This window comes from Alosa pseudoharengus, unplaced genomic scaffold (assembly GCF_046254945.1).
Source record: "Alosa pseudoharengus isolate Yale_2024_CS ecotype anadromous, Long Island Sound unplaced genomic scaffold, YU_APseudo_1.1 YU_APseudo_1.1_scf_3, whole genome shotgun sequence".
Classification (NCBI taxonomy): Eukaryota; Metazoa; Chordata; class Actinopteri; order Clupeiformes; family Clupeidae; genus Alosa; species Alosa pseudoharengus.
Genome location: NW_027468718.1, coordinates 5,654,008 through 5,725,542, shown reverse-complemented (window position 1 = coordinate 5,725,542; position 71,535 = coordinate 5,654,008). Strand labels below are relative to the sequence as shown.

Here is a 71,535-nt window from a genome sequence, read left to right as displayed (position 1 = left end):
TTAAGAGCACAGCCTATGACGCAGAGCTAGAAGACATCCAGCATGAGAGGCGTGTGTTAGAGCACATGTTGGAGCAGTCACTGCAGTCCCAGCAGCGCATGTCAGCAGGCCTGGCAGAACTGAAAGCAGTCCGTGCAGACATGCTACAGCTGGTGAATACTGCACGCAGTCTACAACAACCGCATGAGGCACATGGCTATCACCCTACCACAGTGGATGATGATGGAGGATGGCCACCACCACCACTGTGGTTAAGCAACACCGGAGATGTGCCACCTGCGAGTGAGCAGCCCACGGTCGACCGCCTCGACCGATTGATGAGTGAACTGCAGCTATTAAGAAATGAGACATTAGCAGCCAAGCCGAATGTGGCGCCAGTAGCCCAGCCGTTGTCAGCACCACCAACTAGCCAACCTTTCGGGCCCACCTACCCCAGTAATAGCCACGGCCCTACAGTTACCCAGCGACAGCGCCCTGCATGGTCAAGTTTGCCCCGACCTCCACCGCAGCTCACCTCCACACCATATGGTGTGCCTCTGAACCCCACTGCACTCCGTCCTCCGCCAGTGCAATGTCCACCACCTCCTCAGGGTCTGCCATATGCAACCAGGCAGGCGCCAACCTACTCCAGGCCATCATACCACACCTCCATCGTAGAATCAGCATATCGTGGCCCCCGTGCTACCATACCCAACTTCTCTCATCGAGACCCTGGTGAGTTTACTCACCTCAAGATTGCCCTAGAGAACCTGCTACCTGCTGATAGCACCGAAATGTTTAAGTATCAAGTCTTAGTTGATCACCTGAAGCTAGAGGAGGCCAAACTGATAGCTGATGCCTACATCCACTCCCAGACACCGTTTACTGACACAATGATGGCCCTGAATGAGAAGTTTGGACAGCCTCATCAGTTGACTATTAAGCGGATCGCTGAGGTGATGGACACACCTGACATTAGACGGGGCGATGCAGTGGCCTTCGACCAGTTCTCCCTTCAGATACAGTCACTGGTGGGAATGTTGAAGACACTTGGCCCTGATGGTGAGGTGGAGCTCCTATGCGGTACCCACGTTGCAAGGCTGCTCAGCAAGCTGCCACCAGAACAGCGAGCTGATTTCCGCAGATGCATGTTCAGCCAGTCTAAGAGGAGTTACACCCTCTACGACCTAGCTCAGTGGCTGAAGCATGAAGCCTGGTGTCAAGACTTCGATGGCCAACTGTCTTCCAGAGGGGTGAAAGCCAAGCCCAGTGCTAAGCCTAGCACCAACCCAAAGAAGCCCTCCGTCACTGTGCTGCATGGAACAGACAGTACACCTAGGGAGGTCAAACCTATAAGTGACAGTCAAACCAAGGTCAAGCAAGCACCCTACTGTGCATTCTGCGATAACCGAGAACACCACCTGAGTCAGTGCACGGCCATCAGTAAGCTAAGCAAAGAACAGCTAACTGAGTGGATTAAGACCAACAAGAGATGTTGGCGCTGTGCACGCTCACACCAGGCGGTGCAGTGCACCTTAAAGAAGACCTGCAACCTGTGTCAAGGTCGCCACCTACAGGCCCTACACGAAGTCAATACAGCAACCCCGAGAGGCCCCACCCAAGCAACAGCGCCACCTCAAGACGGTGGCACAACCTCCACCAAGGTGTTGTACCTCGATCGGCCAGCTGCGGGCAGCAAGGTGCTGCTGAAAGTGGTTCCAGTGTTCCTGTACCATGGCGGCCGCACTCTGGACATCTATGCTGTATTGGACGACGGGTCAGAGAGAACGATGCTGCTGCCAGCTGCCGCTGAGGCATTGGGTCTCCATGGAACTCCTGAATCCTTACCTTTACGTACAATCAGACAGGATGTCCAAACCCTACATGGAGCCAGCGTATCCTTCACCATCGCCTCCAAGGCAAGACCCAAGACCAAGTACCAGATCACCAATGCCTTCACCTCTGCCCGCATCGATCTCGCCGACCATACTTACCCTCTGGAGCAGTTGCAGAGGAAGTATAAGCACCTCTCAGGACTGCCTCTTCAGCCCTTCAAGAAGGTCAAGCCACTCCTGCTCGTAGGCAGTGACTACCCCCACCTGGTGACTCCTACCCAGCCAGTACGACTGGGTCCCCCTGGTGGTCCAGCAGCAGTCCACACCAGGTTGGGCTGGGCCTTGCAGGGCCCCTCCAGTGTTATAAGCCAGCTCTCCAGCCCACAGCACTGCTTCTTCACTTCAGTTCCCCCTCAAGTGACTGAGTTAATGAAGAATGTTGAGAAGCTGTGGCAAGCTGACCTCATACCACTCAGGGACAGCAAAGTGGTGATCCGCTCCAAGCAAGACAACCTTGCCATCAGCCTGCTTGAAGGAAAGACGACCCGTGATGAAGTTGAGGGCATCTCTCGCCTCGCCACCCCCCTGCTGCGGCATAAGGACATGCCACGCCTTCAAGCCACCCCCGATGCAGTCTTGCCAAGCCTTAGAGGAGTCGAGAGACGACTCCAGAGAGATCCTGAGAAGGCTACTGTGTATCGTGCTGAGATCGACAAGTTGATACAGGCAGGGTCTGTTGTGAAGCTTGAGCCATCAGAAGCAACCAGAAGAGAGGAAGCATGGTACATTCCCCACCACCTAGTTAGCCACAATGGCAAACACCGGCTTGTATTCAACTGCTCGTTCCGGTATCGAGGTCAGAGCCTCAACGAATACCTCCTACCTGGGCCTACTCTCGGAGCATCTCTGCTGGGAGTCCTCCTCAGATTTCGGGAGCATGAAGTGGCTGTGAGCGGAGACATAAAGGGCATGTTCCACCAAGTTCGCCTGCTACCCGAGGACCGGCCTCTCCTGCGCTTTGTGTGGCGTAACCTACAGCAACACGAACCTCCTGCAGTGTACGAGTGGCAAGTGCTGCCATTTGGCACAACTTGCAGCCCGTGCTGTGCTGTGTTCGCCCTGCAGCACCACACAAGAGAGAACACCCAGCCTGGAGATGAGGTGAGGACTTCAGTAGAGCGATGCTTCTATGTGGACAATTGTCTGCAGTCCCTCCCTACCACCGCCGCCGCCAGAGACCTCGTGGACAAGTTGAGAGCGCTCCTGTCCTCAGCTGGCTTTGTACTTCGTCAGTGGGCCAGCAACATACCTAAAGTGATCAGCCACCTACCTGAGGACCTCCGATCCACCAACGCTGACCTCTGGTTGGCACACGAGAAGACGGACAGTCCCGAATCGACCTTAGGTCTCAGCTGGCAGTTCTCCACTGACGTCCTGGGATATAAGTGTCGCCCTATCCAGTATGAGGAGCCCACAATGCGCAACATCTACAAGGTGCTCGCCAGTCAGTACGACCCCTTGGGCTTCATCCTGCCCTATACCACCAGAGCCAAGATGCTAGTGAGATGCCTTTGGGACAAGCAGAGAGGCTGGGATGACCCCCAGTTGCCTCCACATCTCCTCAAGCAGTGGAGAGACTGGGAAGGAGAGTTGCAGTTTCTCCCCCAAGTCCGCTTCAGTCGTCCATACCTACCCAAGGGCACAGCTGCTGCTGTAAGCGAGAGAGAGCTTCACATCTTCTGTGATGCTTCGGAGCTGGCCTACGGAGCGGTAGCGTACCTCAGGATGGTCGACAGCAACGGCGCACCACACCTGGCCTTCGTCATGGCTCGATCCAGAGTGGCCCCCAGACGTTTACAGTCCATGCCGAGGTTGGAGCTGTGTGGTGCCCTCACCAGAGCTCAGCTCTCCAAGCTGCTGAGCGATGAGCTCACCCTGGACATCAAGCAAACCATGATGTGGACGGACTCCACAACCGTGCTGGCATGGTTGAGATCGGAATCCTGCCGATTTAAAGTCTTCGTCGGCACCCGTGTCGCTGAAATTCAAGATCTCACTCAGCAGCATACATGGCGATACGTCGACTCTGCCCAGAATCCTGCCGATGATATTACTCGCGGCCAGAGACTGCAGGACCTAGCCCAACCCAACCGATGGAGTCAAGGCCCTCCTTTCCTCCTCCTACCTCGTGACCAGTGGCCAGAGGAGCCTCCAGGTGCCTTGGGAGATCCTCCAGACCCTGCAGAGCTTCGCAAAGAGACCTTCTGTGGTGCCACCTCCACAGCTATGCATCAAGCCGACTCGGAGCTGAACCAGTACAACACTTGGAGGGAGCTGCTGCAGGCCACAGCCCTGGAGCAGCCGTCTCTGTAACCTCTCTCCGGAGCTCGACGAAAGCAGTGACCTCATCAGAGTTGGTGGTCGACTCCGCCGGTCAGAGGACCTGGACTACACCAGTCTACACCCAGTGGTGTTAGACCCCTCACATCCAGTGACCCGCCTGCTTATTCAGGACTTCGATAGTCGCTTGAAACCAGGGCTTTGAACCGGTTCAAGGAACGAAAATGAAAACCGGGAACTTTTTGTATTTTACAGGGAACAGAAACGAAACCGGAAACGTTATTATTTTTTATGTTCTGGAACAGGAACACTTATTTAAAAATAATGGTAACCGGTTAATACCGGTTTTATTCCGTTCCTCAAAGTTTTCGTTGCCTAATTAACTAAAAAAAAAAAGTAATTATTTTCCTGCGCCAGTTACCATGACGGCTGAGGTTCACTTCCTGTGTGACATCACATCAGACATTCGCTGACTGAATGGAGAGAGAGCGATGGATTACAAAGTCTCCAATCCACATCTTAAATAAGAGGTGAATTACGATCCATCGTTAATTAAAACGCTCATTCCAAACACAATATCAATAGCTATATTTGTCGACTCCACGTTAATGATGGACTAGCGAACATTAGGCCCAGGCGCGCCTGCAGGTGTACGTCCGTACGCACTGTGCGTACCATCAAGCTACTCAACAACAGAACATTTCCCTTGTGTGTGTGTATTCACACCAAATTGGCCTACCATACCTTCCCAAATATGCACAGTATCCCTTTAGCTGCATGCCATTACGTAAAGTTAGTGAACACGTTATCAAAATTAACGTGCACGCATTTTGTTTGAGCAGGAGAGAGAATACGCACGCAGACACGCAATAGGCTACTTGTTGTTTTCTTTTACTCGCCTATCTATATATGGGTATCAGCACACAATGTTGAGCTAATTCACTAACTCAATACTCATCATGGATATCACAAGTTTAAACAACGAAAACAGAAAGGATGGAGGCAGCAAAGCTAGGAGTTATTCCAGATGGGCAAGGTAGGCAATTGGTGTGCTTGTCAGAACGTTAGACTGCGCTAAAGCCAGACGTCACGTTACGCTAGAACAAAACAGGTAACTTTAGCCTGTATAGGGCTGTATCAAGTTGTCCAAATGAATAGGTCATTGTAGACATTGTCGTTGTATTATTGCATGTGGATGTTGTTATGCTATGTAGGCTACTTTTTTGCTGACCAATGCACGGACCTAAAACGGACAAATATTGTTCACAAGTGATTTTTTTTGCGAGGGGGGGGGGGGGGGATGGGTGTGCGTACCATAGCATTAATTCCTGCAGGAATTAATTACGCCCCTGATTAGGCCTACTGGATGGCCTTTCCCCCGACAGTTGCAATTTGTTGTTGCCCGAGTGACATAACCATGTGTCTTAATAATGTCGTTAGGTTTGTGTGGAAATTTTCTCTTTTAACAATAAACTACACATTTGAAATAATTGTAGGCCTATTTAATTATTATTATTAATAATATAATTATTATTATGTAATAATGGTTGTAATATTATTACATTTGGTTTAAGCTGGATGAGAAAGATGTGACATAATTCTATAGCATTAAACAGCTGACAGGAACGAAATTAACCGTTCCGGGAACAGTATTTTTTTGTTCTAACCGGTTCGGGAACGTCAATTTATTGGTGGAACTCATAACCGGAAACGTTATAATTCCGTTTCTGTTCGGAACGAACCGATTGGAAAAAAAAATCGGTTCAAAGCCCTGCTTGAAACACCCCGGGCCAGAGCGCGTCTTTGCAGAGATCCGACGCTCCTACTGGATTCTGCGAGGCCGAGAGGCAGTACGTCGCTTCCAGAAAACGTGTACCGACTGCTGCCGATGGAAGGCGAAGCCTTCTGTCCCTCAAATGGCTGATCTGCCCTTAGCCCGCCTACGCCTGTTTAAACCTGCCTTCCACTCGACAGGCGTAGACTGCTTCGGGCCGTTGGAAGTCAAGGTGGGAAGGCGTCTGGAGAAGAGGTGGGGGATCATATTTAAATGTCTAACCGTGCGAGCGGTTTACCTTGACCTACTTAACTCCATCGATGCTGACTCCTTTCTCATGGCCCTAAGAAGGTTTATTGCCCGTAGAGGGGCCCCTGCTGAGCTCTATTCAGACCAGGGGACCAACTTCAAAGCCGGTGACAAAGAGTTACGAGAAGCATTTGCAGCCATGTCACCTGATCTACAGTCCCTCCTGGCACCCTACAGAATCAACTTCCACTTCAACCCTCCCGCTGCTCCACACTTCGGAGGAGTGTGGGAGCGAGAGATTCGCTCAGTGAAGAGTGCCTTGTACACCACTGTAGGCGCTCAACCCCTTCAGGAGGAGGTCCTCCGCACTGTCCTCATTGAAGTGGAGGCGATCCTGAACTCCAAACCGTTGGGGTACGTTCCCTCCGACGTCAGTGACCCAGACCCGGTCACTCCCAACTGCCTGCTGATGGGGCGGCCCGACGGGTCCCTCCCGCAAGTAGTCTACCCCAGAGACGAGCTCCTCAGCCAGCGGAGGTGGAAGCACGCTCAGGTGCTGACAGACCACTTCTGGGCTCGCTTCATCAGACTGTACTTACCTGGGCTGCAGCTCAGACAGAAGTGGCAGTCTTCCTCGGCCGACGTCACAGAAGGCTCTGTGGCAATGATCGTGGACCCCCAGCTCCCTAGGGCTATGTGGCCTATTGGGCGCATCGTCAAGATCCACTCCAGCCCTGATGGTCACATCCGGTCCGCGGATGTGAAGGTCAGAGACCGCACCTACGCCCGGCTGGTGATTCTGCCAGCCCTTCCAGTCAGGGAAGAGAGTCGTCCCACTTGAGGAGCCTTTTCTTTGCTGCAAATGTACCACGTACATTTGGGGGCGGCTGTAGAAAAGACTATGGACTTTTAGTTTGATAAGTAGTTTTCCCTGGTTAGTTAATGCATTTCCTGAGTTTAGCCTAATGACTCTTATTTTGACATCGCTAGTTTCAGGATATGACATCACGCTTTCCTCCATCTTTGTGTAGTTCAGATGCCATGATTCAGTTATACCTGACTTCAGAAAGTTTCCCCTTTTCATCTGAATTAATCCTTGTGTTTGTGTGCATAAATGACCAACGTAAGTGACTGAATATTGCAGTTTAGATAAAGTTAAGTTAGTATTGATGCATATTTGGTATATTTGTGAGAAATACTGTAGTTATTTGGTAGATTGTGTCGAACCTGCCCAGATCACATGCTGCCAATGTAAATCCAGTTCATCTACCTCAGTTATGTGTATTAATGATTGGAATAGTGCTTAGTGTGGTGTGAAGAGATTAGTAACGCCACAGACAGCATCTGATTTATTTCTGTTGTGTTTAGGATCACGCGAACACATAAACGCAGATCCAAACCTATGTATTGTACAGTAAATACTGAAGTTCAATAGAAGTCAACTTTACCCAAACCGCTTTGCGTCATCCTTTCCAACCAAACCCCCCATTCAACATCTTCAAGCCTTAAGTAGTGCTCTGGCCGGCACTCCTTGATTGTGTTCGATGAAAACTGAACGGCGCAACCTAATAGTCTAATATACAGTCCAACCACCTGCTATCTCACCTACAGCAGTACTATGTAGCATTTTAACTGGCAATGTTGTGCAATAAGTCACTTTGGATAATAGTGCTAAATTAATAAATGTAAATTTAGGTCTGGGAAGTCAGGGAAGATATGTAGGTCTAGTTATGAAATACTGTTTTCCAGATTTGCAAAATCATGAAAAGTCTGAAGGTTTTGCTCAATGTAATTTGCAGGAAAGTCTTTAACACTAAAAATAGACACTTGTTTTATAAAACCATGTAACTATTTACCATTAAAAAATAGACCTTAAATGTGGTTATTTGTAACATGCTATTGTTTTTAAAGCCAAATCGCTATAATTTAAAGACAGGTTGTAAGCTAAGTGAGAATTTATACTCAAAAGGCAAATGTTACTGAAGACGTCATTAGAAACATTCATTAACAATGTTACTGTAGCCAGTTCACCTTGTTTCTCTGTCTTTTCCCCATGTCTGTCTGTTTTCCCTACATGTCCCACACTGGCCTGCTCCCGCTAACTAGGGGGGCGTGGTGATTAGTTACACACCGGAGTTTGTTCGCACTGATTACTGGCCGGACAGTATAAAACCACCCAGGCATGAAGAAGCGTTGTAAGCTCTGCCTGTTTAACCCCCTAGCGTGTCGGATTCAGTCATCAGGTATGTTGCAATACTCCCGTTTGCTGCCGGACTAATAACATGGTTTAATCAATGTTTGTCTTCACCTGTAGCTTCGCGGTCACTGGTACTGCTGCTGCCCGTGTTTTAGACACCATCCCTTATTCATTCTACAGGTATGCACCTATGTTTGTCTTAAATCTCTCGTAGTTTATTTTCTGTTTTGAGTCGTAACATTTTCTCTTGTATGCCTGTAGCTGAACGTGGGTGAGTGCTCTCCATACGGCGCTTTGTGCACTAATCGTAGTTACGAACATAGGTATGTACGATGCTTGCTTTAATGGGTAACTTTCTAGGCTGCAGTAGAAGGCTTTATGTTCAATGTCTTTTCTGTCCTGTCCAGGTAGCGTGACCTTTTCCATCTACGTGGGGTGCATAGCGTGGGTCGTGCTGCTGTCTTGTCTGTAGTTAGTTTATTTTGGTGTAGCCTAATTTTGTGCCGTTTTCAAGTAAGGTCCGTGTCTGTTTTGTTTCTTTTTGTGGGCATTAACTTATTGTCTACGTCTGCCTGTATTCTTTGGGTTTATTTGGCGTTTATGTCAGCCTACATGTTGCTTGCCGCATTAGTAGAGGAGCGGGGCATAAGTGGCATATGCTTCAACCTGGTAACTGCTTAGTGTCGGTATCTACCATAACGTCTGTACAGGCTTACTGTATTTTTGCTCCCTTGTGGTGCTGTTTTATTTGTTTGTTTAGCAGATGTGGGGCCCTCTTTGAGGGAGGCTAGTCACCTGGTGGTGGGACCTAGAGTTGGATGTCTCGAGACCGGTCTTGGTCTCGAGACCGGTCTCGAGACCACTTTTACGTGGTCTTGGTCTTGTCACAGTCTCGACCGTCTTTGGTCTTGGTCTTGTCTTGGTCTCGGATCCCTCGGTCTTGTCTTGGTCTCATTGTCTTGGTCTTGCGGTCTCGGGTCGACATAGTGGTCGGGAGATTTGCAACAAATATGTCCATGATACAAAACATAACATTTGATAATGCAACATTAAATTATTTCGCCTTTCACGCCCTTCAAATGCAACCTTTCAAATGCAACCAATCAATGACATACATGTATTTTGTTGTGATTAAGAAACTGGCGCTCATCCAATCAAAAGACGGAAGTGTAGCCAGCGCGAAACGTTAGGTTTACGTCGTAGCTGTCAGTCTCAGTCAGACCTAGTAATAATCATGTCAGCGAATTCCGCCATCATAAATTTGCATTCACGGAACATAAAGAAATTTGCAGTCCAGGGGCAAGAAAGAAGCATTCTGCAAAATGCAAGTTTTGCAAAGTCTCTCTCTCTCATCATTGTCATGCAATTGCTATAGCCTACATAGTTTATCTCACCCAGTCTACGAAAACATTTACAGTGAGTGAGCTCAGTCACACAGATTCATGACATGCTCTGTCTCTGCATTGTTCCGTCTGTAGTTGAAATAATACCTTCTTAAATTTAATTTAAACTGGGACTGAACCTCTTACCCCAGCAGGGTTCTCAAGTCTCACGCAATTGGCGTGAGACACACGCAATTCAACAAGTTCACACGCTCACACACCACACCTTGCATTTCTCACGCAGAAATATTACTAGGGATGTCAAGGTATCTGCATAAATATTAGAGGAGGCGCAGGGATACGAGAGGATTTCTCGCAGGGTTCAGAACTAGCGCACCACTCACCAGCAAAATCAAAAAAATAAATAGGCTATTTGTTGTATCCGGGTAAAATTCCAAAATAGCACATCCCCTCCCTACAACCACGTTATGCTTGTGTGGGGTTACACGTTTAAGATTTCAAAACTGCACCAACATTCTTTTTGTCATTTGGTAAACCAGCCTACTTATGGTAGCCTACTTTACAGGGTGTGTAAATCAAGCCTTTTCACGAACATTTGGCCTAGCCTACTTTATGGCAAATTATTTCTTATCTATAAACTAAACTAAACTGTCGGTCATTAAGAAAACATAATGATTGTGTCGTTGTAGCTTTGTGTAACCCAGACATCAGCAACGTTCATTTTATACGACCAATCACTCTCGTGGCTGCCTGCACTTTCCCTGTCGTCACGGCTGCAACTTTCGCACTCGTTTGTGCTTTTTAGCGCCTTGTTCATCAGGTCCCGGGACACCCATCTGATCCTCCATGGACCATGTCAACAATGAATGAAAATTAGCTTATAACGAGTGTTATCAATTTGAGCGAGTATGCTACACATAGGCCTAAATTTTTTTCTAAACATACAGGACTGCTGCAGACAATGACCTGCCAACCACCATAATGTATTGAACTTGCTGTCCTCGGTTTCGGCATGCACATGCTTAGTCTAATGATTCAGTGACAATATAGGCTACCCAAGTGAAGCAATTAGCCTAATAAATAAAATATTTGTCTCACTCAGTACATAAAAGCATACATCTCGTAAATTGGTGAGCCATAGAATATCCCAGCGTCACGATTATTATATTTCAAGATTCCAATCTATCCCACCTAAATATGAAAAGTTATTTCTACTGACATGCTTCCTGGTGACATAAAAAACAAATGGTTTCCCTTGATAAGGCTGACATAAGAGACATAGGCTATGCATTATACTTTCCCAGACAAAAACAAGATATAGGATGTATAGATTACAATGACAAATTCAAGGTCTCAAAGGGTTAATGCTTCTTTCCAATTTTTTTTTATAATTAGTGAGTGAGGGCACCCCCCCCCCCCACCCCCCCAATCTCACTCCAAGCTGAGCTCAAAACTTGAGAACCCTGCCCCAGTATGCTGCTCTTATTCAATTGATGAAGTTATGGTGTAACATAGAGACATGTGGAGACACAGCACTCAAAAAATCCTCCATAGAAATGCGTGGGGCTAGTTTGTCTACACATATCCCACCCCTTCCTCTCCAAAATGTCGACATGTGTATACATTGAGCGAATCATGTGGTGTGAGTTGACTACTTTGAGCCAATTATGTGCTGTGTTGTGCAGACATTGTGCCAATCATGTGTTGTGAACTCGAAACTGGAGCACGGTTGGTGTGGTGAAGCCTTGCGCACGCGCATTTCTGCTGAATAGGATGCCCGATGAGTACCCAAAAAGCGTTGCAATATGGCCGCCGAGTGGAGGGACATGCCTAAAAGGACTTTGGTAACACTAGCTTGCTAGCTGTTTTTTTTTTTTTTTGGTCTCGGTCTTGGTCTCGGTCTCGTCTCGACTTTGTCTTGGTCTTGACTCAGTCTGTCTTAGCCTTGGTCTCGTCTTGGTCTCGGTCTTGATACCCTCTGGTCTTGGTAGTGTCTTGGTCTCGGTTTAGGCGGTCTTGACTACAAGTCTAGTGGGACCCTGTAGCTGCACATTTGTGGTGTCATTGTTGCTTGCGGTGGGCTGCTGTGTCACTGGTAAGTCACTTTCTTGCAGTGTGTATGCACTTGTGATGGCTGGAACTTAGAACACACCTCCAGTTAGCCTGTCTCCCTCAGGTAAGCCCCCATCTGCTGTATCTTTTTAGCTCTAGTGGAGCCTTGGCCCCACTTAGAAATCACCTGTTCATATTGTATCATAATAAAAGATAACAATAATAAATATTTTTGTACTTTCATAACCTCTGACTCATTTCAGGTATTATTGCAGGACGCTCCTCCCTTCCCCCCTTTGGTTATTTAATAAACTTTTATGATTTGACTGGAATTCACGTTGTCTGCTTGGTGCTTTCGGACCTGTGTCAAACCTTCCTTAGCAAATTCTCTTAAATAAGTCCTTGGGTACTAAGCCCAGGGTGGCGTAGTCAGGCTACTGGGGGTGGCTTATAGCCTCTCTCTCTCCCTCCTTACTGCTCTGGTCACATTACCATCCAAAGATACAGTTAGTAACAATAACATATTAACAACAAGAACATTATTTAACAATTGTTTAGTTAAGGCATAACTTGGATGATTATAGCAACGCATAACTATCCAAAAATGTTTTAGCCCATCACCAAATGAACTGTCCACGTTTGTGACAGGCCAGCAGCTGTAGGCTATAGCTGATTGTTTTCTGTGCTAATGTTACCAGTTAGCCATTTGTCATACTATGTAGCATTCAGCAGCCTACACTAACCTTACCATCTTTTTTCTTAGCTGTATGACTGCAGATAACGTTCTTGCACCGTTGCCGCTAAAAACAGCACCCCCTATCGCAATTGAAAATTACTGTACGGAGGAGCTTCCTCCCTTGTTTATAATGGACTTCAATGAGGGGCTTGAGGAGGAAGCTCCTCCATACAGTAATTTTCAATTGCGATAGGGGGTGCTGTTGGCATTTTGACCTAGGGGAACGATTTTGTTCATTCAAAGTGTTAAAAATAGTAATATTAACAGTAATTTATCAGATTAGTAATTCACTTTATATATTTTTTATTTTTCTCTGAAATCTTAGGGAGGGTGTTCCTCCCTTTCCTCAATGAAGGAGCCTCCTCTGATAGATAGTAATAGAAAACAACAAGCTAGCCGACAACTTCTGTAGCATGCGTATGTAGGCTCTCCTGCTCAAACAAAAAGTGCGCGCGTGCATAGTCCTGCATTAAGTTGATTTTGATAACGTGTTTGCAAACTTACTTTACATAAAATTGTAAATAGCCTACTGTCATGCAGTTAATGGAATACTGTGCAGAGTTGGGAAGTTATGGTAGCCTAGGCCTATTTGGTGTGAACACACACACACACACACATAGGGGCAATTCTCTCTCGAGTAGCCTGATGATATGCACAGTGCGTACTTGGGTACAGCCGTGGTTTTGGCGCGCCTTACTGAGAACGTCTGGCTGCCGCTCTCTTTTTTCGAGCTCCGCTTTCATATTTCCTAATTGTCTCATGTGAAGTCATTGTTGTCTGTGATATCATGCATTCATGTTTCCTAATTGTCTCATGTGAAGCCATTGTTGTCTGTGATATCATGCATTGATATTTCCTAATTGTCTCATGCAAAGCTATTGTTGTCTGTGATATCATGCATTGATAAGGGGAAAGACAGGTGACGATAAGACATTTGTTTTCTTTTTTAAATGCCCCGCGCCGGGGCCCCCTAGTGGCCGGGGCCCGGGGCAGCAGCCCCTTTGCCCAATGCACAAACGCGGCCCTGACCATGGTACCCCAAACCACAGTTTGTTTTAAATTGTGCTATAAATAAACTTGACTATGACTATAGTTCTTCATAGTAGCTTTGGTACCACCATGGTTCCCCTACCACACTTCATGGTGACTGTGGTTTTAACATACAGACACACAGACACAAACAGCAGTTAGGACGATTCTAAGGGCCCAGCACTGACAGGGCCCCCCCAGAGGACCCAGAGTTATTGTCTGTCATGGGGCCCACATTTTCTAGCACTACCCCTGCGGGGCATGGTGTTTATCAACTATAGTGATTACCATGGTTATCATGGTTACCCATAAAAACAAAAAAAAACTGGTTATTTTCTCATAGTAAAACCATGTTTCATTTTTGTAAGGGCTGTCCCCTCATAAATCTGGAATTTCCTTTAAGAATGTTCTTTGAGAAGAGAGAGACTGTGTAGTTTGTTCTGAGAGGCTGAGTCACATACTGTAGGCAGTGGGAGTAGTGGTGTAGCATATTAGCGAGCAGCAGGGCGGGTTGCTTAATATCCAAAGGGCATTTGGGCGGCAACTCAGTTTCCCGCCATTCCACCACATATAAGAGGAAGGAACGGAGGTCAGAAAACAAGCTCCGAGTTTTGGAACTGGTGTAGCAGCTTCTCCTGAAAAGTGTCCTAAGCAATGTTGGTAAGTGACAACACTTAACTGTAAATACTGTGTTTTAATCATCTTTGCTACAACTGGGACTGTTTTTTTTTTTGCTTGAATCAGCTGTCGGGACACACACTCTGTGGTTAACCAACTCTCACAATGGCTTCCATTTATCGGCAGCTGGATGTCTTTCGCCTGGTTTGCCTTGTGGTAGAAGTGTCATCTGAGATTATTTGCCTTAGAAGTTACGGTTGCGCATAGAGATTAAACATACTGTAGTCTACTGAAGCTTTTTAGATGCTGGTAACTTGCTATGAATCCTACAAAGTTTAAATTCCATCAAGGACTCTCTCTCTCACATGTAGAACAACGTTTGTAGATTAAGCCCAGTGGTAGAGGTATGTTACCTCTTTATAGTTCTTCAGCAAACAATTGGCTGTACAGTCACAATAAGATGAGGCCTGTAACATGGTAACATGCTAACTGCTAGGTTTAGATTCCATCCAGCAAAAAGCTGGCAAATGTGCCTTAACAGGACCGTTATGCTTTGGATGTAGTGGCTTTCAGTGTGCTCAAATCCTTCATCGGTGTCTGCATCTTGGACCCCGAAGATTAGAACAACCCCTTAGCTGTAGGCTAGCATCTGCACATGGTTCAGACAGGCCTCAGCAAGACAAGTCATCAGCCAGTAATCAAGAAGGTCTATTGCTTTAGACAAAATATGATTGGAAATCAAGAATCAAACAACCATGATTTTATAGAAATGTATTTTCAGATGTTTTTTAGATTCTTTTGACAAATAACATTGTTATGGCAAAATATTGTTTTTTATTATTTGGTGCGAAAACACAGCTGTTTATGGACATGCCAGACAGGCCTGTTAATTGTTGGGTATTTGAAGGCAGGTGTGTGTGCTCGGTGATTTAGTAGAGTTGGGCTACCTAACATATCTGACAGGTCTGTGATGCACCTTATTTCAGAAATGAACACTGAAATAAGTTGTGGGTTCAATTCCCGACTGAAATTAGTTGTGGGTTCAATTCCCGGTTTCCACCAGTGTGCCCTTTAGCAAGGCACTTAATCCCGAGTTGCCCTGATGGGCCTTGGAATGTATATGAAATATGGAAGTAGCTTTGGATAGATGCCAACTGAATACAATGTAAATAAAATATTGGTATATTGTATATACTGCATACATTGTTAATGTGGTTTCAATGTCAATGTGGTGCATCACACACGCACACACACACACACACACACACACATATACACATACACACACCACAAGCTCTTTCAAGTGAAGAAAGGGGTGCTCTCTCACACGCTTCTCTCTGTCTCTGTGTGTGTGTGTGTTTTATCTCTTTCTCTCACAGAATGAAGTGAATTATTCCAAGTGAGGTTAAGAGGTCGCAGGCTTGTGGCTGTTTATTTCTGGGTGAGGACCAACTAATTCTCTCTCTCTCTCTCCTACTGAAACCAGTCAATCAGAGCCACACATGGTAAAGGTTTTTGTGTTTTCTTTCTAGTATCTGGCCCTTCCTTGCTTGCCATCTTCACATCCTCTCACGTGGAACAGAAAGAGGTCTGGTACTGCCGCCATCATCTCATTATTAAGGAACACCACATCACTCAGATACTCTCAAAGATTTCACACTCGACTCAAGATATGAGGCAAGTGCATGCTGAGATTTGTGTTTTACTCTGATACCTAGCTGCAGTGTTGTGTGGACAGGCCCTTATCTGTTTTTGATTTGAATATCTTTTGGGATGTTGCACAGACAAGGGACCGTGGTGATCGGCATTCGGCTGCTGATGACGCTTTTTTGTGGTGAGTCTGAGTTTCTTTCTGAGGAAGAATGTTTTTGTTGTGATTTGGCTGATCATTTACATCGATTTGGTGAGATGAAATTTTCTGATTGGCTGGTGGGGTGGCTATTCTGAATAACAGGACACCTATGAAGTAGATCTAGTAAAAAAAAGTTTAATCACCGTTCCAATGCTTATGAATGGTAACTATAACAACCATACTACTTCAGTTGAGCCTGGAAGCAGGCTTTGCAACCAGGGGCGCCTTAATACCACCCGAGGCCCCTGGGCTATATATTTTTTAAGGCCCCCCAACCGCAAATATTAATTATGATTAAATGATACCCGGCCCGCGATCTGACCCGACACATAGCGTGCGCTTTTGGTTAATAACATGCAGTGTAGCCTATCATTATTCAACCTATGTAGAATCATGTCAGCCTACCCATGACATCGCTTATCAAAAAGGCTAGCCTACTGCACGAAAACAAGCGTTGAACTTTTACAACACTGGCTGTAGGCTAAGTTAAAAGATGGGTACACATATGGACGTTTAAAAGCTTTTCAAAAGTGCATGTGTTTGTCGTGTCGGGGGGTTTCCCAGGAGTTTTTTTGAAATTCTGTCTACTCACACCAGTTTAACGCAGTTTGGGAGGGACAGAAATACTTTTAGCCTACAGAACAAGCTGGCTCATGTGACGTGAACATGGCTACCTTATGCATTATCACTACACTACATGGAGACATATCTCACGTTAACAATGGAGAAAACATAACATAGACTATTATATGTGCGAATGGGTTAGCACAAACTTAGCTGTTGGTGAACGGAGATGCAGATCACTAATTCATTTCTTTGCGCCACAGCCCATGTTCTGCGTTCACTCCAACATGTTTAAAGCCGTTTCATTTCCAGGCTATTTGCTACGATATTTACCTGCTATGCCTTCTGTTTTCATGGACAGTTACAGGAATCCACGTCATTCGTTTATCGTTGCTTCAACCCACGTTATCTCCAGAGTTTGCATGATAAGTTTGTCAATCAGTTTAGCCTCTCCTCTAGCTCCTCTACACCCGTTGGGATCTATTACGTTTTGTTACATTTTGTTACACTTTAGAATTGGAGAAGACAAGGGGGGCATCTGCATGGATGTAATTGTAGAGCAGTAGCCTACGATGTGCTCAGTTATTTAGGCTAGCTCCAGAGTAGGCTAATGACGCTGAGAATTACGGACACGCCGTTTATTATTATTGATTATCATTATTATTATTAGGAGGCCCCTCATTGGTCGAGGCCCCTGGGCTGAAGCCCAGGTAAGCCCCTGCATTAAGGCGCCAGTGTTTGCAACAATGGATTCAACTGTAAATAAACTAATAAAAACAAATTTCATTACATTCACTTTTTTCTCATATCATTCCACAACTATCACTGTTAGGGCCAAAGAAGTTGTACAACAAACTGAACAAGTCGGCTTCTTTGTAAACAGAACCTGTTGTTTCCTTTGTGTGCTGTAAAGGCATGATTATTGAATGGCAACTGGGTGATAAGCGGGATAACGCCCTTCGAGGTGGCCCGTTATGTGGACTTAATGGACTCGGACGGAGGAAATGGTCCTCCACTGGGCGGCAGGGAGTTCTTAGTGTCCGCCTCATTCATAAATTCTGCAACCTGGTCTTATTAGCGAAACGTTCCCCTGGGAACGTTTTCGCAAACCCGGCCAAACGTACCACCAGGTACGTTTCTGGGATGCAAACTAGCCAGCGGGGGTGCTAATGAGAGACATTGAGAGACATTGTTTACTACAGTTAGGTCTGGTCAAACTAAATCGCAGCTTACACAAGCTCAGCAGTATTCATTGGTTACCAAACCAAAGTTTTGAATTAATAGTGCCTATATCTCACTACATTTTACAAAATATAAGGGCACAAACTCTGAACTGCCGTCTATGAGTTAGCTGCCACATCTTGATTGTTTTGGGTTTTTTTCACGAGCAACCCAGGGGATTTTAGCTCAATTGTCAAAACACTAGACTTCCGCTCCAAGGTGCAGCTGTTCGCGGGTTCAAATCCAGCCGTGTGCCGAGTCTGGTCTTCGTCTGTTGTGTTGAATTGCACGGCTCCGCCCTGCACACAGCTGGATTCGAATGAGTGGGTAGTGCTGGTGGCTACATAATGCTAATAAGCTAACAGTTATGCACCACAGTCAGGTGCACCAGTGGCACAGGGGATACGGGGGATATGACACCCGCAGTTTTAAAGAGATGGCAATCGTCCCCCTCACTTTTGTTAAGGAAAAAAATCCTAGACCTACACGCTAAATAACAGCCTATAGGCTAGGCTAAATAAAACTTCTCATTAACAACAATACTATACTAACAGCCATCTAGACTGCAAAATCTCACTTTCACTTGCTAGTAACAGTTGGATATCTGAAGTGTTTGATCAGTTGGTCTAAATGAGACTACGTTTACACGAAGCAGGGTATTTTCCTAAACGAATATCTGGCCATCTACGTTTGCAAATAAAACTGAATTTACACGAGACCGTTTATTTTTAAAATGTGTTTACACAAATCCGTGTACATACATGCTGTCATGAGCACGCCAAACCACAGTGGCAGTCTAACGATAAGCTCAAGCTCACATTAACCAATCAGAACCCTGAAAAGTCGCACATTTGGTGTACTTCTGTCGCATACTGTGACGTTGGCTGCCCAAAACTCCGTTTACCACAGTTTAGAACCAAACGCATAAACGGAGTTTTCCAAAAAAAACCCTTTGGCTGGAGTTTTTTTGGATAACCGTTTTACGGGGCGAATTCTCCGTTTGCGTCTAAATGAAAGGCTCAAACGTAGGGAAATGTCTTCGTTTATAAAAATACACATGCTCGTGTAAACGGGGTCTGAGGCTACTTGCTTCTGTAGACCGTCACCTTCTCATCCTGACGTTAGCTATTATGTTTAATAACCAACTCAACTAGCCTAGGCTACTGCTTATCAACTCATTTTCACTAATGCAATGTGAGTAACTCTTACACTACATTTAAGTTCTAAAACATTTATTTCAGACATCATTTACATGACACAATTAATTTACTTGAGTTACCTTGTAGTGTTGTCACGATACCAAAATTATGACTTCGATACGATACCTGCCATAAATATCACGATGCTCGATACTGAAATGATACTACGGCGAAATCCTAAGATATCTGGAAAAGAAAGGACTCAACCTCCTCCAAGTGTATTGAGTCATTTGTGTTGAATTCGGTGCACTTTTGTAGTGTGCAGGTCAATTCTGGGTTCTAAACTTCTAAACTTCCTACATAATTATTATGTTTTATAGTCAGTAAAATAGTAGGCCTACTTTGTGTGATTAAGTCCTTTATTGTTTGTTATAGTTAATTTACATTGTGTTGTGTTTTGGCAATAAAGTAGCTTTAAATAGCCAAACTAGGCTAGAAGAAGGTCAGTGTTGAAATTACTGCTTGCAAATCACTGAATTTTCTTTGAGCCATCTGATGTACAGTATAGGCTACCCTAGGCCTTCCCGTGTTCATGGGATTTCTTTGACAGTTGCAAAGGGAAAAATGTGAGGATAGTCTTCTTTGCACCCAGTGTACAAGTACGACGTTCCAAACACTCAGGTCTTCGTCATATAGGCCTACACCATTACCTGTTGCAATATATCTGTGTGCATTCCTACATTACGTCTATTTCTTTGATAACATGATTTGCTACCACGTAACAATAAGATGCTATTATTATTAGGACTCAACACGCTTTGGTGGTAATATATGCTGTGGGCTTTAATTAGCGCATTTCGGGTAGCCTATCCTACATCTGGGCAATAATTATTGAACAAATTGCAGTCTACATGCCATGACAAATATTACCAGTAGTACTGACCAAACATGAAATAGATTGTTTGGTAGTGTTGGTACTGTTATTCTGGCGTGAACATTGCGCTTTCATCACGTTAGCACCCTATGATTACAGCTCGTTATGTCTCGTCAAAATGATTACAGCTCGTTATGTCTCGTCAAAATTCATTGATTAAGAAAGGTTCACTTTATCCCAGAGAACCATAATCGTTTCACTTAGGCTAGACTAAAACATAAGAGAAGAACTTGGCACTTACCATGTAGTTGTGTTTTCTATAGCATATTTGTTAACCTGTTGTTCTTTGAACTCTTTAAAAATGTTGGGATATGTCTGCGAGGTGTTTAGCCAAGTTCCATGCGTAGCCTACTACTTTTAAATGACTTTGAAACATATTTTACAAACGGGCCACTGTGTAGGCCTACCTGATGGCTTGCCTTCACTATTCGAGATGTATCCTAAATAGTTCCAGATTTCACATCACCTTTTGTTTTATCCACAAGGCCGAGGACTGTCGGCAAATAACTATGTTGATGTTGCTGCGCACTCACTCACTCAGAGCTGCCTGCTTGACACGCCCACTTGTCTAGATGCGTGCAAGGAGCAGTGAGAGCAGCAGTTCACACAGAACTTTATTATTTTATTAAAGTATCGATTCTAAAAACGTCGGAAATCATATCGTTTTTTGCGTGAAGGCATCGTGATACCTTTTTAGTATCGATACACCGTGCAACACTATTACCTTGGTGCATAAATCCCTCACAGAAAGCAAGGTATCACTGTGTCGGATACAGTGTGTCCTATAGCATCCAGGGGGTCCGAAACAAGCTTGGACTTTAGCTAGGCTATCTTACCTGTGCCTGTCACAACCAAGATGTGAATAATTCTTTGTACTTTCTACTGTAACTCAAAATTAATAAAAGCAGAATTGCTTAAGCGTAAAAGCTGAGACCTCCCATGTAGCAAGAAGCTGGTCTAAGATCACATCTGGCGTTCTGCCCATCCTCCAGTTTTGACAATTTTGATCAAAACATATTTTGAAAACAATCCATATTATTATCTTACTATTGTGGCAAGTTTAAAATATGATGGTCGACAGTGGGCCAGCAGTGGTGGTCCGATATCGAGTAGCCGGGTTGCACTATGGGTTTTTGCTCACAATTTGGTTCCCCTCACTTTGAAAATATCTCCTGTGCCCCTGTTTGTGTCCAGTTTTTGGAGCCTGGGCTGCCTACAGAGACCAGTGTTTTTACATTGTACTAACGGAATGACCAACTAGCAGTTGTGAGGAGATGAAATCACATGCAATCCCTGACTGTGGCCTACCTATAACATTTTGTTCTGTTTTACTGTAATATGTGGCTGGTTATGTATGACTGTAATATGGTGAATGATTGTGTTTCTGCAGGAGCAGTCATGTCAGCTCCACTACCTCCACACGAGTCTAGCGGCTCTGCTATCCCAGAGGACCTGGTGGAGGTGCCGTTGGGCCAGTCTACAGTGTTGTCCTGCCAGCTACACCTGCCTCCAGGCTATCTGGAGCAGAACTGCGTCTTAGTGCAAACCAAAGACACTCGGAAGAAGAACACACCTATGTTTCCAACTGACCCGGAGAAGGAAGTGGAAGTGCACGAGCAGGTGCTCCTCTACTTGAGGAAAGGTCAGGAGAAGCCCGAGTTTCAGTCCCCGCTGTACCGAAACAGGACCAGCCGCTGGGATGGGGGAGACGTCAGCGTGGAGCTACGGAATGTGTCTGTGAGCGACAACAACACCGTCTTTCAGTGTTTTGTGACTCCTGGCTGCCAGGAATATGTGCTCAAGAGAGAGATTACCCTACGGACAGCGGAGAGGACAGATGGTGAGAGACCGCTCTGATGTTTCACTTTGCTTCCTGCTCTGAGGTATTTTACACATGCCTGCTTGCCTGAGCTGATGATGTACCACATGCCTGCTTGCCTGAGCTGATGATGTACCACATGCCTGCTTGCCTGAGCTGATGATGTCCCATATACATACATTATCATCAGGTGAAATGTAAATAAACTTGCTTTGTTTTGTTTACTGAATCCATCATCTGAAGGTGGGAAAGGGACCCCTACTGTGACCGTGACCACAGGTGGGAATGAGAACCCTACTGTGACCGTGACTGCTGTGGTTGTGCCTGTGCTGCTGCTGCTGCTGCTGGGTGCCATTGCGGTTCGTTGTGTCTGCACCAGAATAAATCGTGAGTACCTCTGTTCTAATCACTGCACTACAAGTTGTTGAAATCAATATTGCATGGTTCATTGTTTCTACATGGTTTTTAGGCTCTCAGACTTTTTGTGATCTTCTAAGCAGATTTTGATTTGTCTCTTTTGCTTAGGTTCACTATCTTACAGACAACAAAAACATAAAACACACACACACACACACACACACACACATATATATCTCATATATCCATATATAGTGTATCTGTTCTTTAGATGCATGTTTATACAAAATAGCTTTATGTTTTCACTGATTGTATGCAGAGTCCGAGTCGGCAGTCTTGTACTGCAATAATTCCAGTGTTATCATACGCTGAATGTGCTTGCTGTTTACTGTGTTTGACTGACAGGTTCTAAATCTGCTGCAGGAGCCAATCAAGATGCCACAGAGGGAGGGGCCATGGGAGCAGTGGAGAATGGAGTGATGGGGAGACCCACTGAGGAGAGCGTGGGACACCAGGACCAGCCGGACGGACCGGTTGTGATGACCGAGGACCAGCCGGACGGACCGGTTGTGATGACCGAGGACCAGCCGGACGGACCGGTTGTGATGACCGAGGACCAGCCGGACGGACCGGTTGTGATGACCGAGGACCAGCCGGACGGACCGGTTGTGATGACCGAGGACCAGCCGGACGGACCGGTGGTGATGACCGAGGACCAGCCGGACGGACCGGTTGTGATGACCGAGGACCAGCCGGACGGACCGGTTGTGATGACCAAGGACCAGCCGAATGGACCGGTGGTGATGACCGAGGACCAGCCGAATGGACCGGTTGTGATGACCAAGGACCAGCCGGACGGACCGGTTGTGATGACCAAGGACCAGCCGAATGGATCATTGAACCGAGACCAGGACCAGCCGAACGGACCGGTTGTGATGACCGAGGACCAGCCGGACGGACCAGTTGTGATGACCGAGGACCAGCCGGACGGACCAGTTGTGATGACCGAGGACCAGCCGAATGGATCATTGAACCAAGACCAGGACCAGCACAATGGATCAACTATCAAAGACCAGGAACAGCCCAATAGATCAACTACTTACTTGAAGAACCAGCAGCAGCAGCAGAGTGGATCAGCTGAGAGCACAACAGCACCAGAACAGGAGCCTCTACTCAGGAACAAACACAGCAGGGGGGAGGACGGCCGTGGAGGCCAGAGTGACCAGGACAGAGCCCTGGGTGAACAGGAGACCTGTCTGTAAAACAACATTTATATCATACATATGATAAACATATGATATTATTATTAGATATAGCATCCGTTATAACATTTATTATTATTATTATTATTATTATTATATCATACTACATTATTATATTATATTATATTATATTTTATTATAATATATTATTATTGGGTGAACCGGAAACCTAAAGCAACAAAAAACAATAAATGTTGTAAAACAACATTTATGATAATACATATGATAAACATATGTTATTACTATTAGATATATTATCCGTTATACAATTTATTATTATTATTATTATTATTATTATTATTATTATAATTATTATTATTATTATTATTATATCATATTATTATATTATTATAATAGTAGAAGATGGACTGAATTATATCATGAATAGCATACTAATTATACTAAATATATGGCACTGTGGCGGCAGGGGCTCAGGAGGTAGAGGAGTCGTCCAGTAGCTGGAAGGGTTCTGGTTTGAGCCCAGCTCCTCCTGACCTTGTCAAAGTGTCCTTGAGCAAGACACTTAACCCCAGTGCTCCCGATGAGCAGATTGGCGCCTTGCATGGCAGCCACCGCCATCTGTGTGTGTGTGTGTGAGGCATGACAATGTAAAGCGCTTTGGATGCTCGCAGGAGCCGAAAAAAGTATAAGTATACTCTTTTGATCCCGTGAGGGAAATTTGGTCTCTGCATCTATCCCAATCCGTGAATTAGTGAAACACACTCAGCACACAGTGAACACACAGTGAGGTGAAGCACACACTAATCCCGGCGCAGTGAGCTGCCTGCAACAACAGCGGCGCTCGGGGAGCAGTGAGGGGTTAGGTGCCTTGCTCAAGGGCACTTCAGCCGTGCCTACTGGTCAGGGTTCGAACCGGCAACCCTCCGGTTACAAGTCCGAAGCGCTAACCAGTAGGCCACGGCTGCCCCACAAAAGCGCTATATAAATGCAGTCCATTTACCACTGAGAGGTCAGTGAATGACCAAGAGATTCCTTTATTACACACTGCCACCTAGTGGAGTGAGTAGTGTACTGCCTCTCTCTCTGCATACTGTTGGTTGATATAACCATCAGGCTACTCAACAATGAGAGAGAATTTCCCCTGTGTGTGTGTATTCACACCACTCTGAACTCTGTACAGTATCCCAATAACTGCGTGACAGTAGGCTATTTACAATTTACAATTAGAATGCTTTGCAAGCACACACATCATGTTATGTATTTTTATAACTGTGATAAGTTGTTGTTGACTTTAATGTTAAGTACAACATATCAGCCATAAGCTGACTTATGCCTGGCGTGTGTATTCAGTTGCTGTCACCTGCTGTTCAGTGCCTGGCGTGTGTGTTCAGAGCCTGATGTGTGTGTCTGTCTGTTGAGTTTGTCTTTACGTCTTCAAATAAAAAGCAGAAAAGCCAACAGTTTGTTCTATCTGTATTAAGCATTGCGCTTTGCACATACACACACACACAAACACATGTGCGTAGTAAAATGTCCCTTTTATAATGTCTTTTGGTTTGTTCTGAGAGGCCACGTCACTGTAGTGTTCCGAATGGAATTGAGTGTGAAAATGGTTGTAAAAAACATTATTTTGGTGGTGTCATTTGGCTATTGATAGTTGTGGTGTCATTTGAGCATTGGCAATTGTGGTACAAGCCTAGGTATGCGTATGCCTATACACTAGGCCAGTGGTCCCCAAACATTTTCTTCCGAGGGCCAGCTCACTATAACTTGACCCTAGCCAGATGAATTTCGCTCCGCCTAGCTCCACTCATCCATCTGGAACTGATCCATTGGAGTGGTGTTTCAGAAGGCTGGGCCTAATCAAAAAATGCTTGCATATGATTGAATAAGCCACTTGTCCGTCATCTATTGAAGTGCTACTTCAACCACTCACATCGAAGCCAACCCGTGACGCTGATAACAGTCTCACAGTCGCTTCTACGCTATGTCACATCTATGACACTCCCGCCCCGCCGGTTGCAGAAATCACTCTCAATGGAAGAGGTCCCAGATGGATGTGAGTGAAGCTAGCCGGAGCTAAGCGGAACGAAATTCATCTGGCTAGTGTCAGGTTAAGCTCACTATGCCTGGCTCTAAGAGAGGGCCAGAGACTCGGAGTATATCAGTAACCATAAATAGCTTAGTGCTGTGAACAACAGCTGCAGTCTATCTTAGTTGAATATTCCATTACATTTAATCTACTGCAATTTAATACCATTGTTAGCTGTTTTTATGTTGCCATCATGCCATATCAGTGTAAAATGTAGCTCAAATGAAATAATACTGATAAAAAAGACTTCCCAAAAGTATTAGCAGGGAGTCCCACAAGTATATTTTATTAAAAATGTGTGAACTCTGAACTCTGTGTCTTTGCATACACAGCTCATGTTGTGAACAAGTAATATCCTACAAATAATTAAAATAACTCAAACTATGAGAGTTTTATGAAGTGCTGGCAAAAACATCTGAAATGACCACCATTCTAACTTAACGAGTGAATAAAAAATAGAAATGATTATCCCAGAAAGTCCCAGAAATATGACTTGAATAGAAGTTAGTTAGTTATTATGACCGCCGCGCAGCGAAGCGGCGGTCATATAGGTTTAGTCAGATTTTTTTTTTTTTTTTTTTTTTTTTTTTGCATGTCCAAATTTCCGTCAATGAGTCCCGGGACACTGAAAGACCGGGGTAGACGAAACTTGGTGGGCATGTAACCCCACATGGATAGCATGGAACCATCGTTTTTCGTTTTGATCTGTAGCCCCCCCGCTGGACTGCACCCCCCGAAAGGAGGGTAGGGCAGACACAGTTTTCTGTGAATATCTCGAGAACCGTAAGGTTTAGGAGGACCATTTTTTTTTGTAAGTTGATCTCAAGGGGCCATGTCAACCCATTCCATAACCACTCATTTCATGTATAGCGCCACCTAGTTAAACACAAAAAAGTAAAAATGAGGTGTTGTAATCGCAGGTGTCTGTGACCTAACATAGTCAAAACTGCACGAAATTGGACGTGTAGGATCATTATGACACCCTCTGAATGCACACCAAGTTTCGTGGAATTCCGTTCATGGGGGGCCACACAATAAATTAATTTATGTTACTATACACCAACTGGCCTGTAGGTGGCCGGAGACAGTTTTCTGTGAATATCTCGAGAACCGTAGGGCCTAGGAGGTCCACCTTTTTTTTGTATGTTGATCTCAAGGGGCCATGTCAACCCCTCCCATTACCACTTATTTCATGTATAGCGCCACCTAGTTAAAAATTAAAAAGCTAAAATTTAGGTGTTTTCATCACAATATCTCTGGCTGACATGGTCAAAACTGTACGAAATTGAAAGTGTAGGATCACTATGACACCCTCCGAATGCATGCCAAGTTTTGTGTACTTTCGTTCATGGGGGGCCTTACAATAAAATAATTTATGTGTACATTTAGTGAGGTACACCAACAAGAATTCCCGGGACACTGAAAGACCGGGGTACAGAAAACTTGGTGGGCATGTACCCCCACATGGATAGCATGGAACCGTCATTTTTCGTTTTGATCTGTAGCCCCCCCGCTAGACTGGACCCCCCGAAAGGAGGGTAGGCCAGACACAGTTCTCTGTGAATATCTTGAGAACTGTAGGGCCTAGGATGACCATTTTTTTTCCGTATATTTGCCTCCAGGGGTCATGTTAACCCATTTCATGTGCACACATGTGCACAAACAGATACACACGCACACACACACATTCACAGTAATCATACGTATGACATATACTCACACAGTAGACATATGTACGCTTCCATGCACAGGCACATACGCAGGCACACACACAAGCACGCACACACACACACACACACACACACACACACTCACACACACACACACCCACACACATAACATAAACATAACACAAACAATCAAGAATTTCTCAGAATTATGAACAGGCAAGATGGAGGTGGGGTTGTATAAAATGAATTTTACATGTGAAATCTATGAACTAATCATGTTTTGGGACTTGTTGTCTAGCAGATACCAGTGAGAATTGAGTGTGGATAATGCAATTTAGTGAGACAGTTAGAATCATATAGTGGACAAAAAGAGTATTACCTGTGTACTGTTAAGACTCGCCATAGAGAATGAATGGGGGAAATTGCGGAGGTTATAGTTTGACGATGTCGTACTCCCGTGCAGGCCAGATGCTATGCACGGACATGATTTGGGGGGCCATCCAAAATGAGGTGGCGGGCCGTAGTTTGGGGACCACTGCACTAGGCCCTTTTTGACCAAAGTAAAGTCTCACCAAGGGCTGCAGCACAGTCAGCGTTGGCCCACTATGGTTTCCTATGGTTTTAGTGCAGTAACTACGCTAGTAACTATGAAGGAACTATTACCATGGTACCCCACACCACAGTTTGTTTTAAATTGTGCTATAAATAAACTTGACTATGACTTTGACTATAGTTCTTCATAGTAGCTTTGGTACCACCATGGTTCCCCTACCACACTTCATGGTGACTGTGGTTTTACGTAACATACAGACACACAGACACAGACACACACACACACAGCAGTTAGGACGGTTCTAAGGGCCCAGCACTGACATGGGGCCCCCAGAGCACCCAGAATTATTGTCTGTCATAGGGCCCACATTTTCTAGCAGTACCCCTGCGGGGCATTGTGTTTATCAACTATAGTGATAAACCATAGTTATCATGGTTACCCCATGAAAACAATAAAACCTGGTTATTCTGTCATAGTAAAACCATGTTTCATTTTTGTAAGGGCTGTCCCCTCATAAATCTGGAATTTCCTTTAAGAATCTAACTTTGAGAAAGTCTCAAAGTGTGTAGTTTGTTCTGAGAGGCTGAGTCACATACTGTAGGCAGTGGGAGTAGTGGTGTAGTATATTAGCCAGCAGCAGGGTGGGTTGCTAAATGTCCAAAGCTAATCTGGGCGGCGACTCCCACTGCGCATGCTCTCAGTTTCCCGCCATTCCACCACATACAGTACAAGCGGAAGGAACGGAGGTCAGAAAACAAGCTTCGAGTTTTGGAACTAGTGTAGCAGCTTCTCCTGAAAAGTGCCCTAAACAATGTTGGTAAGTGACAACACTTAACTGTAATTACTGTGTTTTAATCATCTTTGCTACAACTGGGAGTTTTTTTTTTGCTTGCATGAGCTGTCGGGTGTGGCACTACGTGACACACACTCTGTGGTTAACCAACTCTCACAATGGCTTCCAGTTATCGGCAGCTGGATGTCTTCCGCATGGTTTGCCTAGAGGTGAAAGTGTCGTGTAGGAGTGTCATCTGAGATTATTTGCCTTTGAGGTTACGGTTGCGCATAGAGATTAAAGCCCTTTATAGCTCTTGGCCGTACAACAGGCCTGGCAGTAGTAGTCTACTGAAGCTTTCTAGATGCTAACATGGTAACTTGCTATAATCTTTATATGAGCCTCTTTATAGTTCTTCAGCAAACAATCGGCTGTACAGTCACAATAAGATGAGGCCTATAACATGGTAACTGCTAGGTTAAGATTCCATCTAGCAAAAAACTGGCAAAAAACAGGACAGTTATGAGTATGCTGTGGATGTAGTGGCTTTCAGCGTGCTCAAATCCTTCATCGGTGTCTGCATCTTGGACCCCGAAGATTAGAACAAGCCATTAGCTGTAGGCTAGCATCTGCACGTGGTTCAGACAGGCCTCAACAAGACAAGTCATCAGCCAATAATCAAGAAGGTCTATTACTTTAGACAAAATATGATTGGAAATCAAGAATCAAACAACCATGATTTTATAGAAATGTAATTTCATATGATTTTTAGATTCTTTTGACAAATAACATTGTTATGCATGTCAAAATATTGTTTTTTATTATTTGATGCAAAAACACAGCTGTTTATGCCAGACAGGCCTGTTAATTGTTGGGTATTTGAAGGAAGGTGTGTGTGCTCGGTGATTTAGTAGAGTTGGGCTACCTAACATATCTGACAGGTCTGTGATGCATCTTCTTTCAGAAACACTGCAATGAGTTGTGGGTTCAATTCCCGACTGAAATAAGTTGTGGGTTCAATTCCCGGGTTTCCACCAGTGTGCCCTTTAGCAAGGCACTTAATCCCGAGTTGCCCTGATGGGCCTTGGAATATATTTGAAATATGGAAGTAGCTTTGGATAAATGCCAACTGAATACATGTAAAATGTAAATGAAATATTGGTATTGGACAGTTCTGTTGCTGCCACCTCCACTTGCAGCTTTGCATGCACACAAGTTACGGCAGACTGTGGTGGTGTCTGTGAATGGAGCTGTCAATGTGGTTTCTTTGTCAATGTGGTGCATCACACACGCACGCGCGCGCACACACACACACACTCACACACTCTCACACACACACACACACACACACACATACACACACCACAAGCTCTTTCAAGTGAAGAAAGGGGTGCTCTCTCACACGCTTCTCTCTGTCTCTGTGTGTGTGTCTGTGTGTGTGTTCTCTCTCTCTCTCACAGAATGAAGTGAATTATTCCAAGTCAGGTTAAGAGGTCGCAGGGTTGTGGCCGTTTATTTTTGGGTGAGGACCAACTAATTCTCTCTCTCTCTCTCTCTCTCTCTCTCTCTCTTTCTATGTCTTTTCGACTGAAACCAGTCGATCAGAGCCACACATGGTAAAGGTTTTTGTGTTTTCTTTCTAGTATTTGTCCCTTCTTTGCTTGCCATCTTCACATCCTCTCACGTGGGACAGGAAGAGGTCTGGTACTGCCGCCATCATCTCATTATTGAGGAACACCACATAACTCAGATACTCTCAAAGATTTCACACTCGACTCGAGATATGAGGCAAGTGCATGCAGAGATTTGTGTTTTACTCTGATACCTAGCTTTCGTCTTTCTGACGCTTCCTGTTTGTGTTTCGTTGCTGTTGTCTGTGGCGTATGACTTCCAGTCTGTCTACATTCAGGCCGTAAACCTTGTAAATTCAGACACAAGCTGAACCGTGTAAATGTGCTAAACTCTTCTGCAGTGCAGTGTATACAGTGTTGTGTGGACAGGCCCTTATCTGTTTTTGATTTTGATTTGAATATCTTTTGGGATGTTGCATAGACAAGGGACCGTGGTGATCGGCATTCGGCTGCTGATGACGACGCTCTTTTGTGGTGAGTCTCTGAGTTTATTTCTGAAGAAGAGTGTTTTTGTGGTGATTTGGCAGATCATGATTTACATCGATCCGGTGAGATGAAATACTCTTTTCTGATTGGCTGGTGGGGTAGCTATTCTGAATAACAGGACACCTATGAAGTAGATCTGGTAAAAAAAAAAAGTTTAATCACCGTTCCAGTGCTTATGAATGGTAACTATAACAACCATACTACGACGGTTGAGCCTGGAAGCAGGCTTCGCAACAATGGAATCAACTGTAAATAAACTGTAATAAAAACTAATTTCATTACATTCACTTTACTCTCATTACATTCCACCACTATCACTGTTAGGGACTAAGAAGATGTACAACGAACTGAACAAGTCGGCTTCTTTGTAAACAGAACCTGTCGTTTCCTTTGTGTGCTGTAAAGGCATGATTATTGAATGGCAACTGGGTGAACAGAGGAAATGGTCCCCCACTGGGCGGCAGGGAGTTCTTAGTCTCCGCCTAATTCATAAATTCTGTATAACAGGACACCTCGGCAGCTGTTATCCCTTACTTAAAGGGGTGGTTCAGGATTTTGGACATAGGACCTCATTTCCAAGTAAGCAAGTGTGATATTTATCAGTGGAGACCGTTTTCAACACGTTTCATCCAGTCCTTCTAATTGCAGAGTTCGCAGGTGCTAGGCTAGCGCAAGTCAACGGTATGTGCTAGCCTGCCACTAAAAACACCCACTCCAAAGTACACCCGAGGCAAATAAATTATAACGCCAGACTATCGATGTAAATGTCTGTATTGATAGTGTTATTTCTAACGTTATTCTATCCTTGCATTTCAACGATCGCATTACATTATGAGGGACTAGTTTCTTAGCAGCGGCGGAATTATACTTGCTCCGGTTAGTAGTACTGCACCGAAAAGTAAACAGTAAAGCGCACTCCAATGGGGATACCTAGTCCCCATCCCTAGCCTTGGTAATATCAGTCCGCCGCTGAGTTGCAAAATGACTACTAACAACTTCAGGGACCAAAGTATACTATTGCAACGCGATGCAAGGGTAGTTGTATTTCTTACACTATTCTATCAACACAGACATTTACATCGATTGTCTGGAATTTGCCTCAGGTGTACTTTGGAGTGGGTAAGACTGTCTTTAGTGGCAGGCTAGCACATACCGTTGACTTGCGCTAGCCTAGCACCTGCGAACTCTGCAATTAGAAGGACTGGATGAAACGTGTTGAAAATGGTCTCCACTGATAAATATCACACTTGCTTACTTGGAAATGAGGTCTTATGTCCAAAATCCTGAACCACCCCTTTAATCTGCGATTACATCAAGGTCGCTGAGTCTGAAATGCCCTATGCAATGAGTGGGGTACTGATGTCTATACAGTGCTAAGATGCTAACAGTACCACAGTAGTTTCCATCAAGGTAAATAAATATGACAAATCTTCTTCTGCAGAAATTACCAGAATATTTCACCATCGAGATAGTTGTCAGATTATTTTGAAACTAATTTCCATGATTGTTTTAATGTTTTAAAAAGCCTGACTTTGCTCACTTAACCACTAAATGTGACACTTCCAAATCAGGTTAAGAGGTCACAGGGTTGTGGCCCTTTATTTTTGGGTGAGGACCAACTAATTCTCTCTCTCTCTTTCTCTCTCTATCTCTCTCTCTCTCTGCATACTGTTGGTTGATATAGTGTGTGTGCATGGATACACATGATGTGTTTTGTTTTAATATGTGACAGGTCATGCATGACTAACATATGGTGAATGATTGTGTTTCTGCAGAAGCAGTCATGTCAGCTTCAGTACCTGCACACAAGTCCGCAAGCTCTGTGGCCCCAGAGCCCCAGCTGGGCCAATCTGACAGCCCTGTGATGTTGGTGCCTTTGGCCGAGAATGCAGTGTTATCCTGCAAGCCTCCAGGCTCTCTGGCGGAGAGCTGCATCTCAGTGCAAACCAAAGACACTCGGGAGAAGGAGCCATCTTCTTTGTTCGTAACCGGCCCGGAGAAGGAAGTGGAGGAGAACGAGCATGTGCTCCTCTACATGATGAATGGTCAGGAGAAGCCTGAGTTTCAGTCCCCGCTGTACCGAAACAGGACCAGCCGCTGGGATGGGGGAGACGTCAGCGTGGAGCTACGGAACGTGTCTGTTAGCGACAACAACACCATCTTTCAAATTGTGATGTGTCCACACTGTGGGATGTGTGTAATCCAGTGTGAGATTACTCTACGGATCACAGTGGAGAGGGGAGATGGTGAGAGACAGCTCGGATGCTTCACTTTGCTTCCTGCTCTGATGCTGTTCTTCTCTTACATTGATTTTACACATGCCTGCTTGCCTGAGATGATGATGACCCATATACGTACATTATCATCAGGTGAAATGTAAATAAACTCGTTTTGTTTTGTTTACTGAATCCATCATCTGAAGGTGGGAAAGGGAACCCTACTGCACCTGTGACTGGGGATGAGAACACCACTGCCACCTTGATTGCTGTGGCTGTTCCTGTGCTGGTGGTGCTGGTGGGGGTCTCCATCGTGGTTGGTTGTGTCTGCACCAGAAGAAAGGGTGAGTACTTCGCTTCTAATCACTGCAAGTCTTTGCAATTAATCAGTATTGCATGGCTCGTTGTTTTTACATTGCTTTTAGGCTCTTACAGCCTTTTTGTGATCGTTTAGGCACTTTGACATTTTTATGGGTCTCTTTTGCTCATAAGATCATTCTCTTACAGACAACAAAATCACAATATATTATATATTTTCCTTATCTGCCCTTTAGATGCATATACAAAATAGCTTTATGTTTTCACTGGTTGTATGCAGTGTCTGAGTCGGCAGTCTACTACTGCAAAAATTCCAGTGTTATCATATGTGGGATGTGCCTGCTGTTGGCCTTGTTTGACTGACAGGTTCTAAATCTGATGCAGGAGCCAATCAAGATGCCACAGAGGCCGTGGCCATGGCAACAATGGAGAATGGAGGGATGGGCAGACCCAGAGAGGAGAGTGTGGGAAACCAGCAACAGCCGGATGGACCGGTTGTGTTAACCAAGGACCAGCCGAATGGATCAACTATCAAAAACCAAGACCAGTTGAATGGATCAACTATCAAAAACCAAGACCAGCCCAATGGATCAGCAATGATGACGCAGCAGAGTGGATCAGCTGACATAGTAGCAGAACAGGAGCCTCTACTCAGGGCACAGCAGGGGGGAGGACGGCCGCGGAGGCCAGAATGACCAGAACAGAGCCCTGAGTGAACAACAGACCTGTCTGTAAAACAACATTTATCATCATACATATGATAAACATATATTACTATAGATTATTATTATTTCATATTAAATATACACATATATTATTATTATTATTATTATTATTATTATTATTATATTATACTATTATACTAGTATAGAAGATGGACTGAATGATAATCATGGATAGCATAATTAATGATTAGTGCACTACATGAGCCTGCATTAACGTAACAGATGTATTTGTCAGTTCATGCACGTCACAGGGCGCAATGAATCAATGCATTTCCAACATCTAGAGGAACACGACTGAGGATGGCCTTGGATGTTTGTAGAGTTTACCATTTGCCATTTTTAGAAGTTATTTTCAGAAATGAAAATATGTACTGAGAACATGTTTGGTAATGCAAAGTGATTGATTTTACACAGTAATTAAAAGTGCATTAGTTACATTATGTGCCATACACATTAGAGTCCTTAGAAGTCAGTGGATGACCAAGAGATTTCTTAATAAACACTGCCACCTAGTGGATGGTTAGTTTACATTAAACAAATGCAGCCAGCCTGCCAAACAGGGGAACTGCATACGGTAGTAAAGCAATGCGTTTCTGCCTATGATTAATCATCTTAATATTTTTCTCTCAAGTTAGTAGACCTATGATTCATCATCTTAATATTTTTCTCTCATGTTAGTAGCCTATGATTTATCATCTTAATCTTCTCTCATGTTAGAAGACCTATGATTAATCATCTTAATATTTTTCTCTCATGTTAGTAGCCTATGATTCATCATCTTAATCTTCTCTCATGTTAGAAGACCTATGATTAATCATCTTAATATTTTTCTCTCATGTTAGTAGCCTATGATTCATCATCTTAGTCTTCTCTCATGTTAGTAGCCTATGTGGCCATTCTGCCCTGCTGATAGCTTGCCCCCCTCATCACTGGCTGCAGCTGTAGTATGAAGTTGCCCCCCTCATCACTGGCTGCAGCTGTAGTATGAGGTTGCCATGTTTAGCTGTTTGTTGGCTCTTTTTAATATGTGTACTTCTTTGATTGAAAATGATAAAGAAATAAAGAAATAGATATGTTTAACACATTGTTAGAGAGTGTTTGTGAAGTTTCAGCAGTAGTTCATAACTTTCTATTTCATTAAGGCAGGGGTCTTCAAGGCTGAGAGAGACACTGAACACGGGGACCCCCCCCCCCCCCCCCTCAAAATAATAATAAAAAAACAATAGTTCTGATATTCATATCCCTATCAACACACCCATGCGGGGTCCATTTTTTAGTTGGATATGGGCTGGGCTGGTGAGTGGGCCCCATCTGGGCTACCCAGCTGGGTCCCAGTTAGTTTTATCCGGGGGGGGGGGGGGGGGGGGGGGGTACATGGTGGCCCCATTGAAACTGGTTTAGCAGCTTCTCCTGAAAAGTGCATTAAAGGTATTCCACCATTTGAGGAGTTACACTCTCACCCCCCCTTCTCCAGTTCATCCAGCCGTATTCTGTGTCTGGCGGTACCACTTTTAGCTCCAGCCTAGCATAGATCATTGATTCTGATTAGACCATTAGCATCTCGCCTGCTAGCATCACGTTTAAAAGTGACTAAGATTTACGGTAATTTTCCTATTTAAAACCTCTCTCCTCTCAAGTTAGAAAGTGTAATAAGACAAACGGGAAATGAAACATGGCGGTTTTCTAGGCTGATTTGACATGGAACTATACTCTCATTCCAGCGTAATAATAAAGGAACACCATGAGTGCAGCAGCACAATGATATCATGCAGCACCTTAAAATAGTCCCCTTAGGCTACTTCCAGCAACAATTCAGATTATTACACCTGAATGAGAGTATAGTTCCATGTCAAATCAGCCTAGAAAATCACCACGTTTCATTTTCTGTTCCGTTCCCATCCAATAGGATGAGGCCTACAACATGCTAGCATGCTAAAAGTCCTGTTAGGTTACAATTGTATCCAGTAAAAAGCCTGCAGGTCTTCCTCACACAGAGCTAATCTGATAAAAACGAGATATTTACCAAGAGGATATGTTTGCACAGAGATTAAATCCCTTTAAAGCTCTTGACCTCACAATACAGTAGGGCTTGCAGTGGTGTATTGAAGCCTTTAAAATGCTAACATGCCAAGAATCTTGCAAGGTTAGATTCCATCAAGAACTCTCTTTCACACATGTAGAAGTTTAGTCACGGATGAAGCCAATGTAATGTATTTGCCTAGAGGTTACTGTTACACATATAGATCTAACCCCATTTAGTTCTTGACTGTACAATTGGCCATGCAGAAGGTCGATTACTGGAGCCTTTAAAATGCTAACATGCTAAGAGTCCAGCAAGGTTTAGATTCCATGAAGGACTCTCTCTCTCACACAAATGTAGATGAATGGTTGTAGAATAAGCCAAGATGTATGCCTAAAGGTTACAGTTGCACAGAAAGATATAATGCTTATATTCAGTGAACAATATGCTGTGCCATCAATAGGATGAGGCCTACAACATGCTAGCATGCTAAAAGTCCTGTTAGGTTACAATTGCATCCAGTAAAAAGCCGGCAGGTCTTCCTCACACAGAGCTAATCTGATAGAAACGACAGTTAATGCATGTGTTTTCCCAGCAAACACACTAACTTGGCCGTCATCAACGTTTACGTTGTCGACACGTTAGGTTCTGACCTAGCAGCAACCGGAAAAGTGAAAGACGACGTAATATAGCTGCAACGTTATTTTCCGACCTTACCGACCAGGATGACTGTAGTCATAATACATGAAGTCTGGATGATTATAGAGGTTTTGCAGTGCTGTGCTATACTGCTATACACATGGATTGACACAGATGGGCTAACCAAAAAATACATCTGAAATCATGTAGGGGTGGGTCAGCTACTTATAGCACCATTTAGTCCATAGGTTCTCAAAGTGCGGCCCGGGGGCCAATGGCGGCCCGCAGAAACATTTCTGGCGGCCCGTGATAACATCTGATAACATCTGTAAAACTGTTGTGTTTGAAAAAGTGGTGTTTCGTGGCCGTCAGGTTTTCCTGTGGTGCTTTGGTAGCTGGAATTGACCCTGAATAAGGCCTATGCTGATAAGAAGCAAGGCACACTGAGACTGTTATATCCCAAATTTGTCTGTTGAGGGTACAGAACCACAGGGAAGTTTTGCCCTGTTTAGCCTCAGTTATGAATTAAAATGTGTTTAATGCAATAAATATAAACTGTAGAGATGCAACCTGGTCATTAAAATTATTACAAAATGGATTTTTTTCCAGGTTTTTCTTTCTTTTTCTCCCCCCACCCCTTTGGCGGGCCTCAGTTCAATGTTGGGTTCCTGAATTGGCCCTCACCAATCAAAACTTTGAGAACCCCTGATTTAGTCCATTTCTTCATCAGCATCTCTTTCATTTCTGCATCTCATACCACAAAGATATGAACAAGGTAGAGAAATCTGTAGTCATAAGATTATTTGTATATTCTTTGGATAAATAATATATTGGTATGTGCAACACATCCTATTTGATGTAGAAAACACAGCTGTTTATGGACATATCAGACAAGTAATATACGTCAGGTTTGCATCGCTAACATATCAGGTCTGTGATGTGTGTGTGCCTGGTAGTTTAATAGAGTTTGCATAGCTAACATATCAGGTCAGTGATACACCTGATTACAGAAATGAACATTTGAATATTGTTATAAGTCCATATTACATGTAAATAAATTATCCCCAGTGTATCTTAAAGTAAGGACAGTTACTTTATTAACTTAAAACGTACTTGATTATTTCAAATAAAATTTCAGATACCATTTTCAAAAACTTCAATTTCAAAAACTAAAATAATGCTACAACAGAAGTGCATGAACAACATGTACACACAGTATATAAAGGGCATAACAAAGAACACTCCGTTCGCACATATGCAAACATTTGTTTCTCTTAACATGAGCAAATCTAATTTAGATAACCGTAGAATAGACAGTCTTGGGGACCTCCTTGTTTCTCTTAACATGAGCAAATCTAATTTAGATAACGGTAGAGTAGACCTTAGAGTCTTGGGGACCCCGTTGTGATCTCTGGCGCCCCCTCAGGGAGACTAGAGTGCAGTTTCATTTTGGGCTTGAGTGCAAAATGGAAGAATGAGTTGGCCTGAACCTGTGGTCCTATTCTGACGTTATTATTGTGTTTGCTAAACACAAACAGATTCTCTCCCACTGAAACCAGCCAGTAGTGTCTCGGGATTTGTCCCTTCTGCGCTTGCCGTCTTTACGCGGAACAGGAAGAGGTTTGACCTAGAATACTTCCCGGAACAGCGTCATCAACGCTGCTGCAGAGGAGAACCTGCAGGCGCCATTTTGGCTGCACGAGGAACACCGCAGAACTCAGAATACAGAAGTTCCACACTGTGAGGCATGAGGCAAGGGTATGCTGAGATTTGTTCCACACTGTGAGTCATGAGGCAAGAGTATGCAGAGATCTGCTTGTTATTCTGATCCTGATCTTTATGTACAGTATGTGCCGGAACTATCAATCTTTTTAACTACGCACGAGAAAACAAACACTTCCTGTTTTCCTTTGTTACTCTTGTCTGGGAGGTTTTACTTCACTTAAGAAACCGTGTAAATTCAGACATGTGCAAAACTCTTCAGTGTAGTGCAGTGGTGTGCAGACAGGAATTTATCTGATTTTTGGTTTTGCATCTCTTCAGGAAGTTGTGCAGACAGGGGACCATGCTGATCGATAGACGGCTGCTGTTAATGGCCTTCTCATGTGGTAAGACCTGGGTCTACAGTATATATGTCAGATTCTCAGAATGAGTCATTATGGAAACCTGTGGAGCTGTGGCTGCGTGTGATGAGTTTTGTTTTTGTTTGTTTGTGTTTGATTCGGTTGTGAGTGCGTGTGTTTTGTGATTTACATCATGGGGATTATGACCTTATGGCTGCTGTGTGTGTGTGTGTGCGTGTGTGTGTGTGAGTGAGAGAGAGAGAGATTACTGTATGACCTTATGGCTGCAGTGTGTGTGTGTGTGTGTGAGAGAGAGAGATTATGACCTAATGGCTGCAGTATGTGTGTGTGTGTGTGTGAGAGAGAGAGAGAGAGAGCGAGGGAGAGAGGAGGGGCAAGAGCGCTAAATGTGTGTTATGTTTTAATATGTGACTGATTGAGTTCAAAAAGCCTGTTTACCCACCACACTAACCCTAACTAACAGACTGTTTTGTGTTAGGGACCGATTTATGGAATGGACCACCGGAGGAAAATAGGGGGAGGGTCATGTCTTTTTATTCTTTGTTGAGGGGAGGGTCACCCAACTTTTTTTAGTCTAGGAGGGGGGGGTCACCCAACTTTTGTATTCATGAAAACAGCAACATTTCATGCATTTGGTGCATATTTTTCCATGTAGCTCTCAGTCTCAGTCTTTACACTTCGGGCACCCTTCTCTGCACAATACGTTTACCCCTCATTTCCTTCTTTCTTGCAGAGTAGCAAGATAAAAGCCTCGCACTGCGGCTTTCGTAGAGACTCAATGGAGACTATGGGACATCTAGGCACTAGCAAAGGTTCTAGAGGGAATGTGATTTCTGGCGCCATATTACGTTCTCTTTCGTTCCATAGCTGTCAACATTGAACATTGAAAATACAGGAGATGCCCCGGGTTTCTCACCCAAAATACGGGAAAATGTCAACATTCGTCCCCATTAACGTCGGAAGGGTTGCAGTTGTAGCAACGAAGTAGCATGCAAGCTCCCGGGAGAGATTGATTTAAGAACGTTATCACAGTGTGTCTTCATGGCGCAAAGCAGCGCGGGCGGAAGACATGCGACAATTGGCAGGGGAGGGTCATGTCTTTTTTGACAATTCTGTCGGAGGGTCATTGAACAATTTCTAACAGGTAAGGGAGGGTTATGCAACTTTTGACTGAAGCACTCAAAATCCCTCCGGTGGTCCCTTCAATAAATAACGAACATGTTTTAATATGTGACTGATTGGGTTCAAAAAGCCTGTTTACCCTAGCCTGGCGAGCCAGACCCACATTAAAATGTAGGGTCTGGGCACTCACCGTTCGCAGTGCTCAGTCCGAGGGGCGGGATAATCAGTTGTCTTTCAAATTCCCTCTGCACGCAATAGTACGCAATTTGTTTTCAAGTAGCAGGGAATTCAAGCCAAACCGTTGCAACTCTGCCATCAATCATTATGTTAAGCCCACCAAACGACTCTATACACGATTTCAATGTCCTGATTAAGTTTCGATTTCTGGAGCTCACAAGCCAACGGAGAGTTGTTAGACTAGCCCTGGCAACAAATGTAATTTGCTGCCGCTAGGGGCGCGTCTAGATTTCTAGGCTATGTTTACCCACCACACTAACCCTAACTAACAGACTGTTTTGTGTTCTGTTTTAATATGTGACTGATTGGGTTCAAAAAGCCTGTTTACCCACTACTAAGTAAGGGATAATGTATAGAACGCCGGTCATTATCGGGAAATAGGTCCCGACAGGGCGAACCGGACCCCAACCCGCAGCGGAGATAATTCTGCCCATTATCTCGCTTATTACACGGCTACTTGCCAAAACGACATAATAAACTCGCCACAATATGACTCGTTAGCCTACATAGCCTAGGCTATAGCCTATTTGTTACCGTTTCATCGTGGCTTTTGCTGAGAAACAAATAGTTTGCAACAACACACGCTGAACTTGAATCAAACATTCTTTAGAACACTGCTGATCAACCGTCTGCTTTCACTTTTGAATGAAGTTCCACTCCTTGCATAGTGATATGAAAGACGTAAATTAGAAGCACAAAACCCATTTTCCTTTATTTCCTATACTTAGCAACGGTCTGTTATCGAGAAATAGCAGACCACCGAACGTTGGGAAGGCCCATTCAAGTAAATGGAGCATTCTGCAGCATTATGAAGAGCCGTGTAATAACCTTAACTAACAGACTGTTTTGTGTTCTGTTTTAATATATGACTTGATTGGGTTCAAAAAGCCTGTTTACCCACCGACTGTAATATGGTGAATGATTGTGTTTCTGCAGGAGCAGTCATGTCAGCTTCAGTACCTGCACACAAGTCCACAGGGTCTGTGACCCAAGAGAACGTGCTGGAGGTGCCTCTGGGCCAGTCTGCAGAGTTGTCCTGCCATCTGCCTCCGGGCGTTCTGGAGGACAGCTGTATCCATGTGCAAACCAAAGCCACTCGCGAGAAGAACAGACAGTCTATGTTTATTACTGGCCCGGAGGTGGAGGTTGAGGAGACTGAGAAAGTGCTTTTATACTTGAGGAAAGGTCAGAAGACGGAGCATCAGTCCCCGCTGTACCGAAACCGGACGCACTACTTGGGTGGAGCAGACGTCAGGGTGAAGCTACTGAACGTTTCTGTGAGCGACAACAACACCATCTTTCAGTGTGTGGTGTGTCCCCACTGCGGGAATTGTGTGCTCCAGAGAGAGTTTACTCTACGGACAGAGAAAAGGACAGATGGTGAGAGACCGCTCTACTTCCTGCTCCCGAGATGGTACACGTCTGCTTGACTGAGCTGGTGAATATCCCATACATACATTACCATCATGACAAATGTAAATAAACTTGGTTGGTTTTGTTTACTGAATCAGATGGAGGTGGGAATGGGAACTCTACTGTGCCAGGGACTGCTCCTGTGCTGGTGGTGGTAGTGGGGATCGTCGTCGTGGTTTGTTTGTTCTGCGTCAGGAAAAAGCGTGAGTTGCCGAACTCTCTGTGTTACTGTACATTACAATTATGCTTCACATGAAGATTTGTGCTTCAAAAGTTGAGATTAGTTAGAATTTGCAACACAATATTTTGTATCACGAACAATCATCTTTATAGTTTCTAACAAAGTCCTTTTAGGCAAGTTCCCCCACTCGGTAGCCACCTTGGATAGTTATCAGGCAGCTATTTTCCTATTCAAGTGATTGAAGAGGCATTCAGGGAGGAGCAGGATATGTGTAGAGACTAATGCCATATTGGCGTTACGAACTAACCATTTCTATGGAGGATTCTTCCAGTGCTGTGTCTCCTCATTAGAAAGCCTCTGTTTCTAATCACTGCAAGTTGTTGAAATGAATCAACACGTTTCTTTCAACATGTTTCTTTGTTGCTACATGGCTGCTAGGGCCTCCTCTAGCGCTTCTGACAACATCACACACCTAATAAGCGCTTACCCCACTCTTCCCTCCTCCCACTCCATCTCCCTCTTTTCTCTTCTCTATTCTCCTCCTCCATACAACTAGTACTTAATATGTAGGCACTCCTATCCTCTAGTATTAGTACGGACACAGGGATAACTCCTAGCTATATTCCCACTGTAGCTAAACATTATTCTAACACTGTAGCAGTAGGCTACCTCTAGCCCTGTAGTTCAAAAAATTTAAATGGTAAAAAGGGCCTTAAATGTTATTAGCCTAAATAATATTCCACTGCTGTAAGTCGCTTTGGCCAAATGATTAAATGTAAATGCATGATCTTTTTTACGGCCTTTTAGGCCCTTTGACATTACTTGATAAGTCAGCAGTCTTGTACTGCATTAATTCCAGTGCTAGCATACACTGAATGTGTCGTCTGTTTTTGACTGTGTTTGACTGACGGGTTCTAAATCTGATGCAGGAGCCAATCAAAGCACTCAAGATGCCACAGAGGGCGGGACCATGGGAGCAGTGGAGAATGGAGAACTGGACAGACCCACAGAGATAGAGGGGAACCAGCCGGATGGATCGCTTGTGATGACCCAGAACCAGCCGGATGGATCGCTTGTGATGACCCAGAACCAGCCAAATGGATCAGTTATGATGACCCCAGATCAGCTGAATGGATCAGCTATCATAGACCAGGACCAAGCGCATGGCCCAACTATGAAGAACCAGCAGCAGCAGCAGCACCAGCAGAGTGGGTCAGCTGAGAGCACAGCAGCACCAGAACAGGAGCCTCTACTCAGGAACGGACACAGCAGGGGGGAGGACGGCCGTGGAGGCCAGAGTGACCAGGACAGAGCCCTGAGTGAACAGGAGACCTGTCTGTAAAACAACATTTATCATCATACATATGATAAACATATATTGCTATAGATTTATTATCTCATATTAAATATACATTTATAATAATAATAATAATAAGTATTATTATTATTAGTATTATTGTTATTATTATTATTGCAGTATATTTTAATGTGGATAATTTAAGAGACAAGGTTGTTTCCTGTCACTGACATCAGCTGTGTGATACCACAGTACACTGAGAAATGACAAATATACAAAATGTGAGTAAATAACAAAAATAATGCAATATATAATACTGTTATGTTTAATAGACACATATTATATTATATTATATTATATTATATTATATTATTTTATATTATATTATATTATATTATATTATATTGTATTGTATTGTATTATATTATATTATATTATATTATATTATATTATATTGTATTTTCTAAAACTGATAGTTCCGGTCCTTGATTGTGATTGGCTGAATCGTGTTCTATGCCGTTGTAAATTCCAGCACAAACATACACTTTGACCGCATTCCGTTCTATATTACTGCGCTACCACAACTTGATACAAAAGTTAAAGTAGCTGCGTAATAGCATAATAGTTATAGTGGGATACCAATATGTATTTAGTATATACTGTAGTTATAGTGGGATACCAATATGTATTTAGTATATACTGTAGTTATAGTGGGATACCAATATGTGCCAGTTCATGCACGTCACAGAGCACAATGAATCAGAAATCAGTTGAGCATCTTTTAGCCCTTTTTAACATCTAGAGGAACAGGAAGGAGGATATGTTTGGAGAGTTTACCATCTATGATGTTTTCGGAAATTATGTGACTTTAAAGGAATTCATGTACTGAGAATTTGTTTGGCAATAAAAGTGATTGATCTTACCCAGTAATTAAAAGTGCATTAGTTACATTATAGTATGTGTCATACACATTACAGTCCTTAGAGGTCAGTGCATGACCAAGAGATTTCTTAGTTAACACTGCCACCTAGTGGATGGCTAGTGTACAGTAAACAAATGCGGCCAGTGTGAAGCAGTAGAAGCCAGTCAGTGTTGTCTAGTTGCCCATACAGCTTGGCTTTGTACAAAGTGATTGTTATAGCTTCTAAAAGTCTCATGTGCAATCAGTATTTCCTGTTTTCTCTTAGTATATACATTATAACTTCACTTTCATTCTATTCTCTTCACATCCATACTGTTACTCCCCATATATTGTACCTGTATATGTATAATAATTACTTTGTACATTTTCTTTTTTTATCTCTTCTTATCACTTAAAATTGTTCTTATTTTTTCCATCTTAACTAAGTATTTAACTGTTGGATGTGTGATATTTGTTACATGTGTTGTTGTTGTTGTTGTTGTTCTTCTTCTTCTTCTTCTTCTTCTTCTTCTTCTTTTGTTACTTTGCAAACCATATTGAAACTGTGCATGCAACTGTGCAACTCTGCATGGTGTAAGTGATTAACTTGAAACAAATAAATTCCAATTCAGGCAAGTGCGGCTTGCTCCCTTGCTTCAGCTATAGTATGAGGTTGTTACATGGGGTAAATAAGTATTGAATGCATCAACTTGTTTTCTGTTAATATATTTCCAATGTCACTATTCACATTTAATTTGTAATGTTCAGTGTGTAACTTCAATGTATTTAGAACTAGACCTACTGCCGACATTGAACAATATGATGTTTCACCTTGTAGTGGCACTCAACCTTAGTCCAGCTGCGATCTCTATCTAAAAATGACTAATATCTTGTCACACGCAATAGCGAAATCTAAGACCATGTTTATACGTAGCAGGATGGGCTATTCAGAAAAATTCAGATATTTATATTTTTTTTAATTTAAAAAAATAATTCCGTTAGGCTGGCTTTCAGGCTGTTGTGAGATAGGAACATTTTTTTAATACTGAGTGCATTGTTGATCAAAATAATTAAGGTATGCAGTTATGATAAAACTCATCAGATAGGATTATCTAAAATGGAATCCTTTCCAAAATTGAAGGTCTCTTAAAAGGAAGGTGCTGGAAACAACACAAACTGTGTTCTCCCTATATCTGGACACAAAAATTTGTTTTAAGAGTGTAGGCCCACATTTGCTAGGGCCCAAAATTGACTGAGATTATATTCTTGATGAGAAAGGTTAATGAGTACAGTTTTTCTCCCACACTTCTCTTCTTCCTTTGGACTAGAAAAGTAATGTGGGTAGTGAAATGTGAAATCACTGAGCAGACAAAGTAGCAGATTAACCCTTTTAGCAGTTTGGTTGTTCATTCTTAATTCAGTAAGACATGTTGACGTGTTCCCATATTGTTTGGATGTTGTTTCAGTGTGGGGTGGGGTTGAGAGTGGCATGTCCTTCATTCCTCCATTTACAAGACCTTTTCAGGGGAAGAGTGGGCAATGAGCTGATGAGTCTGTGCCTATGTTGTTTTGTGCAGATCAAGTGAACTGCATTTCCCAGAATGCACTAGGTGCACACACTGGGGATATGCAGAGATGTCACTCCAGTAAAGTTCCTTAAAACCCACGCATAGCTATGTGGTATTATTTAAATTGCACTACACAACATAACAGTGGTCTCACACACACACACACACACACACACACACACACTGGCACAGACCCTGCTGATCAAAACAGGGCTCAAACCAGGGTCTCTCTATCTCATAAAAAGGTGGCACATCCCGTGCATAGCCTAAAGGCGATTATCGTAAACGTACTAATTACCAACCATTTCGTTCGAAAATTCTAAAACAACGATGGTTTTTAATACTTCAAAATAACTTTTGATAAATGAACCTTAAATTTTTCAGCAGCCATAGGTGTGTAGATTTTAACAAAATCTAGTTTGGTTCTTACCGGGGCTTTTACTGCCTGAAATATCCGATTATGTTTACCGTGCTCAGAGTTTAGTGCTGGGCTGGTGGGTGCATATTCCCAACCTTCTCACAGCACATCAACGGTTAGCCTGAGAATTCTCGTCGCAATTCAAAATTCCACTGGAGCTCCAAGCGGATTTGTAGGCCTACACGCAGCCTTACAACACTGTTTACAGCTCTAATGTAATTTTTGGTAGTTGGTACATAGCTAATTTAGATACACTTATGGTGTGGGTGCTTGCATTTCTTTAGGAATCCGCCGTCTTGGTTTGCATAGAAATGAATATTAAGTGACACGTACTGTAAGCAGTGGCGCAAAAAGTGGGTATGCGCTATATGCGGCGCATAGGGGCGCAGCACCATGGGGGCGCCAAAGCGATGGTAATAATAATAATAATAATAATAATAATAATATATGTGGTATATTCTATATGTAGCTACTGTTGTACGTTTCTAAATCATTTCTGCATTTCCTCAATGTTAAATAACATTTTAGAGCACTAACCGGCTAGAGTGAGTAGTGAGTTTTCGTCTATGGAAAAAGATGGATAAAGCAAAAAAGCTGTCGGGGGCTAAAAATAGAAAAAGAAAGGGAAATTGAGATGGCATGTCAAGGGATGCGACAGTAGTTAAATAAGTGGATGGTGAAAAGCAACAGGTAGGATTTAAAGTGTGACATCTGTGCTTGGAGGCACACGTTTCATGTTCACGTTATTCATGTATCCAGACTAACTAGCGTTTGCTAAGCATATGCCGATTGAAACATAGCCTATTCCATTCAGATAGCTACAGTAGGTGGCTACCATGCTCATACTGCACTTTTAATGGCAAACTGCAAACAGAAATGTCTCACTAGCAACAACTTATTACATGTTTCCATTTCCTAACAATGAAGACTCCTTGTAATAACTTAATATTGTGCTGTCAATGTGGCGCAAACAAATGCTAGAGTTGGATCAACTTTATCCTTTGTGAGCAACAGCTGGCAAAAGGACGTTAAAAAAACGTGGTTCTCAACCTTTTTTGAGCAAACGCCCCCCTGACCTTACTTTGATCCTCTGGCACCCCCCCCCCCACCCCACACACACACACACACACACACACACACACACACAATTAAAAAAAAAAAACCTACACCCCCGGGTAGGCTATAGGCCACTCACACTCATGCTATATTGCTTAAATAAAAAACGAGCCCATTTCTGTGCTGTTTTGGTTTCTTCTGGAATTATAAGAAAATGTCCCTATGAGCCTATTTATTATTATTAAGCAGATTTAGCCCATTGTTAAAAGCAATAGGAGACTGGTTGGGTAAAAAAAACACTACCACATCAGCATTGGTTGTAATTATTATTTTTTTTAAATCAATAGGAACAAATAAATGTAGGCAACAAGACGTGTCATTTTATCATGGACAAAAATCAAGTGCACATCACATGCACATCGCAACAATCCAACCAATCACAAAACCGATTCTGCACGTGAGGCCTGTTTAGGCCTATATTTTGTATTTGATTAGAAACGGTCTTTTTCGTGGAGACTACGGTAAAGAGCAGCTGCAGAACAACAGCGAGCGGGGCTGGGGACGTGAGTCTGGGCGTGTGCAGGCCCGAACTGCACTGTATGACCACTGAGCATAGATAAACAGTAAAATGTAGCTGGGACGGTAGAGGGGTTAGAAACTAGCCTATTTATTTCATGTAGCCTATTTTTGCACCAAAAATATGTGAAAACCATGGAAGTTTAAAAAAAAAAAAAACTCCCACGTTCCCAGCGTCCCCCTAGGTTGTATGAACGCCCCCCAGGGGGCGGTACCTCCCCCGTTGAGAAACCCTAGTTTAGACTCTCTTAAAGTGACAATGCGACATTTCAGATTCCAAAAATAATTCTGTGGCAATGCATGGATTAGTTTCTTCCAGTAGCAGCAACTGGAATCCATGCATTTCCACGGAATTATTTTTGGAATCTGATCCCTTATCATACCTGTTCATTCTTACTCGTCGCTTATCGTGACTAAATTCAAGATGGCTGCAAACGCTAAACTTCGTGAAGATACTGTCTGTATAAATCGTCTTGTAAGTAAACTACCAGTGCTTTTTCAAAGTTCTCAATGTCTCGTTTTAAATGTCAGGGCCCTCGGAAGTCTACCAATGAAGTGTGGAGATACATTGAGCCTCGTAAATGGTGTAAAACAGTGATTTATTTGCATGGCTATGCTGATGCCGAGGCACCACCATTGACCGCCTTGTTGGTAGCATCAGCTAACTAGCGCCAGATTTTGAAGTGCAGGGGACAAGCCGAGATGGGCTATGAGACATACGTTCACACTCGGTATCATGTTTCAAAACACTTTAGGTCAAAATCACACCGGAATTCTCCTTTAACAATACTTCAAGTTCAAATCGGCAGAATTTCTTAAAAAATAATAATATGTAATACATTATTGGCCTTTTGTTTTACTTTAGTTGTTTGTGTTTTTTTTGGGGGAGGGGGCACCAATTTGTTGTTGCATACCCCTCAAAAAATGGGTAGCTGCGCCCCTGCACGTAAGAGGTTGGACATACGGGACAGTTGGTAATATGTGACGGTCCGATAAATAGCCTAGGCGCGAGTGGTGCTTTTGCACAGTATGCGCACGGTATTTGAACCAGACCACCGTCTCAGATATCCTCAGTGTCAAACACAATAATGCATGTAGTCTTTAAATTATACACAGGGAAAATGCACTAACTGGCAGAAATTAATAAAGCCATTGCAGCCAAACTATGTTCTAGTATTATAGGCAGGCCCGTCGCTAGAAGGCAAGCAAACCAAGCAATTGCTTGGGGCCCCGAGTTGGCCAGGGGCCCCAAGACAACGACTGGTTAAGAATAAAATGCAACGACAAACTGTGAGCGCCCCTTTGATAGTCAATGCAGTAAAGTGCAACGACACTGTTACCGGCAATACCGGGATCCCCCTCAAGGGGGCCCCTCTCCGTAGTCGCTGACAGCAGACAGCAGCCAGCCAGCCAGGTTTGTGGTCTCTGCTGCTGCCGCGAAAATATAAAACCTCAGCAGTCATTAATGAAGCGGAGTTATGAGTCCGGAAGCCAGAAGAGAAAGGAAGAGGATGACAAGAAAAAACAAGATAGTGGTAAGTGATAAATTACACTGGATAAAATAGCTCTACTTGTCTTGTACAAATGGTGTAATGTCGCAGCAGGAAGGCTAGCCTAGCAAAAAATGTTTATGTTAACTACCTGCCTGACAGCCCATGCTGCTTGTAACAAACTAGAACAGTTAGCGCAACTTTTTTTTCCCGAAAGGACGGAATATGGTTACATACTGTAATATGTTTATTAACGGGATAAGGAAGACGCAGATCTGTTCCAGAATCACTGTTTATCGTATTTAATGACATAACATTGCTATAGCTTTGTAATACACAGGTTTCCCGTTTACCAACAAAACTAGATGAGCGCAGCCATGAGGCAGAACTCGCTTGGTGGCCGTCCACAACGTTATAAACTTAACCTAAATAGTTTTTGTATACCCCTGTTGTCTCAATGATAATAACATCTCATTTCAGACTATATTTCAAAGTTTGACGTTCATTTGGATTATTAATATAACATCGTATTTTGTCATATTTGGCGAAGACATGCATTCCGTTAGGGATATTGAACATATTTAACATTCTCTAACGATCGTGATTTCGAATTGGTGCAGTTTTCAGCACAAAAACTCACTTTATTCTTTTGCTCTTTTGCATTGCTCTATGCTGTTCTATGGTGCTTTCTGCCTCTTGGTTGCGCACGCATGTTTTCGTGATGTTCCATAGAAATCCATGTATAGGTTTTGATGAAAGTGGCATAGCTTCTCTGCTATACTAACTATTCGACCGTGATAATCTATTTACCAAATGGGGGTTAGGAAAACCACACGATAAATACCGTGCATCAAAGCAGACTGGAACATTCATGTCTAGTAGTATTCATGCACGCCAGCTGTTTACTGTCTTTAAAGCACCAGGTGCGTCTGTCTAATTCTCAAACAGCAGAATGCTTAAATGCTATGTTAAGCTACAAGTAGGCCTAGGTCAATGTATAACATTAGCTTGGGATGTTTTTACAGTAGGCCTAAGCATTGGTAGTTGTGAAAGCAGCTGCATCCCTTCTAAGTATCAAAATATGGAAATGCTAACATATCTTTTCTTTCTCCTTCAAGGTGCTTTGCTTAAATTTCTCAGCCCTCAGGCTCTTCCTAAGGATACCTCCACTGATGAAGATAGCCTGAAAGGTTAATCTTATGTGTGACTGTGTGTGTAGATGTATTTATGTTGGATTTTTAAATTGCTATACAACCTGCACTCTTTATAGTTTGAACAATGCATCCTTTTTCTGTATAAGATGGCAGTGTTTTATTTTCTCACTTTGTGAGAACTGAAAAATGTTAATGTGAGTGTGTGTGTGTGTGTGTGTGTTTAAGTATGTTGGATTTAGTTATTGTGCACTTTTTTACATTTATATTGGATTTTATGGTACGGTGGTGTTTTTGCAAATGTTCAAATGTTCAAAATGTTCAAAACTAATGCACAGTATATATATGCAACTGCAGTATTTGCATTGTCAAAATTTTGTATTTATATAAACTGTGGGTGAACTTAAACTGTATGGCTATGCGGTGGTTCCTGTAGGCTTTGTGGGGGGGGGGCCTCCATGTCCATTTTGCTTGGTGGCCCCAAATTCCTTGAAACGGCCCTGATTATAGGCTAATGTACAGTTTACTGTACACACCTGGGTGTTCAGTCGTCTCGTGTGTTGAACCGTGGAAATAAATAGACAAACAATTTTGGAATTTGCACTGATATGTTGTCGGGTAGCCATTGAATATTCCGCCATCAGAGATAGCTAACAGATGTTTCAAAATATCTGGTAACTTTCCGGAGCTCTGAATGGCAGAGGATAGCTACAGATGAATTCACACAATCATTGAAGTAGGCTGTATTATGGGCCATAATTTATGGCTTTGTCAATAAACATAGAAGAGGCTGAGCGCAAGTTCAACAGCAAACAGGACTTTTTCAGCACATATCAGACCATATAGGCTAGCCCAATGTATGCCTATGTAAATAGACAAAACACTTGCATCAAAGCAGGGTGACTTCTTCGGACTTGCGAGTGCTGTCAAATCGATCGTATGCAGTTTGCTCATATAGTCTAGTGGTGTGGTGATGAAGTGCAGTTATGCTGCGTTCAAGAGCGTAGGGTAGGTCAACACTGGCATTTACTGGATTAGAAAGTCTGTCAGCAGACAGACCGCAAAGATTGCCGCAAAAACACGTGTGCTGATTGTGCTGATCCACAAATGTGAAAAAGAAAACTGCTGTGCTGGTGATCCACAAATGCAAAATTAGATTTCCCAAAGACAATTTTCAGTTTTACAAATGCCTTTTAATTTACAAATACACATCTATAATTGTAAAAAATCAATTTACAAGTTACATTATGATTTTTTTATTTGTGGATATCAAAACATGAATGCAAGTCAAGAAATATTTGTGGATGTCCCCATCTACTGGATTGAGATTTCTGTGTGCTGGTGAATTAAATTAGACCTATTTACGTGTGGATTTGTGCGACTTTCATGCAAAAAACGTCTCAAAAACACGTAACTTAAAAACACGTAAAAAGCGAAGAATGCGTGTGCTGGTGATTCACAAATGCAGAATCACATTTCACAAATTAAATTTTCGGTTTTATAAATGGCATTTTATTTACAAATGCACATCTATATTTGTAAAAATTAGTGCTGGGACAACGCGTCGACGTTATTGATGACGTCGACGCAAAAAATACGTCGACGCAAAATATGAGCGTCGATTCGTCAAGCATAACGTGTGCTGCTAAATATTTTTCATTTTACACCTTCAGTGTTTTCCATATGTTGACTAATCTGTGGATGGGCACCACAAAATCAAAACCGGCCACCACACATTGATGTTCTATGTTGTAGGTCTGCTATTTAAATTAAAGATAAGATAAAATAATTTTATTGAGCTGCACTTTTTACTCACACAGCCTTTCCTCGCCCCGCCCGCTCTCTCTCGTAATGAGCCCGCTGCTCCTCCTCTGCATGTGCATTTAACAAAATATTCACGATTGTTAAAGGATTGTTGTTGCCACATAGAAGCTCTGCATATAACTCAGTGGGCTAAATTGCTATTAAATCCGCTTAGCATCGTGACCATGCTGCACAAATTTGTTCAAAACTGCTGCATTAAAGTTAAAGTAAACTCTGCTAAGGTCTTATCACAACATAGTACATTGAGGAGACTAAACTAAGTTAAGTTAGAGTATGCAATCAAGCAGTATCTCAAAGCTAACGTTAGAATACTGTTTGGATGTCAAGTTTAGCATGCTTACTTGCAGCTGCTTGTATTCGTTACTCTTGCAGGGCTCATTTTATTGACTCTGAATGTTTGCAAAATCCCGATGCAAATGGAAAAGTGTTTTCCAAGACTCAAAAGTGCTTGTCCAAAGGAGAAGAACGAACCGTTATTTGAACTAACGACAACTATGTTATGAATTGCATCCACACATCAGCAGCCTTTTAGCAGCAAGGATTCCCACACGAACGTCTTAAATGACAGGCACTCAATTAGACATACACTACTGAACTTTATTGAATGCTACCTCTGACTAAGAATGCATTGCTTTGCACTTGTATAGTCTTTTATTTTGGAATCTTAAGAGCAATAAACATATATTGCAATGTTAAAGAATTCATGTTTTTTCATTCAGATATGTAAATAAACATGTATAAGTTGCTATTAGTGAATTAATGGGGAGATAATCGATAATCGAATCGAATCAAAATTGAATCGGACTGAAAAAATGAATCGTTAGATTAATCGATGCATCGAAAAAATAATCGCTAGATTAATCATTTAAAAAATAATAGTTTATCCCAGCCCTAGAAAAAATCAATATACAAGTTACAAATATGATTTTTTTTATTTGCAGATATCAAAACACACATGCAAATCAAGAAATATTTGTGGATCCCCTCTGGACAAATACAAATATTATTGAGACAAATTTAGCTCTATAGATATGCTACAAACATGTTATAAACAGCTGGAAAAGGCTGTCGCAAATCCCTCGAACAGGTGGTCAATCAGAGATTTCAAACGAACGAGGGAATAACACAATGCAACACGCTGTTTTCCCTTGATGAAAGTGAAACCATGAGTTTTCCCACATCTCAACTTTGACCAAAGTTTTCATAAATAATCGTTTTCAGTGATAAAACCTCATTGAAATAATATGCATTTTCCATATGGGGTCTTCGAAGCCATCTGTCTCCTTCTAGCCACAGCGTTTTTGTTGCAAACATAATCAACCTAAGCATGCTCAGATGACATGATAGATGAGGCGCTGTTGCTCCATCATCGTAAAGCCCGATTTGATTGGTCCACCAGCTCTGGGGCAAGCATAGTTGCTCCACAACGGAGCAATGCCAGACCGAACTTCCCGACTTCAAATGTTGTGGGCGGGACTAAGTTTGGCTGGCACCCAGGCTATTAGTGAACAGCAGAACAGCATCAAAGGTCATCTTTGAAACTCAGTTTTCCACCATTCCACCACATACGGAAAGAAGAAAACAAGGGAGGGTAAGAAAACAAGCCCCACCGGGTAATTCATATTTTTGCACCTAATCATGCTGCTTTGTTATGCAATGCGAGATTTTAGTGCTCTACTGGTCACCGATTTGGTGTTGCATGAGAGATAATTCCTTTTATCGGGATCTCTTTTCCTGTGTGAGAGTGCTTAGAACTGCTTAGAGCAGTGATACTTACACTGACTACATCAACCTTTATGCGAACATGCTAAGAGTCTTGCCAGTTAGATTCAGTCATGCAGGTTTAGATTCCATGGAGGACTCAGTCTCTCACAGACATGTAGAAGAATTGCTGTAGATTAAGACTAGAGGTTACGGTTGCATATAGAAATGTAATGTCTACAATATTCAGTGAACAATAGGCTGTGCCATCACAATAGGATGAGGCCTACAACATGCAATTAATGCAATTAAAAACTATTTAAGCGTTATGTTCAGTCCTTAACCGCATCGTGATTAACACAGCAATGCTTACAGCCCTATTACAAACAGTATATAAATACTGTATAAGTATATAATATATAAAGTGCAGAATTGTATAGCAATATACAAATATTGTTAGAAGACTATAGTGCAATATGAGAGATTTGCTCAGATGCTGTGGATTGTGTTTTCAGTCTTGTTGCTGCAGTCTTCTACGTAAACAAATAACACACACACACACACACACACACACACACACACACACACACACACGCGCACACACAATATTGCACTTCTAACAAAATTAAGCAATTTATTCCAAATCAGGTTGAGGGTGTAGGGTACACAAGTTGAGAGGCCTCAGGGTTATGGCCTACCTCCTGTCTAGTTTGGGTGAGGATGAAATAATTAACATTTCTAAAATTGTTTATTTACAGAATTTTGATTATCCAACAATATTGTTGTTATGGTCGCTATTTCACATATGCAAACATTTGTTTCTCTTAACATGAGCAAATCTAATTTAGATAACCGTAGAATAGACAAAGTCTTGGGGACCCCGTTGTGATCTCTGGCGCCCCCCTCGGGGAGACTAGAGTGTAGTTTCCCTTTGGGCATGAGTCCAAAATGGAAGAATGAGTTGGCCTGAACCTGTGGCCCTATTCTGATGTTATTGTTATTATTGTTATTGTACGATTCTCTCCCACTGAAACCAGCCAGTAGTGTCTCGGTATTTGTCCCTTCTGCGCTTGCCGTCTTTACGCGGAACAGGAAGAGGTCAGATCCAGAATATTTCCCGGAACAACGTCATCGACGCTGCTGCACAAAGGATCCACAGACGCCAGTATCGCTGCACGAGGAGCACAACATACCTCAGATACAGTCAGAAGTTCTGCGCTCTGTGAGTCATGAGGCAAGTATATGCAGAGATGTGTTATTCTGATCCCTATCTTCATGTACAGTATGTGCGCTGGAACCATCAATCTTTTTAATAAGCGGAAAAACACACACTTCCTGTTTTTGCTGTGTTGCTCTTCTCTGCGGGGTTTTACTTCACTTACTAAACCGTCTAAATCCAGACATGTCTGTGTGCTGTGTGTGTGTGTGTGTGTGTGTGTGTATGCAGTGGGGTGCAGACAGTCCATTATCTGATTTTTGGTTTTACATCTGTTTTCAGGAAGTTGTACAGGCAGGACACAGCGCTAATAAATATGCGGCTGCTGTTAATGGCCTTTCTGTGTGGTAAGACCTGTTTCAATGTCAGAATCTCAGAATGAGTCATTATGGAAACCTGTTATCTGTTACTCTGTGTGTGATGAGTTTTGTTTTTGTTTGTTTTGTGTTTGATTCGGTTGTGAGCGCGTGTGTTTTGTGATTTGCATCATGGCGGATCTTGACCTTATGGCAGACTGCCAAGTTGCATTGTGTGTGTGTGTGTGTGTGTGTGTGAGAGAGAGAGAGGATGAGAGAGTGTGAGAGAGAGAAAAGTATTTTTATATTAAAGTGTATCCCTTTAATCTGTGCTTACTTCACTAAACAAGCTGGGAATTTAGCTAGGCTATCTGACTTGTGCCTGTCACAGCTAAGATGTGAGGAATTCTTTGAAGCTCAGGGACACAAGTGGGGAAATGATTTAGCCTCAATCAAAGAGATAGTTTGCATTTGTATTTGTGTAGCCTAGATATTGTGTTTTAATATTTGACATTTTAAATCTTTTTTTATATATTTTAATTAGGGCTGTCAAAATAACTGATTAATTTTGATTAATTAATTTGAGAAAAAATAACTGATTAAAAAAAATAACGCAGATTAATCGATTCCATATGACCTTTGACCCCGAGCCGTTGTAGTCAGTAACCATTAGACTGTAAAATGAAGGAAAAGGAATTTCCTAAGTATTTAAAATACTTTCACAGCAAAAATTATATATGCAATTAATTTAGATTAATTAATCACAGAGTATGTAATTAATTAGAATATTTTTTTTAATCGATTGACAGCCCTAATTTAATTAATAATTAATTCAATCTATTTAGATATTGTTAAAATAGTCAACTCAAAACTCAGGATGCAAATCTCTGCTCTGCGTCTGCAGGATGGGTTGGAGCAGTTACCCATGAGGCACTGCAGCAGCATAACGCCCCGGAGGTCACTGAGCACCAGTCTGCACCCAACACTTCCACTGGCCTCCCCGCAGACCAGCCACTGCAGGTGGCTCTGGGCCAGACGCTTGTGCTTCCTTGTCTTCTACCATACCTCCCCACCTCTCTGCATGCGGTCCGTGTGTACTGGTCCACCAAAGACAACAGCCAGGTAGAGAAGATCCATAAGCGTCGAGTGGAGGTGGTTCACGTTTTCAACAAAGGCCAGGAGGAGTTTACGCATCAGTCCTCCGCTTACCACAACAGGACCCGGCTCTTCACCAATCAGCTGCAGTTTGGCAACTTCAGCCTGGAGTTACGCAACGTCTCTGAGCACGACAACCTCACCACCTTTCAGTGTCTTGCACTTTATGATGGAATTATAGGTCCTAAATTCCTGAACAATGTTTCTTTGCTGATATTGCATAAAGAGGGTAAGGAATATCATGCTTTATTCCCTTATGACACTGTAAAAGTAATAGCTCTCCTTACTTAAAATGTTCTAGTAAGTAGAAATCAGTTTGTGTCTTTTGTTGAGATTACTTGCGTAACATGAGTGTTACTTCATTTTGAGGTAGAAAAGTAGACAATCAAGTAAATTACACTTAAATTACTGAAGTTTGTGCTGTACTTCCCTAGTCAGTACAGACTCATCTAGACACATATGAACACAATTATTCTGTGTTATAAACTGCACAGAAGCACATACACATGATGACTGGTCTCAACAAAGCCAGGAGATCAGCCATCAGCCCATACAAAGCAGGAGCACCAGCATATACAGACTTATTGTTTATGACAAGCAAGGGACACAACACTCAACACTCAAACAATCAATCAATTGGTTGATCAATGAATAAATGAATGAATGAATCAATCAATCAATCAATTAATCAGTCAAGCAAAATACAAAGTCAGTCAACAAGTTAGTTAATTAGGTTGCACACACAGATTGAAGACAAAAATGATCAATCCACACCCAGTTAGTTATGAACGCCGCACAGTGAAGCGGCGGTCATATAGGTTTAGTCAGATTTTTTTTTTTTTTCTTTTTCGCATGGCCAAATTTCCGTCAAGGATTCCTAGGACACTGAAAGACCGGGGTACACGAAACTTGGTGGGCATGTAACCCCACATGGATAGCATGGAACCACCGTTTTTCCGTAGGGAAACCGTAGGGCCAAGGAGGACCACCTTTTTTTTGTATGTTGGTCTTAAGGGGCATGTCAACCCATCCCATTACCACTTATTTCATGTATAGCGCCACCTAGTTAAAAATTAAAAAGCAAAAAATTAGGTGTTTTCATCACAATATCTCTGGCTGACATGGTCAAAACTGCACGAAATTGAAAGTGTAGGATCAATATGACACCCTCCGAATGCATGCCAAGTTTCGTGAACTTTCATTCATGGGGGGCCTTACAATAAAATAATTTATCTGTACATTTAGTGACCGTAAACCAACAGAGTTTTCTGTGAATATCTTGAGAACCGTAGGGCCTAGGATGACCAATTTTTTGCGTATGTTTGCCTCCAGGGGTCATGTTAACCCATTCCATATGCACACATGTGCATAAACAGATACACACGCACACACATACATTCACAGTAATCATACGTATGACACATACTCACATAGTAGACATATGTACGCATGCACATACGCAGGCACACACACAAGCACGGGCGCACACACACACACACACACACACATGCACACAATTCAAGAATTTCTCAGAATTATTAACAGGCAAGATGGGGGTGGGGTTGTATAAAATGAATTTTACATGTGAAATCTATGAACTAATCATGTTTTGGTACTTGTTGTCTAGCAGATACCAGTGAGAATTGAGTGTGCATAGTGCAATTTTGTGAGACAGTTAGAATCATATATGCCTTTCAGCGTGATTTATTTTTGTGGAAAAAATGTGCTGGACTGGGCAGCGGTCATATTTTGTACCGCTCTGCGGTACATCTAGTTATTTGTTTGTTTTGGTGCTAAGCTAAGCCAGGGAAATCCTCTGGTGTCTGTTTATCCTACATGTTTTAAAGTGACTAATAAATATTACTCCCACAGATCGTGAGCGACCAGGAGCTCCCACTACTGACTGGAAGTTATATTGCTACATCAGTATCCCAGTAGCAGTATGTGTTTTTGTGGTGATGCTCGGTAAGTTTTGTGGTTTGTAAAAGCATCTTATACAAATTATTTAAATTAATATAACAGCTTCAAAGTATTTCAATTGAAATAAATGCTGCGAGGTTAATTGTTGAATTTGTGTTTTGAACTTTAGGTTTCTGCCTGGCTGCAAGAAATAAGTTGAAATGTTCACCCCTACACAACAATGCTGGTAAGAGTTGCATTCAGTCCCGGCGCCATGGGGGGGCTTTGGGGGGCCGGGCCGGGCCCGACCTGGATGAGCTTGGCTGCACCGACCAAACCCACTTCCCCAATCCCATGAACTGATTTTGAACGCTAATGTAACGTAGGGCTGTATGATAGGTCTGTCAATATAATATAGAAGCAAATAAAACTTGTCAAATCAGTATTAGTCCGTAGCTTATCAATCAGAAACATTAGCTAAGCCTTATCACCTTCATGGAGAGAAGATTTTAATGGCGCAGTTTAGGCTAGCCTACTTCACTTCTGCACTAACCCCTGTCATCCGATGCCAAATATGGCTTATCGGCTCGCAGGTAGGCTATGTCTCTTATCGTAGTTAGTAGAAGTATGCCTAGTACTTTCTGGGTTTGTTTGATAGCGTTAACCTTTACTGTTTTATCTTCTGACCTAGTCGGAGAACGTAGGGGAGCTTCATGTTACCGCTCCAGGGCCGAAGTTTTCTGTAAACTTCGGGGCTATTACTCCCTTCCCTCTATCTGAAAGTGGTTAGCAAATGAACAAGGATTTTGGTTTTATCTGCAGATTTATTTTTTGCATTATTTTGAATATGACTCGCTTCAGTCTCAACAGCACGTCTACTTTCTCCATACGCATCTCAGTTCTTACACAAATATCCCCTCAAATATCCCTGTGGAGGGGGAGCTGCACTGCATTTTACAACAATAAAGAATGTTTTGTCAAGTGTAAGCTTGTAATTATAAGTACTCTAATTATAGGCCACACTTCAGTCATTTTTGGCACTAGATATCTATTTGAATTCAGTTGTTGTAACCCCAGTGTCTATTAATGGCCTATCTTAAACTACCGTGATCAATTTAAGTTCCCTGCCACTGGGACTGGTTGCATTCCTTTATTCCAAATAGATGATTATATAATTCCACCCTATTTCACTACACAACAACCTATACGGAACTGCACATCAAACATAGTTAAATCTACCATGATGTGCCAGTATGTTTTTTTATGTTACAATTACACTATATGATGATGATGATGATGTAATGTTATTGTTTTGCTGATTGTGTGATTTTGACAGGCATGTCCCCAAAGGGTGTTAGAAGAGTAATATTGCGATAGACCTTACTGCACACCTATATATCACTGGCACATTTCACACAACAGGGCTTCCCAAGCAGCCTGGAATCAGTCTACTGGTTCTGTTCCATAGAACAGAATACAAATGTTACCGTAGCATGTGCAACAATGCCAGTGTGGCAACGTGTGTTAATGTGTTGTTCTGTTATTGTTTGCTTTTGCCTTACAGACCCAGAGCGTGGTGAGGAAAAACAGGGGGAAGAGCGAGAGGAGGAGAATGGAGTAGAAGAGGGAAAAGAGGGAGAGGAGGAGAACAGAAGAGAGGGGAGGAGAGAGGGAGATGAGAAGGCAGGAGAGGAGAGAAGAAAGGGAGAACAAGAGGAGAGTGGAGGAGACCAGGGCCAGCTGAATGGATCAGCCACGATGAATCAGTCAAATGGACCAACTATGAAGAACCAGCAGAGTGGATTGTCTGAGAAGAACCAGCAGCAGCAGAATGGGTTGCTTCCGGAGAATCAGCAGCACCAGCACCAGCAGCAGCAGCAGCAGCAGAGTGGATCAGCTGAGAGCACAGCAGCACCAGAACAGGAGCCTCTACTCAGCAATGGACACAGCAGGGGGGAGGACGGCCGTGGAGGCCAGAGTGACCAGAACAGAGCCCTGAGTAAACAGGAGACCTGTCTGTAAAACAACATTTAGGATCATAGAAGATATATTATATTATATTATTATTATGATTATGATTATTATGATTATTATTATTATTATTACAGCAGAGGTTAATGTGGGTTAAGTGAGAGACGAGGTTGTCTCTCATCATTGTCATTAGACATACTGTACACACCAGCTGAACACCCCTGCAAAAAACCCTGCTGTTAAATCTAAAAACCAGGGCTTTGAACCGATTTTTTTTTCCAATCGGTTCATTCCGAACAGAAACGGAATTATAACGTTTCCGGTTATGAGTTCCACCAATAAATTGACGTTCCCGAACCGGTTAGAACAAAAAAATACTTTTCCCGGAACGGTTAATTTCGTTCCTGTCAGCTGTTTAATGCTATAGAATTATGTCACATCTTTCTCATCCAGCTTAAACCAAATGTTATAATATTACAACCATTATTACATAATAATAATTATATTATTAATAATAATAATAATTAAATAGGCCTACAATTATTTCAAATGTGTAGTTTATTGTTAAAAGAGAAAATTTCCACACAAACGTAACGACATTATTAAGACACATGGTTATGTCACTCGGGCAACAACAAATTGCAACTGTCGTCGGGGGAAAGGCTATCTAGTAGGCCTAATCAGGGGCGCCTGCAGGAATTAATGCTATGGTACACACACCCATTAACCCCCCCCCACCTCCCGCAAAAAAAAATCACTCGTGAACAATATTTGTCCGTTTTAGGTCCGTGCATTGGTCAGCAAAAAAGTAGCCTACATAGCATAACAACATCCACATGCAATAATACAATGACAATGTCTACAATGACCTATTCATTTGGACAACTTGATACAGGCTAAAGTTACCTTTAGTTTTGTTCTAGCGTAACGTGACGTCTGGCTTTAGCGCAGTCTAACGTTCTGACAAGCACACCAATTGCCTACCTTGCCCATCTGGAATAACTCCTAGCTTTGCTGACTCCATCCTTTCTGTTTTCGTTGTTTAAACTTGTGATGTCCATGATGAGTATTGAGTTAGTGAATTAGCTCAACATTGTGTGCTGATAACCATATAGATAGCCGAGTAAAAGAAAACAACAAGTAGCCTATTGCGTGTCTGCGTGCGTATTCTCTCTCCTGCTCAAACAAAATGCGTGCACGTTAATTTTTCACTAACTTTACGTAATAGATGGTAAATAGCCCAATGGAATGCAGCTAAAGGGATACTGTGCATATTTGGGAAGGTATGGTAGGCCAATTTGGTGTGAATACACACACTCAAGGGAAATGTTCTGTTGAGAAGCTTGATGGTACGCACAGTGCCTACGGACGTACACCTGCAGGCGCGCCTGGGCCTAATGTTCGCTAGTCCATTATTAACGTGGAGTCGACAAATATAGCTATTGATATTGTGTTTGGAATGAGCGTTTTAATTAACGATGGATCGTAATTCACCTCTTATTTAAGATGTGGAGTGGAGACTTTGTAATCCATCGCTCTCTCTCCATTCAGTCAGCGAATGTCTGATGTGATGTCACACAGGAAGTGAACCTCAGCCGTAACGTGCGCAGGAAAATAATGATTTTTTTTTTTTTAGTTAATTAGGCAACGAAAACTTTGAGGAACGAAATAAAACCGGTATTAACCGGTTACCATTATTTTAAATAAGTGTTCCTGTTCCAGAACATAAAAAATAATAACGTTTCCGGTTTCGTTTCTGTTCCCTGTAAAATACAAAAAGTTCCCGGTTTTCGTTTTCGTTCCTTGAACCGGTTCAAAGCCCTGCTAAAAACTATACTATTAAATCATACCAAGTATAATTAAGATTATAGTTAAGAATAATACATTATATTATTACAATATATAACTAATAACATGTGTGGTGTTGTTAGACATATATTATATTATATTATATTATATTATATTATATTATATTATATTATATCATGTTTAAAAGTAAATAATAACTGATAATTGTAGTGTGTGGTATGGTAGGTTACCATGCTGCGGAAACTACACAGTGGTAGAACAGAAGGTGATACCAGCATTTGCTAATTCTCACATGTTCCTTTGGCTAATGCTTTTGTCCAATAATTTAATTACTACAAGGGCCAGTTTCCTCAGAGAGGTTAAGTGCCTTGTTCAAGTGCACAACAGTGGCACCCAGGAATTGAACCCTCAACTTTTTGAGCTATTGCTTCCTAACCAACCAAACCTTAGCCACTATGCAACCAAAAAATGCCAACATGTGCTGCTATGGTTAGCTAAGACTGTCTACAGACAGAAACACCAATTTCAATGATAAAGTCTGAATTAAACTAAGTAGCACCAAGACAAATATATTTACACGAAAACATATGTGATATTGATATTAATTTTGTGACGGAACGATAGGAGCATGGTCTCTCCCATTGCTCCTTCCTCCTATCGTTCCTTCACAAAATTAATTAGAAGGAGGGACTAAGACTGGAGGGAGGAAGGAAGGGAGGGAGGGAGGATAGACAACAAGACAGATGAGAAAAACTCAATGTAGCAGAGATGGGTCACTGGTTTTCAATTTGGGCCGAATTCTCCCATTTGCACGCAAGTCCTTTTTTACCTGCTTCCAGTTCAGCACTTTTCAGATAGGCCCATTCTCCCATTCCCGACTCTGACCCTAAGCATGCAAGTTGGACATCAAGGCAGCCATAAGAAAGCTCCAAACGGAGTGATTATAACAGGGCTGTTTAACAATGTAGCCTCATTGATGAGGTAATGCCCGGAAATATACTTATATACTTATATAATATAAAGACACTGTAATGGGAATAAGACCTCATAAAACCGTATCATTGTAATAAAAGTAATGTGTTGGAAACAACAAAAACTGTGTTGTCTGGACACAGAGATATGTTTAAAAAAAAGAAAATAACGCAAGCTGTGTTGTTTTCAACACAGATTGTGTATCAAATAACAAAAGTAATGTGTTGGAGATGTGTTAAAAAACAACACATTTGTTTGAAGAGTGTAGGCCCACATTTGCTAGGCCTCGAAATTGACTGAGATCATATTCTTGGTGAGAAAGGTTGATGAGTAAAGTTTTTTCTCCAGCACTTCTCTTGTTCTTCTGGCCTAGAAAAGTAATGTGGATAGTTGGTAACAGGAACAAATATGTGATAGCACTGGGCCCAGACAAAGTAGCAGATTCACCCTTTCAGTAGTTTTTTCATTCTTAACTCGTATCAGTTGACATATTCTGATATTCTTTGGATGTTGTTTCAGTGTGGGGTGGGGGTAGGGATGGAAGGTCCTTCATTTCTCCATTTACAGGGTAGCTACACATGCCACCGCAAGACCTTTTAAGGGGAAGAGTGCACGTGTGTGTGTGTGGGTGTGTGTTGAATGACTCCTGTTCCGTTTTTGACTGCCATTCAATCACACCTTCTCGTGGATTGGTGGGGTTGAAAGGGAGGAGAGGACTGCTGGCAGCAAGCAGCGAACCACGAGAAGAAGGGAAACAAGAGGCGCATTCGGACACAACAGTTCTAAGAACACAGTTCTACTAACTGCTAACTGGAGAGGCTATCCCTAGAACTGCCCAGTTCTACTAACTACTAACTGGAGAGGCTATCCCTAGAACTACACAGTTCTACTAACTACTAACTGGAGAGGCTATCCCTAGAACTACACAGTTCTACTAACTACTAACTGGAGAGGCTATCCCTAGAACTACACAGTTCTACTAACTACTAACTGGAGAGGCTATCCCTAGAACTACACAGTTCTACTAACTACTAACTGGAAAGGCTATCCCTAGAACTACACAGTTCTACTAACTACTAACTGGAGAGGCTATCCCTAGAACTACACAGTTCTACTAACTACTAACTGGAGAGGCTAGTTAGTATGCTTTGTTCTGTTTGCATTCACACACAGTGGGGACTCTGAGATGACTTAACACACATTAGTAGCTAAATTATTATATAAATAATTTCCTCATTCGAGAAAACGTGATCGCAGGGCAGGCACATAGGTAAAGTAGTGTTCATCGGTGAAGGAATGAATCCATAATTGATGTAATTTGCATTGTACTGTCGGCACTTTTTCTTGCTATCCGCCATGTTTGTTTGTGTTGTTTTATTAAAGATGAAGACGTCACAGTGAATTGTGTACATTTTTATTGGTTATTGAACTGTTAAGCCGTGAACTTGGGTTATGTTTATCGGCGTTACTATAGAGATGACAATAGCTGGGGCTGGGGGACGTGAGTCCGGGCGTGTGCAGGCCCGAACTGCACTGTATGACCACTGAGCAGAGATAAACAGTAAAATGTAGCTGGGACGGTAGAGGGGTTAGAAACCCATGAATGAAAATAGCCTATTTATTTCAGGTAGCCTATTTTTGCACCAAAAATATGTGAAAACCATGAAAGTTTAAAATGTAAAAAAACCCAAACACCTCTCACGTTCCCAGCGCCCCCCTAGGTTGCACAATCGCCCCCGTTGAGAAACCCTAGCCTAAGGTGATTGCATTTTCCCGTCACATTACACACCTGTGTTACAGCCCTGTGTTTATGTTTATCCACAAACCACTGCACTTGGTTACAATGTTCTCTTCAAAACCCATGCACAGCTGTGTGGCATAATTGACATTGCACTACAACAACATAACAGTGGTCTCACACACACACACCGGCACAGATACTGTTGATGAACCACAGAACCACATCACGCCATCAGTGTGCGATTCCTCATTTGGTTTGGTTTGTCTCAGTCTGATGTCGCATGCGTTTATTAGGTCCTCCCACCGCCAGTATACACTGTAAGTGTCTTATCAGGAAGCTGTGGCCCTCTTTTCAACTGCGCTCCTCAGAGGATAGCTCCATGTAAGTGACGCGAGACAGGTGTGTGTGTGCTAACGTTTGAATTTCACTCTGACTTCATCAGCCTTTCAAACGATGCACAGGGATAATACCTTTGGGATAATTTCCTGTCAAGTTATACTTCTTTTTGGAGAGCACTGAGACTCAAACTTGTTCTAAACTCTTCGCCTGTGCTGTGTGTATTTGTGCGTGTGTGTGTGTATGTTCGTGTGTGTGGGTAGGGACAGTTTCTCATCTGGCTTTGTTTTGCGTCACATTCAGGATGTTCCACTGGCAGAAGGCCGTGCTGCTGGTCGCTGCGGAGCTGCTCTTGCTGACCACGTGCTCTGGTGAGTCTCTCAATTTTCCGATTCTCAAATGAGTCACTATGAAAGCCTGCAACTTTGTGTGGACTACATATAGAGGCGTGCTGTATTTGTTTTTTGTCTCAGCTGTGTGTGTGTGTGTACTATATTTGTGATTTCTTTGGGTTATGTGCATAATATAGTCACTAAGATGGCGGAAATGTGATGTGTGCTTAAATGTGCGTCGGTGTGCGCATGCGAGTGTGAGGGCCAACGTGTCTTTGTGTGAGTGTGAGTATGCGCATGCAATTGTCTGTTGAATGATTTCTTTAAAAAGGAAAAGAGAACTTTACACCTGCTACTGTCACTAAATTGCTATATATTTATTTGTGTGTTGTGTGTGGCTGTTTGAGTGATGCTATTGTGGTATGTGACTAAGATGGCGGAAATGTGATGTGTACGCATGTGCGTCAGTGTGCGCATGTGAGTGTGTGAGCCAATGTGTCTGTGTGTGCGCATGTGAGTGTGTGAGCCAATGTGTCTGTGTGTGCGCATGTGAGTGTGTGAGCCAATGTGTCTGTGTGTGCGCATGTGAGTGTGTGAGCCAATGTGTCTGTGTGTGCGCATGTGAGTGCCAGTGTGCACGTGCACGTTCAATTGTCTGTTGATCGATTGTGTCTCTTAAGAAAAAAGGAAAAGAGAACTTTACACCTACTACTGTCACTAAATTCATTTATATGTATTTGTGTGTTGTATGTGAATGTGTCTGGCTGTTTGAGTGGTGCTATTGTAATATAGGGCCCTATTTTCCGACCTTGCGCATGGCGGAAAACGGGTTATTTTCCCAGCGCAAAGTTTATTCGTATTTTGCACCTCTCTTTTTTTGAGCAAAGCGCCAAAGGGTGTGGCAATTAACGACCTAAGGAGGGGTCTGACGCGCTGTCCAAAAGTCACTATCGTACACTACCTTAAACGCATTACGCCACTGACCAAAAGAAACCTGGTTAGAAATCCATGGCCAATTGTTTATATAATATTTTAAGAGCGCATTATCAACAGTGATATGGGCAGGTGCACAATGCACCATGCGCACATCCATGCAAAACATTACAAATTACAAGATTACAATGGGAAACATAATTAGAAATAAAGTTATTACGAAATACATCTCACAATGAGTAGTTAATCACCATCATTTGCAAATATGAAGCACAGCTGAAGACGCACTGTCACGAGATATAAGCAACTCCTGCAGGATAAACATTTTTTTATTCAGTCATTTGAACATTATTGGGGTAAATATTGCTTTTTCCAGGCTGTATTCGATGGTAACCATCAATAGTGAAAGTAATTAACTGTGTATAACTGTTTTGTCGTTGACTGACACCATGGTCAAGTAAGTTCAAATAATAGATGTGTGTGTGTGTGTGTGTGTGTGTGTGTGTGTGTGTGTGTGTGAGAGAGAGAGAGAGAGAGATCCTGAAAAGCTGGTTTGTCTTGGTGTGTGTAACGACATGAAAAAAAAAAACAGAACCATGTACTGTATGCTGGTTTAGTTGCAATGGTTTTGTGCCCTCAGTACATTTGAGATGTTATCTGTGTCCACAGGTGTGGTTGGAGCACTTACCCATGAGGCCTTGCTCCAGCATACAGCCCCAGAGGTGCAGCCACAGACCACGAAGGACACTGCTGCCCCTAAAGCCCTGCAGTTGCTTGCGACTCTCGGCCAGACCGCTCTCCTGCCCTGCGACCTCCCAGACCCCCCTCCCTCTCTGGGTGACCTCCGGCTCTTCTGGCAAACGGCCAAAACACACGAGGTGGTTCACTTCTTCATCAAACGCCAGGAGGAGTTTACACATCAGTCTCCCTCTTACCACAACAGGACCCGGCTTTTCACCAATCAGCTGCAGTTTGGCAACTTCAGCCTGGAGTTACGCAACGTCTCTGAGCACGACAACCTCACCACCTTTCAGTGTGTTGTGTGTTATGGCACCCTGGACTGTAAGACTGTAACACTGATTGACCTGTGGACAGTGGAGAGAAAAGATGGTGAGTGATGGTGATATGTTTTATATTTCACACATCACCTCCTTATGCTGTCTCTTGGGGCTAGACGTGTCTGCTTGTGGGAGTTGATGATTTCTAAGCACTGTCATCATTCCAAACCTAAGGTGAATTGCCTTATGTTATTTCATGTAGATGAATTGCCTTATGTTGTTTCATATAGATGAATTGCCTTATGTTGTTTCATGTAGATGAATTGCCTTATGTTGTTTCATGTAGATGAATTGCCTTATGTTGTTTCATGTAGATGAATTGCCTTGTGTTGTTTCATGTATCCCTCAGATGCAGATGGGGAAGACAATGCTCCAGTGACTGCAGCCACTGTGTCTGTTATTGGGATCGTCATCATCATCCTGGTTGTTTCACTTTGGAAAAAGAAGAAACAGGGTCTGTTTTCCAGAGTTCTATTATTGGCTCATATTGAAAGAAAACCACCCTTATGAGCCCAATGCCCCAACATTTCTTTCAGAATTATAAAGATGAAAGTAAAACATTAGGGACCCAGTAAACAAAATAAAGTCCCGGTGACGTCCTCTAAAGGTCCCTTGGCGAACGTCACCTCCTCGACATTGTGTAGGGTTCCCTTGATGTCCCGCGGACCTGTGTTCAGGAAGTCTAAAAGACGTCCCTGAGACTTGAGGGGACGTCCTGTAGCGGTCACCGCGACATTATGCGCGAAACGTTTATATTTCCGCGATGGTAAAAAAAAAAAAAAAATGAAACGTGATTTCGCGGTATTACATCCTGTAGGCTTCATAGGCTGCTAGGAGAGAGGTTGTCGTAACATGAGACCGCATTTATGATTAGCCTGACAATTACACAATCTATCACACTTACCTCATGTTTTCACGTCAATCAGTCATGCATGGTATCATGTCCTCCTTATGCATTACACTGATGATGAGTAGACATGGACCTTTATACCGGGCTAGTTCGGTTCGGCCGTGTGTGTGGTTCTGAAAATAAAACAGATAATAAGTACATGAGGAGATTAGATAAACCACTGCCTATTTAGAGCATGTTACATGCATCACGTAATGACAATCTGAAGAAATGCACATTGTAAGCTATATCACATCAGCTAACATGAATTTGATTCATTCCCTAGTTTGTAACTTTATACATTAATGTTAAACTCAAAACGTATGTGCTACATAATTCACATATCTGCAGTGAACCTACTTTGTTCATAGACGCACAACTTCATAAACTGTATGTTGCCGTAGACTACGGTAGGCTAATAAGCAGCTAACCTGCTAGCTAGAGACGTTAACGTTAGATAGATAGATACTTAATTCATTCCCAGAGGAACATTACAGAACGTTACCTTATACGTTAACATTTGACAACTTTTCATTCAGTTTCATTCAGTTATTGAAAACTTTATCGGCTACATACACAGCCAAAGATGTTACTTACTTTCATCGGTGGCCACCAATAGTGTATTTCTTCCGAAGGCTGTGTAAGCTGACCTCAATGTTGCTACGTAATTACGTGTAACGTGAAGTTGCACATGGATGTGGATGTCTCCGTCCTGCAGGCTGTAGCGGAGCTCTCTCAACTCCGCTGCCATGTGTGTACTTAATAAACAAACGTCCCCTTGATGTCCACGGTATAACGTTAACGTTAATAAAGTCACCGGAACGTCCGCTAAAGAACATGGCGTTGGGGACCAATCGGCGTTCACGACGTTACCACGTCGTGAATGTCCGCATAAGGTCCGGGGGACGTCCCATGTTTGTCGGGGAACTAGCCTTCAAAATTTGTTTTTCTTTTGTTCCTAAAGGAATCATTTGTTTTTACTACAGTATTAGTGTTTAATCTTCAGTTATGAATGATAATTGGTTATAATTACCCTTTGGTTTGTTTTTCAAAGAGGTAAATAAACTATGATTATAAAACAAGTTATTCTTAAGTCAGAGAAGACATTTAGTATGCCTGCATGTAGTAGTATTTGGTCATACTCGCATCCAAATAATTAAAATGACTTTCCTGGATGTAATGCTAAAATATTAATGGGTTGATTTCATTCTATGTGTGTATTTCAGAATAAAACATGAGGTGTAATTCTTCTCCTGAAAATCAAATTTTCCTGATTTTCAGTTTACTTTCCTAAAATATTAGTCAAATTCATCTTTTGATGGTGCATCAAGTATGAATTAGTAATTTGTTTTTTAGGGTCTGCCCAATTATGGTCCCAGAATCAGTGTTTGTTAGAGAATCGTAATCACCAGGGTCCAAACGCTGTATGTGTCTGCTGATGTTTGACTGACAGGTCCTGAATCTGAAGCACAAGCCAATCAGGATGCAGCAGTACTGACCATGGAAGCAGTGGCAATGAATCCGGAAGAAATGGAGGAGAATCTGAACCAGCAGAATGGATCAGCTGTGGAGGACCTGTAATGGAGGGCCTAGTAATCCTAAGTTTAAGACTGAATGCAGTCATCACATGTGGTATAAACACAGGGCGGTAGTGCCATTGTAACCAAGTGCAGTGGTTGGTGGATAAACATAAACACAGGACTGTAGTGCCATTGTAACCAAGTGCAGTGGTTGGTGGATAAACATAAACACAGGACTGTAGTGCCATTGTATCCAAGTGCAGTGGTTTGTGGATAAACATAAACACAGGACTGTAGTGCCATTGTAACCAAGTACAGTGGTTTGTGGATAAACATAAACACAGGACTGTAGTGCCATTGTAACCAAGTGCAGTGGTTGGTGGATAAACATAAACACAGGACTGTAGTGCCATTGTAACCAAGTGCAGTGGTTGGTGGATAAACATAAACACAGGGCTGTAATACAGGTGTGTAATGTGATGGGAAAATGCAATTACCTTAGGCCCAGTTCCTTGAACATAGAGGTCCTAGAACCCCTTTTTTCATCCATTCAGACAGCATGGAACTGGGGATTGAAGAGTTCTTCTGACCACAGTTCTTACAAGTATTTATAAGCAAGTAACTAAAAATCAATGTTGTCTGTTTCATTATGTATATCTATATAATAATTTAGCTACTAATGTGTGTTAAGTCATCTCAGAGTCCCCACTATGTGAGAATGCAAACAAAACGGAAGCCCTGGGAACTGTGTAGTTCTTGGGATAGCCTCTCCAGTTAGTAGTTAGTAGAACTGTGTAGTTCTTGGGATAGCCTCTCCAGTTAGTAGTTCTTGCGATAGCCTCTCCAGTTAGTAGTTAGTAGAACTGTGTAGTTCTTGGGATAGCCTCTCCAGTTAGTACTGTAGTTAGTAGAACTGTGTAGTTGTAGGGATAGCCTCTCCAGTTAGTAGAACTGTGTTCTTAGAACTGTTGTGTCCGAATGCGCCTCTTGTTTCCCTTCTCGTGGTTGGCTGCTTGCTGCCAGCAGTCCTCTCTTCCCTTTTAACCCCACCAATCCACGAGAAGGTGTGTGGCAGTCAAAAACGGAACAGGAGTCATTCAATGCTGAACTGTAAAGGGAACATTTGGAATTAAAGAGCCGCCTGGTAGCAACCGAGTTGATCTTCTGTCTGTTATCTTTACTGTTAACTAGAGCCTATTTATTCTTGTCATTTATTTACATATTTATTGGGGGTTAGTGGACTGCCTGCACTGCCCCTTTTTGCATATTAGTATCTTTTGATATTGTTGAAATTAAATAAAATATCTTGATATCTTAAATAAAAATCTTGATATGACTTTTCTTATTGTGTGTTATATTACCCAGCCACAAGCTTGAACGTACTGTACCTAGCTTGCCTGTATTTACTAAGATGTATTGCACTGATCCTTTCTGGGCTGGCGTAGTCGGCTACATTACTGCCTCCTGGTGCCATTTGGTAATATGTCTTAAAAGCTTCTTACAGAGCATGGATTAGCTGTGGAGGACCAACAGTAGTAGATTGGGTTAGCTGTGGAGGACCAACAGTAGTAGATTGGGTTAGCTGTGGAGGACCAGCATCAGAATGGGTTGTGGAGGACCACCAGCATCAAAATGGGTTAGCAACCAGCAGTAGATTGGGTTAGCTGTGGAGGACCAGCATCAGAATGGGTTGTGGAGGACCACCAGCATCAAAATGGGTTAGCAACCAGCAGTAGATTGGGTTAGCTGTGGAGGACCAGCATCAGAATGGGTTGTGGAGGACCACCAGCATCAAAATGGGTTAACAACCAGCAGTAGATTGGGTTAGCTGTGGAGGACCAGCAGAATGGGTTAGCTGTGGAGGACCAGCAGCAGATTGGTTTAGCTGTGGAGGACCAGCAGCAGAATGGGTTACTGTAGCTGTGGAGGACCAGCAGCAGAATGGATTAGCTGTGGAGGATGAGCTGCATCAGCATAGATCACCTATAACAGGGGATGCCAGATTT

General features: G+C 42.8%; 4 protein-coding genes and 1 long non-coding RNA gene across 7 annotated transcripts; all 5 read left to right on the top strand.

Moving 5' to 3' along the window:
* Positions 1-28,309: 28,309 nt before the first annotated feature.
* LOC143099554 (uncharacterized) lies at positions 28,310-30,272 on the top strand. Its single transcript, XR_012981654.1, has 3 exons — positions 28,310-28,393; positions 29,809-29,870; positions 29,992-30,272. It is a non-coding gene; the product is annotated as an uncharacterized LOC143099554 (long non-coding RNA).
* A 94-nt stretch (positions 30,273-30,366) lies between these two features.
* On the top strand, positions 30,367-34,750 carry LOC143099553 (uncharacterized). Its single transcript, XM_076262499.1, has 4 exons — positions 30,367-30,453; positions 32,241-32,711; positions 32,888-33,025; positions 33,384-34,750. Exons 1-4 carry the CDS (start codon positions 30,390-30,392, stop codon positions 33,692-33,694), a joined length of 984 nt encoding a protein of 327 aa, XP_076118614.1. The 5' UTR covers positions 30,367-30,389; the 3' UTR covers positions 33,695-34,750.
* Positions 34,751-38,055: 3,305 nt separating this feature from the next.
* Positions 38,056-44,262, top strand: LOC143100071 (uncharacterized). Of its 2 annotated transcripts, none has more exons than XM_076263010.1 (5): positions 38,056-38,141; positions 38,427-38,491; positions 40,763-41,206; positions 41,338-41,442; positions 42,350-44,262. In XM_076263010.1, the coding sequence occupies exons 1-5, from the start codon at positions 38,131-38,133 to the stop codon at positions 42,760-42,762; spliced, it is 1,038 nt and encodes a 345-aa protein (XP_076119125.1). In that variant the 5' UTR covers positions 38,056-38,130; the 3' UTR covers positions 42,763-44,262. The 2 variants fall into 2 exon arrangements, with proteins under 2 accessions (XP_076119125.1, XP_076119124.1); XM_076263009.1 differs by having other exon boundaries at positions 38,068-38,165.
* Positions 44,263-54,444: 10,182 nt separating this feature from the next.
* Positions 54,445-64,122, top strand: LOC143100072 (uncharacterized). The gene is made up of 6 exons (XM_076263012.1): positions 54,445-54,636; positions 54,901-54,965; positions 55,819-56,298; positions 57,942-58,034; positions 58,159-58,215; positions 59,533-64,122. Exons 1-6 carry the CDS (start codon positions 54,632-54,634, stop codon positions 59,988-59,990), a joined length of 1,158 nt encoding a protein of 385 aa, XP_076119127.1. The 5' UTR covers positions 54,445-54,631; the 3' UTR covers positions 59,991-64,122.
* Positions 64,123-64,261: 139 nt separating this feature from the next.
* On the top strand, positions 64,262-70,870 carry LOC143100073 (uncharacterized). 2 transcript variants are annotated; one of them, XM_076263013.1, is made up of 5 exons: positions 64,262-64,842; positions 65,101-65,168; positions 66,732-67,172; positions 67,470-67,574; positions 69,463-70,870. In XM_076263013.1, the coding sequence occupies exons 1-5, from the start codon at positions 64,742-64,744 to the stop codon at positions 69,588-69,590; spliced, it is 843 nt and encodes a 280-aa protein (XP_076119128.1). In that variant the 5' UTR covers positions 64,262-64,741; the 3' UTR covers positions 69,591-70,870. The 2 variants fall into 2 exon arrangements, with proteins under 2 accessions (XP_076119128.1, XP_076119129.1); XM_076263014.1 differs by having other exon boundaries at positions 64,769-64,860.
* Positions 70,871-71,535: the final 665 nt, after the last annotated feature.

Bases quoted from the DNA above. Each gene is read 5' to 3' on its own strand.
- LOC143099553 (XM_076262499.1), top strand. From the start codon at position 30,390: ATGTTGCATAGACAAGGGACCGTGGTGATCGGCATTCGGCTGCTGATG. The intron at 30,454-32,240 runs GTGAGTCTCTGA...GTGTTTCTGCAG, and splicing joins GATGACGACGCTCTTTTGTG to AAGCAGTCATGTCAGCTTCA. The intron at 32,712-32,887 runs GTGAGAGACAGC...CATCATCTGAAG, and splicing joins CACAGTGGAGAGGGGAGATG to GTGGGAAAGGGAACCCTACT.
- LOC143100071 (XM_076263009.1), top strand. From the start codon at position 38,131: ATGAGGCAAGGGTATGCTGAGATTTGTTCCACACT. The intron at 38,166-38,426 runs GTGAGTCATGAG...GCATCTCTTCAG, and splicing joins GCTGAGATTTGTTCCACACT to GAAGTTGTGCAGACAGGGGA. The intron at 38,492-40,762 runs GTAAGACCTGGG...GTGTTTCTGCAG, and splicing joins GTTAATGGCCTTCTCATGTG to GAGCAGTCATGTCAGCTTCA.
- LOC143100072 (XM_076263012.1), top strand. The intron at 54,966-55,818 runs GTAAGACCTGTT...CTGCGTCTGCAG, and splicing joins GTTAATGGCCTTTCTGTGTG to GATGGGTTGGAGCAGTTACC. The intron at 58,216-59,532 runs GTAAGAGTTGCA...TTTGCCTTACAG, and splicing joins ACCCCTACACAACAATGCTG to ACCCAGAGCGTGGTGAGGAA.
- LOC143100073 (XM_076263013.1), top strand. From the start codon at position 64,742: ATGCGTTTATTAGGTCCTCCCACCGCCAGTATACACTGTAAGTGTCTT. The intron at 67,173-67,469 runs GTGAGTGATGGT...TGTATCCCTCAG, and splicing joins GACAGTGGAGAGAAAAGATG to ATGCAGATGGGGAAGACAAT. The intron at 67,575-69,462 runs GTCTGTTTTCCA...TTTGACTGACAG, and splicing joins TTGGAAAAAGAAGAAACAGG to GTCCTGAATCTGAAGCACAA.